This window comes from Pongo abelii, chromosome 7 (genome assembly GCF_028885655.2).
Source record: "Pongo abelii isolate AG06213 chromosome 7, NHGRI_mPonAbe1-v2.0_pri, whole genome shotgun sequence".
Classification (NCBI taxonomy): Eukaryota; Metazoa; Chordata; class Mammalia; order Primates; family Hominidae; genus Pongo; species Pongo abelii.
In genome coordinates this window covers 143,450,832-143,522,920 of record NC_071992.2, presented here as the reverse complement: position 1 = coordinate 143,522,920, position 72,089 = coordinate 143,450,832, and the positions used below count along the sequence as shown (strand labels likewise).

Sequence of the window (72,089 nt, the reverse complement as noted above, 5' to 3'; positions counted from 1 at the left end):
CCAATGCCGGCAAGGATGTGGAGCAAGAGAAACTCTCATTTGTTGTTGATGGGGATGCAAAATGGTACAGCCACTTTAGAGGGCAGTTTGGCCGTGTCTTATTAAACTAAACATACACTTGCCATACAATCCACCAATCATGCTCCTTGGTATTTGCCCAAAGGAGTTGAAAAGGTATGTGCACACAAAAACCTGCACATGGATGTTTACAGCAGTTTTAACCATAATTGCCAAAACTTGAAAGCAACCAAAAAGTCCTTTAGTAGGTGAATGGATAAATAAACTGTGGTATGGTGGACAATGGAATACTATACAGCACTGAAAAGAAGTGAGCTATAAAGCCTCATGAAAAAGCATGGAGGAACCTTAAATGCATATTACTAAGTGAAAGTAGCCAATCTGAACAGGAAAAGTCTACATACCGTATGATTCCAACTATGTTACAATCTTTAAAAAGCAAAACTATAGAGACAGTAAAAAAGATTAGGGATTGCTAGTGGTTGGGGAGAGAGAGGGATAAATAGGTGGAGCATGGAGGATTTTCATGGCGGTGAAACTATTCTGTATGCTACTATAATAAGGATACATATCATTATCCATTTGTCCAGACCCACAGAATGTACAACAAGAGTGAAACCTAATGTAAACCATGGAATTTGGGTGATAATGATGTGTCAATATAGATTCGTTGACTGTAACCAACGCACCACTCTGGTACGGGATATTGAGAATGGGGGAGGCTATGCGTGAATGGAGGCAGGGGGTATTTTGGAATACTGTAACTTCTGATCAGTTTTGCTGTGAATCCAAATATTCCCTAAAAATAAGTTTATTTTTTAAAAACTCCTTGTTACTCAGTGTTAAAAAAAGAGATAATATCTACTAAGTACATGATGCAAGGCCTGGAAAATAATAATAGCTGACATTATGAAATTCTTAATTTGTATCAAGCTGTAAAGTGCTTCAGTACATTAACTTGTTTTATCTTTCAAGCTATACTATTAACCCCATCTAATAGATGAGGAAACTGAGGTACAGAGTGCTTTAGTAGCTCACGCAAGGAGACAAGGCTATTTAGTGTTAGAGCCAGGGTTTGGGCTCAGGCAGTCTCTCTCAGTGAGCAGATTGTACAGCCTCTCTCAAGTAGTAAACACTTAATAAAGGCAGCTATCAGTAGCCTCAGTGGGGCATTTTAAAAAATGGGCATTCTAGGATCTCAGTTAGGGGACATCCTAGTTACTTCATTATTAATTCTATATTTTTCTTGCATTGTCTTTTTAAAAATTGCTGAGAATATTTTTACAATAACTGAATCCACTTTCTTAGAAACCTAGGGGGAGGGCCAGGGGTGGTGGCTTACGCCTGTAATCCCAACATATTGGAAGGCCGAGGCAGGCGGATCACCTGAGGTCAGAAGTTCGAGACTAGGCTGGCCAATATGGCAAACCCTGTCTCTACTAAAAATACAAAAATTAGCCGGGCATGGTGGTGCATGGCTGTAGTCCCAGCTACTCAGGAGACTGAGGCAGGAGAATCACTCAAATCCAGGAGGAGGAGGGTGCAATGAGCTGAGATCGCGCCATTGCACTCCAGTCTGGGTGACAGAGAGACACTCCATCTCAAAAAAGAGAGAGAGAGAGAGAAAGAAAAAAAAAGGAAACCTAAGGAGAAAGAATAGGTGTTCAAATGTTAAATGAATAAATGAATGATTGGATTGCCTGTATTCATTGCAGACCCTTAGGAAATGTTTGCTGAGCAAATGAGTATCAGGATTAGGAATGTTTAATAGGATCAGGGAAGCCACCAATGAAACCTTGTTTAAAAATAGAAAGGACCAGTGTGGTGTTGGTTGTGTTGAGTATGGCAGAAGAGTTAAGTGCTGCTGTGTTATCGTTTCTGTATCAGAGCAGTGCCTCTCCCAAGTTTTCCAGCCTTTTTGCAGGTAATATTTTGTGGCTAAAACAGAATACGCAGATCTTAATATTTCTACATTTAAGTGTCATAGGCTATGAGCCCCTGGCATGATGAGAGGCAGTGTGTGTGGTGGTTTAGCATGTAGGAGCTCAAGCCAAACTGCCTGATGTTTGAATTATGATTCCACTACTTTCCAGCTTTGTGGTCTTGGGCAGTATCTTAACCTTCTGGTGCCTCTATTTCCCCATCTATAAAATGGAGATCAAAATAGGACCTCTGCCATTTGACTGATAGAATAATTGAATGAAATAATACATACAAAGGGTCCAGCAAAGAGGCAATAAATGTTAGTTGTGACAACAGAGTGCCAGTTGTCGGCCATGACAGGTGATCACTTGTGCTAATTTTAAAGTAGAATAACTCAAGAAAAGCACCAGAATTTAGGTCCCTACGTAGCTAAATCATCTGGCCTGGAACTATAATGACAATTTCCTGAATTTGCTAATTACTTTCAAGCCAATTAAACACATCTCTTTATGTCTTAAAGCATTTAATGAAAAAGTCCATCTAATTCTATTGCATTCTGTATTTCATTTCATAATTTTGACACAATAATCTGTTTTATGTCCTGGTCTGTTCTGGTCCATTTCATTTGATTTCATTCTGTTTGCATTCCTATAGTGTATTCCACACCATTTCATATTCCATCACATTCCATTCTACACAATTCCACATCTCCCCGGCCACGTCAGCCTGAGAGTAATAAACAGGTAGCAACTGACACATTTCTTTTGCTCTATCCCCACCTACTTTCTGTGAATACACTCCCCTTAAATTCTTCCTGAATAACTCTGGGTGTCTTGGAAGATCTATGGCCTAAACTAATAATCTGGTCTTTTTGGTGATCTGCAACCTATCTCACTCCTGTGCCAACTTGCTGTGGGGGCTCCTCTGGCTTGAGCCAATTATACCAGTGGCAACTGGTTGGGATAGTGCAAGCACTAAAGTTTAGACATTCTAAATGGAGCAACAAGGCTCCTCCACTAATGCTACCTCTTGCAAATGGAAACAGTTATAGTTTCTTCTTCCTAGTTGCCTCCTTTTCTGGGTAGTGTCTACAGTTGCATTCAGAAATTAGATCATTAAGAAAAATATATACTGGTGCTCCTTGGAGGTCTGTTCAGGTAACTGACACAATGACTATAGATTTTACCACTTGACAACATCAGGACTGAGCAGAGGGTGGGCCTTGTAAGCAGCCAGGGTTTTCAGCACCAAAATGTTGGGGTGTGGGGGGGCATAGTTGTATTGCTCAACAGTGACACCTGTTGACCCAGATAGAAACATTTTTTTTTCAAGTGGGGTTGGGGAAGTCTTTAGAACTAAACAAATACAAACAGCAAGAATGTGAACTGACAACAGAGCAAATAACGTATATGAAAGCCATCTGGTCCCATCTGAGTTGGTTTCCTTGCTGCCAGAGTTGAGTTAACTTTAGCCAGGATACAATAAAATGTTAGCAGAATTGATGAGTGCAAGGCTTTGCAGGATATTTAATGAACATTTGGAGACAAGCAATGTACTCTGGTCAGTTGAGGGAAACTGAGGTCCATACATACATACATACATGCTCTGTATGAGCTATTATATAGTAGTGGAGCCTAGACCAGGAATCAATTTGTTGAATCAAAATCTAAAAGACTTTTTACTTCAGTAAATAGAGTAATGATTCTTACTTAAGTCTCTTTTGCTTATGAAAATGAAATCATATCTGTATGCCTGCTGTCTCTCTCCCTCCCTCCCTTCCTTTGGTTTTTCCTTCCTTCCTTCCTTTCTTCCTTCTACAAACACATACAAGATAGGTTTGTTGACACCATGAGTCAGGCACTGGACTGGACATCGATGATGAGCATGACTTGGCCTAGACATAACAAGGTTCATCAAATTTCAGAAAGCCATTCCTGCCCATTATTTGGTATAATCACTGACACAGCTGAGCCCTATACTATAGGTTGTGACATCCCAGAAATGACAAAGATGGTATCTGGCTGAGGGAATGGTAGGTCAGTGAAACCTTCATGAGGACAGGGTTTTTGAATTAGGTCTTAAAAGGACAGTAGAAGTTTCCCAGCAGAAGTAAAGAAACTCAATGGCATGGAGGGAAGTGATGGTTTGGAGAATGGTTAATAGTCTTGTGTGCAAAAACCTCTTGTTTATCAAGTAATTCTTTTGAAGATCGCATGGGGGCAGTAAAAAGAGCATAGGCTTTTGAAGAAGTCAGACCTAACTAAAATCCCACTCAGTAGCTTTGTAGCTATGGCAAGTTAGTAGACTTCTATGGGCCTGTTTCTCCATCTATCATGTAGAATTAATATCTACTTCCAAGGACTGACGCGAGGAAAGATGATGTAATGTAATAAGGACATTAATACTGAGCCTACAACATGAAAACTAGTGGAGAAATGGTGCTGTCTCCAGATTCCATAGATCTGAGTCCTGTTCTTCAGTCTCCAAAGAGGCACATTGGCTTGTCATCGAGTAAATGTCTGCAAGAAAGACCATGCTATGCAATTAGTAGGCTGCCTCAGGCTTGTGAACTTTCATGTAAATGTATTATGTGCACAAACACACACACACACCATAAGGTGACCTGAAAGCAGAAAATCTTCCTGTGGAATATCACAGAAATAGATCTGCAAACAGGAGACCGTTTCATAAAAGTTTCCAGATAGCCCATTTGGTACATTCTACAACACTGAGAATCAGACCAACATTTCCATCTCTCTTTTGGCCTCTCCTTGCCAATCATGGAAGCAAAGCTTTTGCCACCTCCATTTTAAATTTAGATTTTGACATCATCTCCTGGCCTAAACGTGGGTCATGGTGGAGGGCCAAGTTCACATGGCTGTTTTCTCCAACTTCAGCTTTCCTGTAATCTGTGCTCTCCTGACAGTTTCATTCATTCCTTACAGAGTGCTTACCACCTACCCTGCATTTTTTTTTTTCAATTCATGGAAATGAATCAGATCTGTGATGGCGTCATTCAAAAGAGAAAGCTAATTAAAAAGGTCCCCTTTCCTTCCTCTTACAGGCCTTGCCATCGTATCCCCTTTTGGAGACACAAGCCAGGAAGGAAGCTCTTCAGTGCAGCTGTGAATAGAGAAATGCTGGCCGAGGTTTTGGGGACACTGGGTGATCATTCCCAGTGAAATTTTTAGATCCCTGGGGACATGAGCTGCTTTGTCTTTTCCAAGGTCAGGATAAACAGAATAGCTTCAGGCTCCTCTACCCAGAAAGAACATGTGGCATAAACATCAACTGCAGAATAAATATGATTAAGCTGGCACATGGACGAAGATGTTTTCTAGGAGATGCTTATCCTGGGACGAGAGCTTTCATAAGCATTGATGTTTACATGACTCTTACTGTGTGTCAGGAACTGGTCGAATTGTTTTACCTATGTCAATTCATTTGATAGTCACAACCACTGAAAGGGGTAAGTACTCTTATTACTTCCATTTTACAGATAGGGAAACTGAGGTATAGAGAAGTCAAGTGACTTGCCCAAGGTTATTAAACTACTTAATGTCAACACTAGGATTTGAACCCAGATCATTTGTTTCTGAAGTACATGCTCACAATCGCTGCATTACTGATACACTGTTTTGTCTTTGCATACTTAAGTGGTCATAACTTAATCTGAAACACTTTGTGAGAGTGCGAAGCAAACTGTCCCCTTATTATGTGGACCAGTATAGTGATAATACAAAAATGTATTGTATTTGAATTACTTGCTAATATCTTCTAATTGAGGCAATTTTGAACAGGAATATATATATATCTAGCCTCTATTTTTCTAGCTAGAAGTTCTAAAATCCCTGGGCTTAATATTGTACGGCAACAATTGGCTGGAGTTGAGTTGCTGCCACTCTCTTTTAACTGAGCCATGCTCTCTCTAGTTTGCTACAGGCCCCACCATTCCCTATTGCCTCTCCAATACCAGGTCATCTGGCATCTTATTCAGCTCATTTCATGCACATGTGTTCCACAATTGGTAATATAACCCTAAAAGTATTTGAGTTTGTGGCTCCTGCTGTAGCGACAGAAGATTTTTCTTCAATTCCAAGGACAATATATACCATATTGACTTTGGGCCACATTTTTTAATGTGCTCAAGCTCAGTTTTTCTCCTTAAAAAATGAGGGGTTAGAAATAACACTTCCAATCTATGGATTGGAAGAATTAATGCCTGTCATTTCTAGAGTTGTAGTAAGGGTCAGTTGGGGCAGTGCCTGTGAATATACTCAACAGGCCATCAAGCAATCTCAAGGTTTAAGGCAATGCTGGGGTTTATAAAGAACTTTATGTTTTAAATTCACTTTTATTTCTAAAGTCTCATTGACTGCTCTGAAAATCTCTCAAGTAAAGTGGGCACTAAAGGCTTTATACTCTCTCCAATTATACCTTCCATTGCATAGATTTGGAAGCTGGGGTCCAAATGTGTTAAATGACTTGCCTAACATGGTCCATTAATGTAAGTACAGAAACGGAATGAGACCCCAAATCTGCTTCATGGAGGGACACTCTTCTAAGATACTGTGCTGCTTCTTCCCAAGTAATTCCATCTTCAGACTTCAAGGTCTCAATTCGAATCATAATTCAATATAGGACTTTCATAATCTTAAAAGCAACCTGACAGTCATTACAGTGGGGTGTGAGAAATACTAGTGCAGAGCCACATACTCTGGGCTTCATGCTAGGTTTTGCCACTCACTATCTTTGTGAGCTTGGGCCAGTGACTCAACCTATTAAACCTCAGTTTCTTCACTTATACAATAGGGATAATGTCACCTGTTCAGACTACCTTACAAATTTGCTGTGAGACTCCATTGAGATGGTGTCAGTGAAAGCATGATGTCACTATACATTAATATCAGAATGTGTATGTCTCTTAGCCTCCTGACTAAAGACTGAGCTTCAGGAGGATATGTTGTAGACTGTCCTCTCTATTCCGGGTGCTTCTGTACTTCTCACATAAGGATGTGTGAAACGCCTAAACAACAAGACCTTAGCCATCAGGTGGTTCCAGCCAGGGAAGCAGGAGATGGAGCCATGAAATGATTCTTTTTTGAGGATTGCTGTCAAAAAATGAGGAATGATACTCGAGTTGTGGGCTGTTTGCTTTCTACCTGTGCAGGTATCAGCCTATGAGATTCCAAGACATTCTTGATCACTAGTCAGCAGTTCACACTGTCAAAATTCAAAAATTACTGTTAGGGTAAAGGAACATTGGACTTTAAGTCAGAAGATGTAGCTTTAAATTTTGATTCAGTTCTTTAGAAACTGTGTGTCCCTCTCTGGACCTCAACTGGGCTGTCATAATTAAAGGCATTCTTAGACACAGTAAGCATTTATATTGGTTCTCTTCCTTCTTATGAGCTTTATTACAACACACAAATTTTCACTGGAAGCTTGTACTAGGTTTGTATTGTATTTGCCTTTTTCTTATTTTTTTTTTCTTTCTCTTTCTTCCTGTTTCTAAATCCACTTGTGAGCCAAGTTGGCTCTTATTCATTTTATCCCAACTTACCAAACACCCTACCCAAATTGAGAGCATTTCTTCTCCTCAGGCTGAAAATACTCAGTGAGTAAACTCAAGGTCTTTAATAGCAAGACAATCAGATCCACTTAATGTAATTTGGTTTCTGCCTCGGAATTAATGTCGCAAGAAGTATTTGAATGAGCTTTGCTGTCTTTTTTTCTTACAGAACTGTAGACTGGATCCCAGAAAAATTCTGGTCAAACTAACAAATGATTCACTTAAGAATGGGGGCAGAAAAAAAAAAGCTGGCTGCTTGTTCTCTCTTTCTAATTAATGAATCAAACTGATACAGGAACTTCATCGTGTTCTCAGGGAAATCCTGTTGGCTGGGGCTCACTCTTCAGCACCGCTAAATTTAGGTCACAGCTCAGTAAAGAACAATTACAGATCCTTAATAAAAGATAATTTACCCAGTGACATCCAACAGGACATCTGGGCAGGCGTTCTCATTTTCTTGTTAATGTTGTGGAGGTGGGGAGCGTGGAGTGGGGATGAATGTTGACAGAAAGTCATTTTCTGACCTGCTTTGTGGCATATGTCAGTCCATGCTCTTCTAGCAACTGAAAGCTGAACCAAATGGGACCCCCACAAAATGGTTTTCGAAATTGGGCCAGGACAAAAAAATGCTAAGAAGCTTAGTAGTGGGAAGGCAGATTTCATAAGTCCTGCATTTGAAACCTGGCTGCTCGTGCCTTCTCTGGATTAATCTTTTTCTACCTTACCTTCTGCTCTCTACTAACTGCTCTCTCTACTCTTTAGCCATGCTGAATTATTTTATGGCTCTTCACAAACTGTGGTTTATCTCTCCCACCTTCCCCCCCGCTTTTTTTTTTTTTTTAAGACAGGGTCTTGCTCTGTTGCCCAGGTTGGAGTGCAGTGGTGCAATGTTGGTTCATTACAACCTATTCCTGCCAGGCTCAAGTCATTCTCTTACCTCAGCCTCTGGAGTACCTGGGTTCACAGGTTTGTGCCATCACCCCTGGCTAGTTTTTGTATTTTTTGTAAAGACAAGGTTTTACCGTTTTGGCTAGGCTGGTCTCAAACCCTTGAATTCAAGCAATCTGCCTGCCTTGACCTCCCAAAGTGTTGGGATTACAGGTGTGAGCCACCATGCCTGGATTCTCCACCCTTTTTGTCTTTGACCACCCTATTCCTCTAGGTTGATATGCTTCCCCCTCCCTTTTGAATGACTTATTTTTGCTTTAAAACCTATTTCCACTGTCGTCTCTTCCAGGAAGCTTTCTATGACCCTTGAAGGCAAAGTGTGAAGACTTTCTCTAACTGTTTGCTTGGTTTCTTCATTAGATTGAGCTCTGCCAAGTACAGACTGTGTCATAGTGTTCTCAGTGCCCCAGGAGTAACCTACTCCATTCAAATCAGTTTTCTTAAAGTCCTAATGGCCCCACTGTTGCCAAACACAACAGACATTTGCAGTCCTCATATATTTTCCCTTTTAATGGAATATTACACTGTTTACAAGTTCCTCCTTTTTGATGCCTTCTACTGTGGATTGAATTGTGCCCTCAAAAATATGTGAAGGGCTGGGCGCGGTGGCTCACGCCTGTTATCCCAGCACTTTGGGAGGCCAAGGCAGGTGGATCACAAGATCAGGAGTTTGAGACCAGCCTGATCAACACGGTGAAACTTTGCCTCTACTAAAAATACAAAAATTAGCCGGGTGTGGTGGCATGCACCTGTAATCCCAGCTACTCAGGAGGCTGAGGCAGGAGAATTGGTTGAACCCGGGAGGCGAAAGTTGCAGTGAGCCGAGATTGCACAACGACACTCCAGCCTGGGCGACAGAGTGAGATTCCATCTCAAAAAAAAAAAAAAAAAAGTGAGGATTTGTTGTTGTTTAGACTTTTTATTTTCATTTCAATAGTTTTGGGGGACCAGGTGGTGTTTGGTTACATGGAAAAGTTCTTTAGTGGTGATTCTGAGATTTTGGTGCACCCATCACCTGAGCAGTGTACGCTGTACCCAATGTGTAGTCTTTTATCCCTCACCTCAGTCTTCAAAGTCCATTATATCATTCTTATGCCTTTGCATCCTCACAGCTTAGCTCCCACTTATAAGTGAGAATATACGATGTTTGGTTTTCCATTCTTGAGTTATTTCACTTAGAATAACGGTCTCCAACTCCATTCAGGTTGCTGTGAATGCCATTATTTCATTCCTTTTTATGGCTGTGTAGTATTCCATGGTATATATAGGAATGCCATATATATGGGATTGCTGGATCAAATAGTAGTTCTATTTGGAATCTCCATACTGTTTCCCATAGTGGTTGTACTAGTTCAAATTCCCTTCAGCCATGTAAAAGTGTTCCTTTTTCCTCACATCCATGCCATCATCTGTTATTTTTCAACTTTTTAACTATGGTTATTCTTGCAGGAGTAAGGTGGTATCTCATTGTGGTTTTAATTTGTATTTCCCTGATAATTAGGGATGTTAAGTATTTTTTCATATGCTCATTGGCCATTTGTATATCTTCTTTGGAAAATTGTCTGTTCACGTCCTTTGCCCACTTCTTGATGGGACTATTTGTTTTTTTTTTCTTGCTGATTCCTATGAGTTCCTTGTAGATTCTGGATGTTAGTCCCTCGTCGGATGCATAGTTTGTGAATATTTTCTCCCACTCTGTGGGTTGTCTTTTTACTCTGCGGGCTGTCTTTTTACTCTGCTGTTTATTTATTCTGCTGTGCAGAAGGTTTTCAGTTTAATTAGGTCCCCTCTATTTATTTTTTGTTTTTGTTGCATTTGCTTTTGGGTTCTTGGTCATGTACTTTTTGCCTAAGCCAACGTCTAGAAGAGTTTTTCCAATGTTATTTTCTAGAATTTTTATAGTTTCAGGTCTTAAAGTATTTGATTCATCTTTAGTTGATTTATGTATAAGGTGAGAGATGAGGATCCAGCTTCGTTCTTTTACATGTGGCTTGCCAATTATCCCAGCACCATTTGTTGAATAGGGTGTCCTTTCCTCACTTTATGTTTTCGTTTGCTTTGTCAAAGATCAGTTGGCTGTAAGTATTTGGCTTTATTTCAGGGTTCTCTATTCTGTTCCATTGGTCTACCTGTTTATTTTTATACCAGTACCATGCTGTTCTGGTAACGATAGCCTTGTAGTATAGTTTGAAGTCAGGTAATGTGATGCCATCAGAATTGTTCTTTTTGCTTAGTCAGGCTTTGGCTACATGGGCTCTGTGTTGGTTCCATATGAATTTTAGTATTTTTTGTTCTAGTTCCGTGAAGAATGATGATGGCATTTTGATGGGAATTGTATTGAATTTATAGACTGTTTTTGGCAGTATGGTCATTTTCACAACTTTGATTCTACCCATCCATGAACATGGGATGTGTTTCCATCTGTTTGTGTCATAGATGATTTCTTTCAGCAATGTTTTGTAGTTTTCCTTGCAGAACTCTTTTGCCTCCTTGGTAAAGTATATTCCTAAATATTTTATTTTATTTTTTTGCTGCTGTTATGAAATGGGTTGAGTACTTGATTTTATTCTCAGCTTGGTTGTTGGCATATAGCAGTGCTACTGATATGTGTACACTGATTTTGTATCCCGGAAATTTGCTGAATTCATTTATCAAATCTAGGAGCTTTGTGGATGAGTCTTTAGGGTTTGCTATGTATATGATCATATCATCAGTGAATAGCAGCAGTTTGACTCCCTCTTTACTGATTTGGATGCCCTTTATTTCTTTCTCTTGTCCGATTGCTCTAGCTAGGACTTCTAGTACTATGTTAAAAAGAAGTGGTGAAAGTGGGTATCCTTGTCTTGTTCCAGTTCTCAGGGGAATGCTTTCACTTTTTTCCTGTTCAGTATAATGTTGGCTGTGGGTTTGTCATAGATGGCTTTTATTACCTTAAGGCATGTCCCTTCTATGCTGATTTTGCTGAGGCTTTTAATTATAAAGGGGTGTTAAATTTTGTCAAATGCCTTTTTATGCATCTATTAAGATGAATTTTGTTTTTAATTCTGTTTATGATGTATCACATTTATTGACCTGCAAATGTTCAACCATCCCTGCATTCCTGGTATGAAACCCACTCGATCATGGTGTGTTAGTTTTTGATATGCTGTTGGACTCAGTTAGCCAGCATTTTGTTGAGGATTTTTGCATCTATGTTCATCAGAGATATTGATCTGTAGTTTTCTATTTTTGTTATATCCTTTCCTGGTTTTGGTATTAGGATGATACTGGCTTTATAGAATAATTTAAGGAGTATTCCCTCTTTATCTTTTGGAATACTTTTAGTAAAATATGTGAGCATTCTTTATATTGGTATCCTACATAATTTCACTAAGAGGAGATCTGATTATATCATTTGTTTCCTGAAAATCTTCAATGACGATTCAATCTTTAGTTTAAGATGTAAACTTTCCTTCTTAAGATCTGAATTGTGTCTAAGTTTCCATCCTCCTTCTCACCATTCCACCATCTTACTTGTTCTTCAACTAGCTTTAAATGTTCATGAGTTTTCACTTACACTGTGTCCTTCCATGCTTACAAGTATTTTTTGTGTAATATTCCCAACACCTGAATCCTCTTTCCTATGTTATCCACCTGCCTCACTTTTACATAGCTTTCAATATTTGACTCAGTTATGATATTCTCCAAGAAGCCATTTCTGATCTCCTCTCCTCTCCAAATTAAATAAAGAGCCCTTTCTTTATGCATCTATAGGACTCCATGGCTACTTCTAACACTATACTTACTACACTATGTGGATGTGTGTTCACATTAGACTCTGAGCACCCTGAAAGGAGAAATCGAGTCTTACTTATTACTACAAAACCTGGGTCCCAGGCATATCAGTTAAAGGAAAGAATATATAAATGAATTAACTGAGTGCTATGGGAGTAGAGAGAAGATGATAACTGAAATGAAAATGACCTCACAAATCTGCATATATATGCTCAGAGACTATTTTGGTATATATACTATGCAGAGTTGTGCCCAGGCACATGGTTGGAAGAGGAGAGAGCCACATGTTTTTTGTGAACTAACTTGCATATTATAAAACTTTGATGGAAATTGAGGAGAGGACATAAAGGGAAGGGAAATTCTACCTAATTCCTAAATAATAGTCTTTCAAGAAATTGGAAAATACATCTAGATACCAGAGCTCAATTCTAGATTTGTTGCTTACTAGTTTTATAATCTTGGGCAAGTGCTTTTGTCTTTTGAGACTGTCTCCTCACTTTTCAACCTAAAGTGAATCCAAAATACTTTGCAGGATTATTTTGAAAATCAAATAAAATCAAGTATATGAATGAGAACACAGTGCTGGATCCATAGTGGTAAATGTCAACTTCCTTCTTCCTCTCAGGATAAAACAGACCAGAGAGAGAGAAAAATAAAATAGCAATTTTTAAACAAATTACCAACACAGCTCAGAGGGACAAAGGTGTTAAGAAAAACTTTAAGCAGAAACCCTTTGTAAAGTGGAGGCATTGCTACAATTTGGGGAAATTACTGGGAACAATAAAGAAGCACCTTGGATAACATTTTTTTTTTAGTCTGAGATAGAGAGAAATTGGGGTTAAGTAAAATAGCAGTGATTGATCTTTGAATGCTTAAATAGTACCATTAAGTTTTCTAGTAGGATAGCTCTGATTCTGATTGACATCACTCAGCTCTAATGATGAATATAGATGCCATATTTTAGTTGTAATTCTGCTTTTAAGGACTGTATATTTTGTCATTTAATTTTTCCTGAAGCTTTCCTTTTCATGTTCTCTAAGCAATGTAGGTTTCCTATCAGAAAAAAAAAGAAAAAAATGGCAACAATCTTACCCACCTAGAGACTACTATTGACATTTTTTAATCGATAAATAATAGCTCTACATATTATGGAGTACATGTGATATTTTGATACATGTATATAATGTGTAGTGATCAAATCATGGTAACTGGGATATCAAGCACCTCAAACATTTTATGTTTGTATTTTTAGATCCACTCAATAGAATATTAACATATTTTTCCATAATAAACATAAACTGTATATGTCACATTAAAGTGTGATTTTTTTTTTTTTTTTTCACTTAAAACACCACGAGCATTGTTACATTTTGGGAGAATGTCTGCTGCTAGCAGCATACTTTCTTATTACAAATGACTAGAAAATGGAATTAAATATTTGACAACAATTTTCCAATACAGGACAGCAGATAGAGCATGAATGAGACCCCCAAAGAAGGGAAGCAAATGAGGCAAGCCCCACAATGATTCTGGCTTTTTACCTAGAGACAATCTATGAACTGTGGGGCAAACAACAAAGATCAAAACAGCTTGGCAATCTGAATTGAGGATGAAGACACCATTAGGGGCAGAAGTACAGGTAGCTCAAATTTGTGGAGCAAAGTACCAGAGAAGATAAACTGCTCCAAATTCCATGAGGCTGGGCAAGGAAAAACTTTGTGGAAAGAAGAATTATCAGGGAGCCCTAAGCTGAAAAATTTCCAGGGCTCACACAGACCTGGGGAATTGGTTGAGTTTATGCCACCTATAGGATAGAGAACTTGCTGAATGTTCAAGGATTTTGTTACAGATGCCAGAAAGATGACACTTAAAGGGATGCAAAACTAACATCTCTGGATTAGTCTTAATAGAGTTTAAAAATAAGCTTAGAAAAAGTCAAATGGATCCACAGTTGTTCTTGTGTGACTTTGGGCATGTTAATAAGCTTTCTGAGTCTCAGTTTCTTTATCTACAAAATTGGAGTAATAGCTGTATTTATCATCTGTGTTGCTTGGAGAATAAAGCTCCACAGTAGTAGTACACGACATTCACTGGGCACAGACTCTCGACTAGAAGAGCTCTAACATCAGACACATAATAAATACCCAACAAATGCTGGCATTATTATTAAGAGTTATAAGCCATTCTGTCTTCAGGAAAGAACTGTGACCAGTATCAAACCTAACATGAGGCATATCCATATAGATACCAAAGAAAATTACATGCAATGCATGAAAAATAGCTACATATGTAAAATACCCTATTATTTAAAAATCAGATAATTTAGGACTTGCTGATATTCCTCAATGACATCTAAGGTGAACGAAAACACCTTTATGAGAACCCCCATCCATGGAATGCTACTCACTTACTGACTTTACTCAAATGAATTGAGAGGTCTCAAAGGCAGAGACTATGAGTTACTCATTTTTGTTTCTCCTAGCACAGCACGGGTCTGTTGCGGAGTGGACTCCTCACAATAATGTTTACATAGTTGAATTAAATTCAGAAAACAGTCATTCATTTGCAGAAGAAATTAGCTGGTAATGAAATACTATGTAGTGTTCCATTCTGCAGAGGAACAAGTAACCTGCTAAAACATTTCTGTTTAATATTTGATAAGCAAATTATTCCCTTACCAAAGGAAACTAGTGCTAAACTTTCCTCCACCACACTGAGCATTTAAGCCCTCAAGATACACTCCTGGGACAGATGGGTGGTGGGCAAGCTGGAATATCGCAATGTGCTCAGAATGAAAAGCCCCTACACTCAGAAATTAAAATAAGATCAGGAGCCAAGTGGAGAGAAAGGTTATTAGAACATACATGGTCTAGAGAAAAAGCTGGAGAATGATCCACGATTCCTTCCTGAGGGAAGAGGAAACTTGCCTTCAGTTAAACTCTGTGAGACCTTAACTCTTTCTTCCCCAACATCTTCCATTTAAAGCAAGGAAGTCCATTTCATTGCCAGTCTTTGCCAGGCTCTCAGAGCACAGAGGAGCTCATTCTGACCATTTACTGACCACAGCTTGTGTTTTGAACTCAGATCATCTTGTGTGTGATTTTTGCTCTGCTTCAGACTAACTGGGAGATTTTGAATAAACCCTTCACTTGTTCTGAGCCCTGGTTTCCTTATAGGTAAGACAGAGATTGGTACCGATTTTGAGAATGGCTGAGAGGATTAAACCATAAAGTATTTTGTGTTTTGTGAAAAGTGGTGCCCTTATTTCATGTTACTTGAAAGAAGAGTAAATAAAATACCATTTTGAAAGGCATGTGGAGAAAGTATGTCATTATCTTGGTCTTCCTCTTTATCTTTGCTCTGAATCAATGGTCAAAGTCTTTTCCTCCTTTCATGAATGGATGAGAAGACTTTGTGCGCCATTTCACGCCAACAGAGACAAGCTTTCCTTCTGGCTCTTTGCAGCTAAGTGTGGGCTTGTCTTAGTGACTCATTTAACACAAGGCCACCTTTACAAATTTTCTGAGGTCAAATCAGCCTGTTGTTCAGTGTTTCAGATGCCCCACTCTTTCTTTCTTCAGCTCATTGATGGCCACTTTATCAAGGAGTATCAAGAATCAGAGAGTGACTCTGGAAATATAATTACACCCAATAAGCCAATGTGAAGGTCAAAAGATTCTTTGAGGATAAAGAATTTAGCTTTTGACCTCCAGATTATTGTTGAAGGGTGAGGAATATGTTATAGTTTGTTTTTCATCATTTCATGTTCCTTCGCTTTTTCTCCTCCCTCTTCTGAAATGCAACTTGGGAAAAGTCTTACTTTTTTTTTTTAAGTTTTGATTTCACATGTTATTTTCCCCATGGAAACTTCTCTTTGCTACATTACTATTTATTGAGTTCACATTATAAGTACTGAAGGTCTTTCCCTATAAAGTTAGTCATACAACCAGTGTGTCCCTTTTCATCCTAAGAATTAAAAAATTCAGGGCTTCTGTTTCCTCTTCATTTGACTACAGTAGCTGGAGAACCAGCAGTTCAGATTTCCTCAACTTTGTCTTAATTTCTTTGCTATGGATTCAGAGGTCTCCAGGTGATTTGTAGGTGGGTCCACCTGGCTTAGTCTTACCTCATTGACTGTCTATGGCATAGGAATGCTGGTGGATGAACAGAAGCTGGTCAAAGAAAGTTGTGCCAAACCCCAGTTGCAAGGATGTTCACAGCTCCAATGCTGGCCACAAACATTATGATGGCTTGGGGTTCCAAGGAAGAGCTCCAGCTTAATTAGACAAGATCATTGAACTCAAAGACCTCTCATTTTCCTCTTGCCTTACTGGCACATTGCAGTGGAGATCAAAGCCTTGGCAAAACAATATCTAGGAAAAATGTGGTGCTGTTGTTTGTTTCATATCCGATCAGGAATATACAGTATTAAAGTTGCATCTGCAGAAAATAGAAAGGGTTCAGAGCATTGTGGCAGTGAATTTGGAAAATGTTTGAGAAAAGTGTACATTACAGGAGAGTATAGCTGGGACAAATGCCTTTTGGCCCCCACACTGTTTTCTCATCTTGGAAATACGGGAAGACATTTCCCAACCTCTAATGCAGGTTATGAAATTGTCCCAGTTGTCCCATAGAACTAATGTGTATGGTTTCTTTGGGATAAACATAGAAATTGATGCTCCAGTCTTAAAACTCAAGAAAGTTATATGTGTCTTATCTGAGTTCCTTTCTCAGGAAACCAACCATCAGGACTTCCAGATAGTATCAAGGAGCTGAAACTTAGCAGATCACTGCATCTCGACAATGAAACATGAGACCCCCTCACTCATCATGATTGCATAACCAACCACCTGCTTCCTGTTGACCAACTTCTCTTTCTTGCCCCTCCCTAGTTTCTATTTTCCTATACATGGGTACGTTTCTTTCCTACTATATAAACCCCTAATTTTGGTTGCTCGGGGAGATGGATTTGAAACTGATCTGTCATCTCCTTGGCTGTAGCACCTGATTAAAGCCTTCTCTGGCTATCTTCACTGTCTCAGTGACTGGCTTTCTGTGCTACAAGCAGCAGAACCTAGAATAAACCCCTGGCATTTAGGTAACAGATTTTAGTTCCCTGACCAGTAACGCATTGCTTGTGGGTTTGTTTCCACAGGCTGAAAAAGTTTTGGAAGCCCTCCTAAGCAGCTGCCAGACCCTTTTTTGGCCAGAGGTGAGTCTCAGTTTCTCTCTCTGTCTAGCCCCACCACTGCTGGCCCCAGCCATGTTCCTGATTACCTAGGAAAAACAGCCTTAGAAATTTGACATCTGCATCTGGATAGGTAAAAGTGTCCTTTGTGGGCCTACACAGTATCTGCTCCTCTCAATTTGGGAATTTTTTTTTTTTTTGAGATGGAGTCTGGCTCTGTCACCCATGCTGGAGTGCAGTGGCATGATCTCGGCTCACTGCAAGCTCTGCCTCCTGGGTTTAAGACATTCTCCTGCCTCAGCCTTTCTAGTAGCTGGGACTACAGGCACCCACCACCATGCCCGGATAATTTTTTTTGTATTTTTAGTAGAGACGGGGTTTCACTGTGTTAGACAGGATGGTCTCGATCTCCTGACCTGGTGATCCACCCGCCTCGGCCTCCTAAAGTGTTGGGATTACAGGCATGAGCCACCACACCTGGCTGGGAAATTTTTTAAAGAATTTCCATTTACAGGTTAAACAAGCCCAACTGAGAGAGGGAAGCACCGTGTTTCCGTTTGGATACTCTTAGAGCTTGTTGTTACAGCAGTTAGTTTATATTTTGGTGGCTGTGTGTGTTGACATAGTCATGGGAAATTAGAATTTGATAAACTGATATAACTGATATTCTTCTGTAATGCAGTTTGACTTCAATATTCCATTTTTTTTTTTAAGACAGGATCTTACTCTGTTGCCCAGGCTGGAGTGCAATAATGTCACCATGGCTGACTGTAACCTGGAACTGCTGGGCTCAAGGGATCCTTCCAGCTCAGCCTCCCAAGTAGCTAGGAGTACAGGCACATGCCATCATGCCTAGCTTTTTTTTTTTTTTTTAATTTTTGGAGAGATAAGATCTCATCATGTTGCTCAGGCTGGTCTCAAACTCTTGGACTCAAGTGATCCTCCCGCATCAGCCTCTCAAAGTGCTGGGATTGCAGGTGTTAGCCACTGCACTTGGCCTGACCCCAATATTCTTTGGGATCTGGAGTTTGCTGTTGAATGGGAAGGCGAGATGAAATTCCATGTAGTCAGACTCTTATGCTGCTGTTCTAAGCAGGGTTGGGCCCGATTAGTAGGTTATAGACGATGTTTTTCTGTGGTGCTATCTGGACCTAGTGCTCTTTGGCATCTGGGAAGGTGTGGCCTTTAAAAGGCAAATTGCCATGAGAACTGCTTTACCCCAAATTTTGGTTCACAGCCTTCATTGTATTACGTATTGGGGCAAAAATAGTTTAGCCATGTGAGCCTGTTTCTAAACTGGTGAGTTTGTATTGCTATGTCATAGCTAAAGTTCTGAGGTAAACACTATTGGATCTTTGTGTCTGTGTGTGTATACATATTTAGATGTGTTTATGTGTATGTACATTTATTATATGTTGTGTCTCCAAGTTTGCTTATAAGCAAAAGAATGCTTGTAAATTAAGTAAATAAGTTCAATAATTTTTTAAATTCACATGATTAAGTAAATTGTTAATTTTAAAAACCGGCTTTAAAATTATTGGTAAGGTAAAAATAGAAATGTCTTTGGAATGGCCAGCATACCTTTCTGTCTGGGTTTTATATTTGTCTCTGCTAGATATTTTGGGGTGTCGGGGTTTAGCATAAAAGGTTATAAAACAATATACCCAGCCAAAACTAAATAGTCTTTGTTTGTGTGACTTTTTTTGATAAGACTAATTTAATGTTAGTTTAATGAAAATGGCTGAATTTTCTGAGTTGTTGACAAAATACCCATGTATTTAACTTTAAAAAGGTTCTTAGGTGAACATCTGATCTTCGCAGGCTATAAAAAAGGTTAACAAGGAAATAACTTGAAATGATGACTAGCTTTGTCTAATATTTCAGTTTTCAGAAGTAATCTAGATAAATTGTTTGAAAAAATGAAAGAATCATGTACATGTAAATGGGATAAATGCTTGTAGCTGCATTTTTTAATGTAATTTGAAATCTTGAAGTTATTTTGGATTGAATAATAGATGCTTTTTGGCCATCTGGGTCACTTCCAATTAAGAAAGGATTATGGGGCCGTGTACGGTGGCTCAGGCCTGTAATCCCAGCACTTTGGGAGGCCAAGGCAGGCAGATCACCTGAGATCTGGAGTTCAAGACCAGCCTGGCCAACATGATGAAACCCCATCTCCGCTAAAAATACAAAAATTAGCTGGGCATGATGGCGGGCACCTGTAATCCCAGTTACTTGGAAGGCTGAGGCAGGAGAATCACTTGAACCCAGGAGGCGGAGGTTGCAGTGAGCCAAAACCATGCCATTGCATTCCAGCCTGAGTGACAAGAGCAAAACTCCATCAAAAAAAAAGAAAAAAAGTAAAGAAAGAAAGAAAGAAAGAGAGAGGGAGGGAGGGAGGGAGGGAGGGAGGGAGGAAGGGAGGAAGGGAGGAAGGGAGGAAAGAAGGAAAGAAAAAAAGGGGGTTATGACGTTGGGAAACATGTTTTTTAAAATTGTGGAATCTTCTCATCTCTAAAATGTTAATATCTGATAGCTAATTCAGAATGTCTTGCTTCTTAGGTTTTCACTAAAATTTAAAGTTACTAAGAATAAGAATTGTAATTAATACATTATTCTGTATATAAAATGTGTGAGAGAAGATGTGTTTTTACAGAAAAAAACAAATTATTTTGTCTAATTCATAAGTTATGTAAAGGTTGATAGAAATTATGGACTATGGTAAACTTTTGTCCTAAAATAAAATAATTGGTCATTTAAAACAAACAAACAAACAAACAAAGAAAATTTAGGACAAAAACAGAAAGTCCAAGCATGTTAGATGGTTTGTGTAAATAAGTTGTAAAATACTCTTTAAAATCTGATAGAAAATTGGAGAAATTTAGCTAATTAACATTGCTCATAGCTAAAGCTCTTAGTATTGATGAAGGTAAATTAAGAAATACTGTAAAGAAATATATTGGCAGCTTGGCAATTCTTTTCTTTTTTTTTTTAACATACTTAAGCATGAACCCAGATTTAGCATGGAGCCAAATTTTACATACAGGCTTGCATTGCTTTGTTTCATACTGTATTTTCTATTCTGCATAGATGGTACTAGCACTAAAGTACTTACTGGTCACATGCTTGAAGTAAATTTCTCAATTGCACAGAAGGTATAGTGGTGTTGCTGGACTTAGAGACATTAATTTGTATACTAGGAACAAAATATCCAACATATGTTTGTTTTAGGCTTTGGATTATACTGCAGCCTTCAAAGTAAATTGAGTAGGTGAAAAATTGGGGGTTGATTTCCAGTTTGTTTTTGCTTTTAATTTTTAATTTTTTGCTATTTGTTCTCCTTTAGGTTTTACTTGTATATACATATATAAAAAATTGATATTTTTAGTTTTTAATGGAATGTATTTTGTTCTATGAGTAGTCATTTTGTTTCCTATGCATTTCCAACAATTCATCATTTGCTCTATTTATCTAAAGTTCTTAAGCTATGTGTGCCAGGCCTGCAAAAATGGATAGGGGACACCAGCCATTAAAAACTTGATTGGTTTTGCTGACTCTGGTGATCTAGAGAGCTACAAGAGCTTTAAGCTATGGGTCAAAAAAGAACCCCTAAAAAACAAAAAACCTTGGTTTTTTAAATAAGTTCTGAGCAGAAATAGTAGATTACTTATTTATTTGGAAAAGTAGGTAAGAGAAGAAATGTTTAGACAGTTTTTTTCCCCTAAGGAAATTCAATTCAATCAATAATTTGAATTGGTTTCAGATCTTTTTCTTTAGGTAATGAGGAAAAATTGTGATACGGGTACAAAGTTTTAATGTTCAGGAAAGACTAGCCTTGTCCTTAAAAGAAATTATATTGACTGGGATTTCTCTCAGACTACGTTAGTTGTATTTACCACTATCAAAACTAAGTGACATTCACTTGGACTAAGTAGAAGTAAAAATGTCAGGCTTTCTGGTGATTCTTTTTTATTCCAAACCTGTTATCACTATTAGGCCTTACTGTGTGTACTTGAAAACAAAATATATTCTAGTATTGTTCTGGTTTGAAGATTCTGGAGTTGAAATTTACCTAATAGTTTTCAGTACCATATCTAGAAACCAATCTTGGAAATGTATGATGATGCTCTTTTAAAATAGCAGAAAAAAATATTCTGTGCTTGTTTATACTTTGCCCCTGTTTCATTGTATAGTATTTAAGCAAAAAGAGATTATTTATCTTCACACTGAATTTCCAAAACCAATATTTGCATTTGCCATTTTCTTAAATGATGGAGAATAAAGTTAATTGTCTTACTTTGATAGGTTTGGCATTGGACCTATCACAATTTTGATGCTTTGGGTCACGGTTCTGTCACTACAATGTTAGCAATTAGATATATGCAAGGAATAATCTAACCACTTTAATACAGTGATTTAAAGTGCTGCAGGCATTAACTACCAGACACCAATTCACAGTGTTTTAATTTGTGACATGTTAGGGAGAATGACAGGACTTTCTACAATATAAGTGTCCTATTAACTAATGCTTGTACTGTTAAGACTTTGACTCTTGGGTCTAAAAAAGGCACAGACTCATGCCAAATCTCGAACATTGACAGTAGTCAAAGCCTTGTTTTCAGACCCAGGAGAAGGTGACAATCAAAATGAACAACTTACCTGAGACACAGAATTAAAACTATTCAATCCCTATAGGCTCAGGAACTATTGTGGAAGATGTGGGCGCACGTGAGTCTGTAAGGGCTAATTTTAAGGGACAAATTAGTTCAAGGTTTTCTATAAATTAAATGTTAATATCAAAAGCACACTGATGCAATACCAGTATCTGAGCCACTGTGATGGAATAACACAGTTTTCTTAGAGCAATGATTTTATATTTAATAAAAAAAAAATTGTAAAACATTATAAAAGACTTCTTACCTTATGATCAAACTGATTCAAATTAGATTTGTTTATAAGGTTTTGTTAAAATTAGCTTTAACATTAATGAATGAGATTCCTAAAATTCTGGTGTCTTAGTATATGTTATCAGTAATAATTATGATTATGTTAAATTTTTGTATGTCACAGAAATAACTAAATTTTCTTGTCAATGGTGTCTGTTGAGACTTTTCTCATCCATAATTATTTTGCTTTAACTGTTTTTAAAAACAGGCTTATCATCAGCTACAGTCTGGAATTTGCTTCTTTTGAGGAATTCATGAAAAGAATCCTTGAATGCAGGTTTCTGATAACTTTGGAGATTTTGCCATTGGACTGGAGAGAAAAGTTCCAGGACACTAATTGAAAAGCTGATGTGTTCTTAAAGATTACTAACCCAATATGAAGCAGAGTGGGAGTTGATTGTGTGGACTGAGCTAATGGAGGACAGAAATAATTTTTTATGGGTTTTTTTTTTTTTTTGGCTCTTTGAAACATTGTTGATTCTTTTTGTTTTGTTTTTCAGAGTCTGGAGAACCCTTTTGAGCTATTTACAACCTTTAATAATTGAGTAGAGTATACTCTTGTAAATAGAATTTGAAGCACATTTCTCTTTCTGCCTGATTTCTCTAGAATTTGTAAACTATTTGTGAATATTCTAAATTTATGGCAATATGGTTGCTCACATAAGTTCAATAATAATCTGTTTTCTTTTATAATGAGACACAGTTGGAGGAACTGGTTATTTTCCCAGGGCTTTGACTGAAATGGCCTTGTGAATGGTTCCAGGAAAGCCAATTTTGGAGACCCTATGTGGATGATGATGCTTGCTGTACTTTCTGTGGGTAATCGGGCCAAGTATATGGGACTGAAGCTAATTTTGCAGGTTGGTTGGTCCTGCTATGATTTGTCTTTGGTGGAAGTGGGAGACTAGAGGGAGAAAGATTGTGTCATAGAAGGAGATTGTAGTATTAGATTAACATTTGATTCATCATCCTTAGTATGGAGCTGCTTGTAATGCCCCTCCTCAGCATGAAGCAGCCAGAAAGATCAATGACCAAATTCCCCATGATCAAGGAACTGATAAATAGAAAGGGGAGACTGAAACTGGTCCAAGTTTTCTACAGAACTAATGTTTATTATTTCTTTTGAATAAACATACAAATTGATCCCCCCAGTCTTAAAACTCAAGAAAGTTACATTTGTCTTATCTGACTGTCTTTCTCAGGAAACCAACCATCACACCTCCCAGATAGTATCAAGGAGGTGAAACTTACCAGATCACCGCATCTGGACAAAGAGATGCCAGACCCCTCCCCCATCAGGATTGCCTAACTTTCCACCTACTTCCTGTCAACCAACTTCTCTTCCTTACTCCTCCCTAATTCCTGTTTTCTTATACATGGTTACATTTCTTCCCTGCTATATAAACCCTAATTTTAGCTAATTTGAAAGACAGATTCGAGACTGATCTCCTAACTCCTCAGTGGCAACATCCAATTAAAGCCTTCTTCCATGGCAATACTCATTGTCTCTTTGATTGGCATTCTGTGCTGTGAGCAGCAGGGCCTAGACCAAATCCCTAGCATTTTGGTGACAATAAGTGGGGATCGTATGACTGAATTTGGGGCAATGCAATGTGGGTAGAAATTATGTAAGCCACTCTAGGCATGGCCCTTAAATCCTGACCCTGCAGCTCTCTTTTCCCTTCCAAGGCAACATAGAGAGACTTGAGTTCCAGGGGGAAAGTTTTAGGATGGAGAGAAGCCCTCACCGGACTGTGATGTGGGTGAGAAACCTGTGTTAAGTCCCTGAGATATATGTGTTTATTACTACCCCAGCATAGCTTAGCTGATTTAAGAGGAGTTAAGAAGCTTCCCTTGCCTTTAAAGGTATGCTGTAGGTAAGTCCAGGAATACAAAAGCACTTCCAGAAAGCTCCAGGGAGCTACAGTTTGGGAGATGGAAGGTCCAGCAGACTAGAGCCAAAAGTAATACAGTTCTAGCAATTAAGCCTTTCACTTTGTGCACACAGCTGGTGCATAAACTAGTCCCAGAGCACCTGAGCAAGGATTATTTCTAGCAAGTTTCACATTACCAACTCAGAAACAATTCAATTCTTTGTCTCCCTTGTGATGCTCCTTCTCGTAGGTTTTGACTCTCTTTTCCTCCAACAATATCAAGTCTCCTCCCCTGTATCTGCCTTTGAGGTGAGGTCACCACTGGTGAAACCAATGTGTCTTGAATTATACTCTTCTATGGAAGGCCTCACTTAGTAATTCTGAAAGATTCATTATTCCCACCTATAATCTAAAGTACCTGATGACTTATCTTGCTAGAATCATCACTTTAATCTCTAGGTGAACGTCCAAGATATATATTATTGTTAATATCTTGACTGCCGTAGTTACTGTAAGACTGCCCTAGAAAACTGTGATCTCCTTAAAAACAAGGACCACATTTTGCATCTTCATCATCTCTTTGTGTCCAGCACCAAGCATGATGCTTGGTGCGAAGTGATGTATGCTTCATAAAGGCAGGACCAAGGTCTTCACCTCCACCCTACTACACCCAACAGTTCTTTTCTGCTTTTCACCGTGCTTGTGGTGGTGGTTTGACTGGAGTTGGAGGCTGTGTTTTGCCATATGTATCTGCCAATATTTCTCTTCAGAGAAGTTTTACCTAGGATGACCTCTTCAAGGTGGCACAAGAGAATGCCTGAGGGACATGTCTCTCAACCCCATGTCCATTAATTGTAACAAAATAGTTGCCTCATGGCTGGAACACTCCTTTATCCCTACTGGCAGCACCCAATAGCTCTGCTGGGCCAGTAGGATGAAGTCATAGTTGGAGCACACTTTGCTTATAGAGATTAGTTGCAAATGCCAAGTTCAAGGGAGACTGGCCACTGCACCCAAAATAAACCTGGGAAGCAGCCCTTCTTATAATTTTCTCTCAACTGAGGGAGATAGTCCAAGAAAAAGAATTCTGGGGACTCAGATATAGAGAGAGCATAGAATCATAGATATTCAAAGATGAAGGGGGCTTAAGATCATTTTCCAGTCTCCTTACTTTACAGGTGAGGAAATGGAGGTCCAGAGAGAAAAGTGACTCACCCAAGCTGAAAACAATTGCAGGAAGAAAAGCTGTTAGGAATCTTGGTAGTGCACTTTTGATTTCACTCTTAAAATGCTCAAATGTCTTTTTCTGACAACATGTAGGGAGACCTGAGGTTGGACCTAAAGACACCATATATTGTATTCAGTGCTTCACACAAGTTAATCTAAATTTACCTCAAAAACCCAATACCATATTTTGTCGAGTAGGCAACTGAAGCTCGGAGCAGGATGCCAACTTGCCCAAGGACACTCAGTGGTTCAAAGCTTATCTTTATCGGCTGTTTCTAGGCCCCAGGTTCCTGACAACATTCCAGGTGAAAGGACAAGCTGGAACCATTGAGAAACAAATGAGCATCTTGTAAACCCAAAATACAAGACCTTGCTAAACATCAGAGCTTGCCCGCAGCCAAGTTGTGAGACTTAAAATTTGTCTTTAGGGCATACAGCCACATCCATTCACCCCCCACACACCAAGGCTTCTAGAACATTTCTTTCTGCTTTAGATGTCTATTTCCAAGTGGAAATAGTGACTGAGGATCAGAATCCCAAAATTTTGGGTTTTGCTCTGCTACCAACATCTTGCACGTTCTTTGTAGAGTTACTTTACCTTTCTTTCCTTTAACTTCTTTGTATCTGCAAAAACGATGAAGGAGTACACTAAAGATGAGGAACTGAGTCACTGCAATGCCAAATGTAACAAGCTGTGGGTCAAAATTTGGATGTTTGCATTGGAAATTATTCTGAAGCCACAGACAGGGCTAAAAGGTAAGTATGAATAATTAGTAATGCTTGCCATAGACAGATTAAAGTGTTGACATCACATAGGACAAGAATTTGCCACCAATAGATGAGAGGATTGTTGATGTCCTTGAATTGGAAATGAACGAGCTAATTGGTTAGTTACTTATTCACTCTAACCCAGAAAGCTGCAGCTTGTGAAAAAAGTTTTTGCTGGTAACACACAGGAAATAGAAAATTTAGTATTTTTCCCAGTGGAAAGGCACTCTTGTACCACCAAGCAGAAGAGAACACGATGTCTTTTCTTTTGATGTAATTTAGGATGATTCACAAAGCGTTCATAGCAGGGAAGCTGATGGAAAACTGACATGCCCCTAGACTTGAGAGATGCTCTCTAAGTTTAAAAAGGAAACAGCTTATTGTAAAATTTATTTGAATCCTACAACCTTCCCATATCTGTGTAATTAGCAAAAAGACAAGCTGCAACCAGAGAGGTAAAGTATCAATTTTTGTCATACTTATTTATTGAGAACCTCCTCTGAGCTGTGTACTATGTTAGGCAGAGAAAACAAACAATAAGCAAGACACAGTCCCTGACTCCATGTGATTATCAGGGAGGCTAGGAAAAGTCATCACTGCCTGGACAACTCCTTTCCGGAAATACCTCTCTTCTCTTGAAGGGACATGTACATGTACATATTATAATAAATGAATCTAGGAAATATATAATATTTATATATAATATATAAATATAATAATAATATATAAATATATTATTTATAAATGTATATATATTTATATGTATATATTATATGTATAATGTATATATTATTTATAAATGTATATATAAATATTATATATTATATATATTTTCTATTTTATAAAAATGTTCTACCATTTTATGTGTAATATACAATCTATAAATATATAACATATATTCTAGATGTATATCTCATATATAATATATAAATGTTAATATATTAATATAGAATATGTATATAACCTATTTTTGTATAGTGTATTAATTCTAAAATATTACATACTGTACATATATAAAATATATAATCTATACATTTTGTATATACATATATATAAAACCTATATTAAGCCACTGAAGTTTCAGAGTTTATTTGTTCCTTTGGTTAGAATTTCCTTAACAAATACGCCCTACAGTATGCTGGGCAGATCATAAACCAGAAAATGCAACTCAATGCAATTTTGTGTCATGATGGGACTGAGTTCTACATGTTATCAGAACATAGGTCTGGGAACCAGGGAAGATGTCTTGCTGAAACCGCCAATAGGAACTAGCTCCTTGAAAGTGTGTGGATAGGGTGGATTTGGGAGGAAATCAGAGTAAATGACAGGTGCAAAGTCCCAGAGGAAAGTAGCAACATGGCTCCTTCTCTAAAAAGCAAAGAGATGAGTGCTTACAGCTGAGATTCAAACAAGGCATGGAAAGTAGAGAGGATGGAGTGGTAAATAAGGGTCAGATCATGGCTCAGTAAATGTTTTGACTCTGACATGAAGGCACTGGGGATCACAGGGCAACGGCACTGTCTGATTATTCTGGATTAGGGGAAGCAAGACCAGAAGGAGGAGAGCATGCCTATCCCATACATTAATACTTCCCACTGTCAGGTTAAAAGTAAGAAGTGAATATTTACCTGTTACATGATGGATGAACAAATGAGTGAACCATTTCAGAGCCTGTTACACTATTTACGTTAAAGAAGATTGGGTTTAAACAACGGTAATGAAAGTAGAGGTATCCTGATATGGATCTATTTAAAATATTTAGAAAAGAAATGGCTGGGCATGGTGGCTCACGCCTGTTAATCCGAGCACTTTGGAAGGCTGAAGCAGGCAGATCACTTGAGGTCAGGAGTCCAAGACCAGCCTGGCCAACATGGTGAAGTCCTGTCTCTACTAAAAATACAAAAATTAGCCAGGCGTGGTGGCGCACAACTGTAACCCCAGTTACTCGGGAGGCTGAGGCAGGAGAATCGCTTGAACCTGGGAGATGGAGGTTGCAGTGAGCCAAGATCACACCACTGCACTCCAGTGTGGGCGACAGAGCAAGACTCTGCCCCCCCCCAAAAAAAGTGACTAAATGGACGTAGGAGTTCAGAGATGGCTTTCAGGTTAGTTTTTCTTGGTGAGTTGCTACTTGCATATGTAACAATTGCCATGTTTTTGGAGCTATTCTGAGTGTTTACACATGATAATTCATTTAACCCTCATAAAGACCCTATGAGTTAAGTAATATCAATATCAGGTGAGAAAAAGGAGGCACAGAGGGGTTAAAAATTTATTCCAGATCACACAGCAACTGACTATTAGATCCAGGAGTTAAATTCAGACAATCTGGCTTTGGTGTGTACTATCCTGGGTATGAGGTTTGTGTTTGCTATTAGAAGTCATAGGAGAAGAATTTGCATTAAGAAGAAGAAAATGAGTTGAAATCGAGACTTGCGAAATTTAAGTTTTCTGTGGAGTACCCCAGTGGGAATAGCAATTAGGCAAGTGAATATTTATAATAAAATTAATAAAAACTGCACCTAAAGTGCAAACTCTAAGAAAGTGATTACCAAAAAAAAAAAAAAAAAAAAACAAAAAACTGAGAGTTCATTGCAGTTAGAAAAAAACTACTAATAAAAGAAGCAACTACATGAGTATAAACAATCTGAGATGAAAGTGTTGGGGGTATAGAAGACAGGAGTGGACTTTCAGGATGTGCATGAAGAAAGTAGGAAGATTAAAAAGGAGGCCAGACAGAGACATTTCATGAAGGAGGGCCTGGAATTTAACGGTATTGCTGTGGTACATTATGCCTGTGTGTTGTTCTCTATGTAATTTCTTTAGCAATTAATGCTACAGTAACTATTAAATACCAGAGTAACCATTTATGATTTTTCATTCCACAGGGTGTGTTTAGTTGTTTAAACTTATTTTTTTTTTGTAATACATCTATAAAGGAACCCCACTACACAATGAAGAGGAAAGGTGTTTGAGCCAAATAATTAATAATTTTACACACATTTTGGTCATCACAACCTCTTGAAGAATAGCTGGAACAGAGCTGAGTCCTACTTGAGTGTTGTATGTATTTCATTACAAACAATAGTTAACATTTATTGAGCACTTACCCTGTTCTGAGCACTGTGAAAACATGACATACACATTCTCTTTTTTAATCCTCTTAACAAACTCATGAATTTGGTAAAATGTGTATTTTGCATTTCCATTTTGCATATGGGGACACAGAGGTTTAGAGAAGTGAAAGAAACTGTCCAAGGACCCAGGAGTGTTGAGGTTAGCAGAGGCACCTCCACCCAAGCCTTCTGACCTTTCCTCTCACCCAGTGCTCTCTCTCTCCTGATCTGGCAAACTCAGTCTGGGCCAGACTGTGTGCTTCTTAACTAGAAAGTTTCCCGATGGTCATAGTTTGTTCTTTATGTTTGTAGTTCAAGACAAACCATTGCCCCGTAGCTGCCTTTTTCCCCACTGGCTTATCTTTGGACCAACTGGGAGGTGAAGGACACTGTCCTTGCGTGTGCATTTCCCAATTGGCTACTTCCTGGTGAACCTGATTTCTCATTTTAGGGCCCAGGAGGGTGATCATTGCCTAAGAACATTCCAGAGTTTACTTAAGGCAAACTATGAAAAAGGTAAATTCTGTGCTTTCTTCCTTTCATTCCACTTCAGTAACTGCCTTTTTACTGGTATTACTCAAATTCTCCAGCTTTCTTAGCCTTTAAATAACTTTATTGAGCCTCCACTCTGCAACTGAATTTGTGCTCTGTGTTGGACATATAACAATAAATAAGACAACTTTTATTAGTGGTTTCAGGTATGTAAACAAGTTAGTATGGTACAGCAATGATAAATCTGATTAAAAAAAGATCCTTCAAGGTAGAGAGAAGCACCAGTAGGGAGTAATCAACCAGTCTTAAGAGTGAGGGTTTGATAGTTAAGGGTAAACTTCCCAGGGCTAGAAAAAGTTAAGCTAGCTTTTGAAGGATAAAAGATTCCCTCGACTGGATTTGGGGGTGATGTTAAATAGTAAATAGAAGAATCAGTCTATTTAGCAGTGCAAGGTCTATATTAACACGGCATGTGCAGGAAACTGAGTGGTTTATTATGGCTGGGGCACAGGCTGTGAGATGGAGAGAAATAGGAAGTGAAGCCGAAGAGTCAGGAACTGTCAGATTAAGGAGGGTTGTGTGTAGCATGCTAAAGAGTTCGAACTTTCTCCCATTCTTCTGACTGAGAAAAGCCAAAGAAAGATTTTAATCAGGGCAGCAGCATTATGCGAGTTTGGTTCTGAAAGTTTATTCTGGGGGCTTTTACGATCCAGTAGGACAGATTCTAGAGACACGGTTTGAACATGGGGCCAGTGTAATAGATAGTGAGGGCCTAAATTAATGCGTAGGCAGTGGGAAGAAAGACAAGGGTTTTGAGAAGTATTGATGAGACAGCCACGGTACTGGATGGGAATGTTGTTGGACTTAGAGTTAATAGGTTTATAAAATTAAAAAAAAATCATGAATGGTGATACCATTCACTGAGAAAGGGATGCCTGTTCTACCAGTTTGGGAGGTGCGAAAATAAATAATAAGTGTAACTTCAAACATGTTTTCATTTGAAGTTCCAATAACACATCCAGGTAGAGGTAATGAATTGGGGGTTAAAAATATAGATTTGAAGCTTAGGAGAAAAATCTGGACTGGAGATAGAAATTCAAAAGTTATAAGCACAAACATGGTAAGCAAAACCAATTTTTTTTAAAAGGTATAAACTTTATTCTACAGAGTGAGACAAGAGCTGGAGAGAGGGTGGACATTTATGGCATATCAATGTTTAAGAGTAAATAAAAGAAGAAGAGACAGATAAATAGTTTCCTGGAGATATAAGAGAAACCAAGAGAGAAAAGTTTCATGAAGGCAAGAAAAGAAAGAGTTTTAAGGAGTTAAATGTCAACAGAACAGCAGGGAGTGAGATACAGAGTGAAAAGGGTCAGCAGGCTGTGCCAGTTAGTGGGTCACTAGAGACCCTGGAAGAACAGTTTCTCTGAAGGGATGAGGCCCATAGCCAATTAGCAGTAGGTTAGGAAATAAACAAAAGTTGAGCAAGGGGAAGGAGAAAATGCAGACTACTAATTTAAGAAGCTGAGGTTAGAGAGGGTAAGTGATTTTGTGGAAGGTAATAAGGCTCCTCAGTGGTGTTATCTGGGACTTTATGTCAAGTGGTCTGACTCATTAAAATGCCTTTTGGGACTTTCTATTTATTTATTTAAGTATGTATTAGTCACCTACTCTGTTCTAGACACCTTGGAGTTAGACACCTTAGATATTATAGCATACAAAGTGAGTTACGGATGACTGTCAAGAACTGTGAAGGATCTGAAACTTATTTGCAAGCTAACAAGGTAGCCTGCTGCAGTGTCATAGGTATTGGCACATGGCATGAGATTTCGGAGTCAGAGACAAAAGACATCTGGTTACTTACAACAATAACAGTAACCAGTAACTTCATTTTCTCAAGCCAATCCCTGGGCCTCAATTCCCATAGGGTGACATGAATGGGGCCATGTGATGCCTGCACACGTGATGCATAATGTTACAGGAAAGAAATACTGAGTTTAGCAAATTTGAATCTTTTATAACTGGCAGTGCTCATGCATGCCTAATCTTCGCCCCAGAGAGAGAGACATTACCTTTATTATATTGGACAGTAAAGAAACTTCTCTCTGCTTTGAAGGGACACATGATCTCTAGCTTCCAAGGCTTATACACAACCTTGGAAAATCACTTCGGAACAAAGAGAGGCAGTGCCTCTGTCTATAAGATGTGCAGAAATTCTGGAGACCCATAGAAAATTGTCTCTTAACAATGATATGGTAAAGATAACAAGTTGCCTACCCAATATTGTTTTATTTTCACTTAGCAACAAAACTAAATATATGTCAAGCAGCCTTCTTGTAGCCTTAAACAGTATAGCTACATAGGCCAGGCGCGGTGGCTCATGCCTGTAATCCCAGCACTTTGGGAGGCTGAGGTGGGCAGATCACGAGGTTAGGAGATCGAGACCATCCTGGCTAACATGGTGAAACCCCGTCTCTACTAAAAAGACAAAAAATTGGCCGGGCGTGTTGGCAGGCGCCTGTAGTCCCAGCTACTCGGGAGGCTGAGGCAGGAGAATAGCGTGAACCCGGGAGGCGGAGCTTGCAATGAGCCAAGATCACGCCACTGCACTCCAGCCTGGGCGACAGAGCAAAACTCCGTCTCAAAAAAAAAAAAAAAAAAAAAAAAAAAAAAGATTACAGCTACATAACAAAAAGGGTAAAGCATAATGACAGGAGTCTAGGTCTCTGATGACTTTGTGGCACTGTTATAGCAGCTATGGACTGCTTAGCTGTGGATTTGATGTAGGTGGATAAATATTATGTGTTTAAGCCATCATAGTTGGGTTCTGTTATTCACAACCATATACAAATAGTTACTATTAGTAAATAAATGCAAATACTAATTTGGAAGAAGAAAAGAGTACTAGATAGTAAGATATCTGAGACGGGAAGTATAGTCACAGTAATTACTAACTTACTGTGTTAACTTGTCAATTGACTTCTGTGAATTTTATATTTCTCAGCTTAATATTATGAACTTCATAGCTCTTTTTTAATCCTAAATTAAAAATTTAAATTTTAAGAATTTAATCCTAAATTCTTAAAATAACCTTTTATACAATAAAATATTTATTTATTTTTAATAATAACCTTTTAAAATATTTTTAAAAATTAATTTTTAGTTGACAACTATATATTTATAAGGTACAATGTGATTTATAAGGTACAGTGTGATTATAAGGTACAATGTGATTTTTGCAATGTAAGCACTGCAAGATAGCAAGATAAATCAAGGTAATTAACATATTCATCATCTCAAAGATTCATCATTTCTTTAGGGTGAGAACACTGAAAGTCGTATCTTTTAGCTATTTTGGAATATACAATACATTATTATTAATTATAGTCATCTCGCATTGCAATAGAACTCTAGAACTTATTCCTCCTAACAATTATGATTTGAAGCAAGTGGATAAATGCGTTTTGCCATTACTTTTAGTGGCGAAAACGCAATTACTTTTGCACAAACCTAACATTATAACTTTGTACCTGTTGACCAACATCTCCTGCTGACCATCATCTCCCCATACACTACCCTCCTAGCCCCCACCTGCCTCTGATAACCACAGTTCTACTCTCTACTTCTATGAGTACCATTTTTTTAGCTTCCACATATAAGTATGCCTGGCTTATTTCACTTAATATAATATCCTTCAAGTGTATCTGTTGTAAATGATAGAATTTCCTGTTTTATTTTTTCAGGCAGAATAGTATTCCATTGTGTAGATGTACCACATTTTGAAAATCCATTCATTCATTTTTGGACACAGATTTTTTTCATATCTTGGCTATTGTGAATAATGCTACAATGAACATGGGAGTGCAGGTATCTCTTTTGGTATACTGATTTGTATTTCTTTGGGTACGTATCCAGTTGTGGGATTGCTGGATCATATGTGTAATTCTATTTTTAGTTTTTTGAGGAACCTCCATACTGTTTTCCAAAATGCCTGTACTAATTTGCAATGCCACCAACAGTGTGTATGGGTTCGCTTTTCTCCGCATCCTCGCCAACACTTGTTATCTTTCATCATTTTAATAATAGTCAATATAATAGGTGATATCTTATTATGGTTTTAGTTTGCATTTCTATGATTAAAAATTTTGAGGATTTTTTTCGTATAGCTGTTGGCCATTTGTATTTCTTCTTTTGAGAGATGTCTATTCAGATTCTTTGCCTGTTTTTAAAATTGGGTCTCTGTTTTCTTATAATTGAATAGTTTTGAGTTCCTTGTCTATTTGGGATATTAGCTCTTTAACAGTTATGATTTGCAATATGATTTGCAAATATTTTCTCCTAATCTGTGGGTGATCTCCTCACTCTGTAATTGTTTCTTGTGCTGTGCAGAAGCTTTTTAGTTTGATGCAATTCCATTTCTTTATTTTTGCTTTTGCTGCCTGTGCTTTTGAAGTCATACCTAAGACCAATATAATGAAGTTTTCCCCTACATTTTCTTCTAGTAGTTTTATAGATTCAGGTGTTACATTTAAGTTGTTAATCCATTTTGAGTCGATTTTTGTAAAAGTGGTTAGATAAGAGTCTATTATTATTCTTCTGTACATGGATATACAGTTTTCCTAACATGATTGTCTTTTTTTAAAAAATTCCTTTTTTAATCCTTCAAAGCTCATTTCTTTTTTTTCTTATCCTTCAAAGTTCATTTGATATATATCCCATTTTCTCTTCAACAGGAACCCATCTGAAAAATAATTCCATAAACAATACAGATAATAGCTTAATTTGCTACTTCCCTGCCCCCAACATAAGAATATGTGTACTTTAGAGATGCCTTAACCTAGGGGTATGACTTTTTTTGGGGGTGATATCTCTACTATTATTATTATTATACTATAAGTTCTGGGATACATGTGCAGAACATGCAGGTTTGTTACATAGTTATACATATGCCATGGTGGTTTGCTGCACCCATCAACCTGTCATCTACATCAGATATTTCTCCTAAAGCTATCCCTTCCCTAACCCCCCACCCCCCAACAGGCCCCAGTGTGTGATGTTCTCCTCCCTGTATCCACGTGTTCTCATTCTTCAGCTCCCACTTATGAGTGAGAACATGTGGTATTTTGGTTTCTGTTTCTGTGTTAGTTTGCTGAAGATGATGGTTTCCAGCTTGATCCATGTCCCTGTGAATAACATGAACTCATCCTTTTTTATGGCTGCATAGTATTCCATGGTGTATATTTGCCACCTTTTCTTTATCCCATCTATCATTGATGGGCATTTGGGCTGGTTCAAAGTCTTTGCTATTGTGAACAGTGCTGCAAGAAACATACGTGTGCATGTGTCTTTATAGTAGAATGATTTATAATCCTTTGGGTATATACCCAGTAATGGAATTGCTGGGTCAAATGGTATTTCTGGTTCTAGATCCTTCAGGAATTGCCACACTGTCTTCCACAAGGGTTGAACTAATTTACACTCCTATCAACAGTGTAAAAGCATTCCTATTTCTCCACATCCTTTCCAACATCGGTTTTTTCCTGACGTTTTAATGATCTAATTAAACTAAAGAGCTTCTGCACAGCAAAAGAAACTATCATCAGAGTGTACAGGCAACCTACAGGCAACCTACAGAATGGGAGAAAATTCTTGCAATCTATCTATCTGACAAAGGGCTACTATCCAGAATCTACAAAGAACTTAAACAAATTTACAAGAAAAAATACAAGCAACTCCATCAAAAAGTAGGCAAATGATATGAACAGACACTTCTCAAAAGAAGATATTTATGCGGCCAACAAACATATGAAAAAAAGCTCATCATCTCTGGTCATTAGAGAGATGAAAATCAAAATCACAATGAGATACCATCTCACACCTGTTAGAATGGTAATCATTGAAAAGTCAGGGGTATGACTTTTTAATGTTTCCCAACACGCTTAAGTTCGGTTAGGGAGGAACTTAACTGAAACATCTTATAATAATGCAAATAGCTTGTGTGTCATAGTTTCTATGTCCCTAGTGCTTAGCATGGATGCTGACATACATAGTTCCTCAATAAATACTTGTTGAATGAATGAAAACACAGCAGCATTTTAGAAAATAGAAACTTAAGAGAAAAAAAAAATTAGGGCATGACCCACTTTGACCTGATCTACTACCTCCACTGCCATGCAAAGTGTGACCCAGAAGATTTCACGTAAAATAAATCCTTTATAATCCAAAATAGACGAGATCAGACAGAAAAAAAAGATATTTAAGTTAAATAGTTTCTGATTTTTTTTTATTTTTTAAGGAATGGTAGGTCATTTGTTCGTTGGAAACATAGCTGTCAGTTTAAATTATGCCATCGTTTGAATAAATTGATATTGGATAATGAGGTTTCACTGAATCACTGAATGGCTACTTATACTTTTTTCCTCTGGGCTAAATAATTTCAATTCCTCTAACCTTTTCTCATGAATTCTATTTTCTAGCTCTTAATCACTCTTTTGTTCTCCCATGAAATTAAATTAAAAAATGTTAAGCAGCAACAAATATCACAGGATGATTTTTATATGAACATTGGCTGTATGCTCACCTTTAAATATATCATGCCATTGGTGGTGCTACTATCAGATTTAATATTTTATGATATACTAGAATACTTTTCTGTCTTACTAATGTCTGGAATTGTCTCTTAGTTTATAGTAGTCTGTGGGTCCATGATTCTAGCTATATAGATATTACCAAGTAGGCAAATAATTAGTATCAGGCAAACCAAACAGCAGTTGGCAGATAGAATATTCTAATGTCCAATCTGGATATTTCATTTTTTCATTCATGAATCTGCACATACATTCATTCAGTTGTCATGTATTATTTCCTTATTCTGTGACAGGCTCTGAGCTAAATACTGGTATAGAGAAAAAATGGAGTTCAGAGCAGTTCTCAGCTGTCTATTAAAGAAACAATTATAATAGAACATGATCAAGCACAAAGATATCAAGACAGGATGCTACACAAATATAAGAATGTACCTCAATGCAGTTGACATCAGGTGTCTTGAAGGATAAGCAATTAGCCAGAAAAAAAGAGATGATTGGCCAATTGCTACCTTGAGTGACACCAACATATAATATATTCCAGTGATTACAACAAAAGAGTTGTAAGTTTGAGGGAGACTGTTTTGTCTGTTCTTGCCATGACACAGGACCATGACTGAAGTGCAGATCCTTCCCTGTGTACTATGTTAGATGCTAGAGATAGAGCAGAGAACAAGCTAAATATAGCCAGGGGCTTAATATCTAGAGGAAGAGACACAGCACTGAACTAATGGTGAAAATCAGAGTGACCTATTTTTACTTAGGACATTCTGAGTTTATTCCCTTTTTCTAGCTTAATTAATAATCATCCCCCTTTCACTCTTGAAAGTCCCAGTTTGAATAATAAAGTTATATGGTCATTGTTCTGGGACAGTGTGATTATTGCCACCCTAGAGATAAGATAGAATAGGATGGGAGTCCTGGGGGAAGAACATCAAAAAGAAACTTCTAACCCAGTTGGTGGGCCAGTACACTGATATTACAGATGACATATTTCTAGAAATTTCCAAATAATAACAATGAGGCAAATCCCTTGCCAGACTTTTTAAAAACCCAAACTATCCAAGTGGCTGTTTTAATAGTCTGGTCCAAGCAAGCATTGATAACTCAGTTACACTGGTATGAAAATGAAGATATCAAATGAGAAATCAAGTTGTGTTCATGAGAAGTCAGTTTTTCTTCTGTACAATTAAGAGAGAGGCACAATCAATAGTGTATGCTTTGGAAGGGTAAAAATATCAATGGATTCACAACATTAAGCAGATCTGAATGTCTGGCCATTCTGCTGGAAGAATGTTTGGGCTGCCATTGAAATGAATCCAGAACCAAACAAAAGAAAATCTATTTCAGAATTTCTTGCAGGACCTGGAAATATTCAAGTAAAATGCTTGTGCACATTTGGAAAGACATAGATGCACATATAATGACTCCAGGTATTGTTTTTTCCCCATTAAATGAATATAGATACCTTGGAAAAAGAAACATGAACATTTGGATTTCAAAAGGCAAAACGTACTTTGAGATTGGATTGAATTGACAAACAACGTTGTATAAAAATGAATCTTGTCTTCTCTTTGTGAGGTTGAGGGAGGGGTTCCATGAGCTGAGAGTAATCCAGTCAGGAGACCCCAGCAAGATAAATAGGAAGGGAGCTAAAGAGACATCTGTCCTCATTTATCCAATTATCATTCTCAACTTTCTGTAGCTACAGGTCCACTTGAGAAAAAGACAGGCTCTGAGAAGAGTCAGGGTGACTTTTAGAGAGTCAGGATTGGAAGAAGAAAGAAAGAGAGAAAAACAATATTTTTAGCATCTCTACATGTCAGGTATTGGGCTGAGTACTTGCCATATAATACTTTTTTGATTTCAGGAATGACCCATTGGTAGATATAACCCGGGAAGCCCATGGCTCAGGAAGGCTAACTCCAAATTTAGACCATATACAATTGATTGCAGGCACCTCAGTTAAAGTCCAGTTTAATTAAACTCCAATGATTGTATTATTTCTTCTATTTATTCCTTAAGGCATTTCTGAGGTCAAAAAATAGTTTTTGATATGTGAAATTGGTTAAAAGAAAGGGGATTCCAGATGAAGAGACCATGGTGAATTAAGGTGTTATTTTATCCAGGGCTAAAACATGTTTATAAAAATGTATCTTAGAATCTTCCATTATTGCCACAATTTGCCATAAATATAGCAGATATGTTCTTGCAACAAACAAATAAAAATAGAAAAAAAGATGAAATTAGAGAACACTATCATGTTCTCTGTCAAAGAAGAACCAGAACATTAATCATGGGGCCTTTATCAGTTAGACTTCTTTGCTGCAAGCAATAAATGCCATTTTTGGTTCACTTAAGCAAACAAAGAATTCCTTTGCCAAAGAACTGAGTTGTAGGATGCACAAGAGCTGGGACAGCTCCTGGAATCAAGGAAGCAAAACTGCCAATTTTTTTTTTTTTTTTCTGGGAGCTTATGATCAGCATAAAGATCCAAACTGCAGGAAGAGATAATCAAAAACTCCAGCTTGGATATGGGCCACCCCTTGATGAGTGGAGCAAGGTACCTTGATTGACAGTGACAGAGATAGTTCCCTAGAGCAAAATCCATATTAAAAATCACATGATGTCACCAAAGAAACATCTTAGGACATCTCTTCTCTTACTACTATAGCTTTAAATGTCCTTCCCCTGTATGTTAGTTTCCTAGGGCTGCTATGACAAAGTAACACCAATTGGGTAGTTTAAGAAAACCAATAAGTTTATTGTTTTATAGTTCTAGAGGCTAGCAATCTGAAATTACAGTGTCAGCGAAGCCATGCTCCCTTCTAGGGAAAATGCTTCCTTGCCTCTTTTTAGTTTCTGGTGGCTCCTGTCAATCCTTGTCTTTTCTTGGCTTCAGTCTCTGCTTCCATCATCACATGGATTTTTTCCCTGTGTATGTCTGAGTGCATGCTCTCTCCTTTTTAAGAATATCAGTCATTGGATTTAGAACACATCCTAATCTACTATGACCTTATCTTAACTAATTACATCTGCAAAGACCGTATTTCCAAACAAGTTGCCATTTTGCACTTCAAGGTAGACGTGAATTTTGGGGTGATAGTTTCCAAAACTTTATACTTTGTCTTCCTTTGGAACCATTTGGTTTTCTCTATCACAAACTAACTATCCTGTCCTCTAATTTACAAATTAAATGTGTTTTTATATAGAGTTATGGTTCTTTAAGGGTAAGGACAAGGTCATGTTCATCTTTGCTTATTCAGCATCTAGTAGAGTGTCTGGTATATTGTAAGCACAAAAGCAGTTTATTGAATGAATAAATAAACCAAAAATGAATTATTCAACTAATAGGAGACATAAGAAATTAAAAAAAAAAAAAAACTACAAAGGAATCAGGAATGGCACTTGGCATGTATCCCTATACAAGATTATAGAGTTCCATGGTCCTGTCATGTATCCAAACAACACTATTGCAGAAACAGCAAATAAAAGCGAGTTTCCTGTTCCCCACAAGGGTTTATAATGGCCTGAATATTGAGAAAATTGACCTTGCTTCCACTTTGATTCTTACAAGTTCTCAGATAAAATAGACAATTTACAACTTCCATGTATTTTCTCTATATTTCTCAACTAGTTTGCCTTTTCCTAGTGTGGTTACATCATGCAACCCTGTTTACCTCCTCCGGCCTTGGCCGGCTTCCTTTACTTTCACACCCATTGCAAAGCAGTTTTGCTTTTCCTTCAAGGATTTTATTTTTATACCCTGCTTGTCTGTGCTTAATTTACATCTTCTCCCCCAGCTTCAAAGGTTTGCCGAGGCTATGACTTCACCTCCTTAACAGTGGTCACTTTCTTCTTTGAAGTTGAGTATTCATTTGAAGAGAGATGCTGTGTCTTTTGGCTTCTTCTCCTCATCCATGCTGTCAGGAGATGAGGGAAAACACAGTTGCCCTAATGATTTGATCGGATAAGTCGGATACTTTCTGGATTTAAGGAACCAGTCCACTTCCCTGCTATGAATTGGAATGAGAGAGAAAAATGATTCTAATTTTAGGCTCAATCTTCAGAGGTTCTTTTCCTTAGGCATTGCTGTCATGGGAATGTTTGGGGGCATAAGTGGGGACATGAACAGCCCTGAAAATTGCCTGGTGGGGACAGGCAGCAGGCTGGCTTTTATTGTTGACCCCTGATTCCCACAACGTAACCTTCCTCCTTTGCTGTGCCTGCCTTGATCGTACTTCAAGTTTACAATTACAATTTGTTTTTCATCCTGTTCCATGTCCTTGGAGAGAGATCACTTTGATGACGGTGCCAGAAACTAATTGTGAGGGGAACCAATTGTATGGGAGGATGAAGTCTATGGAGCCAGAGGTCCTCAGCATCCTGAAGAGAAGGGAGGTGTCATAAGAGAACATGTTTCCAGGGAAGACTCCAGGCTTCCTTTCCTGGAGACCTCTCAGAATAGGTTGTTTAGCCCTCCTACTGGAATTACTGAGTCTTATGTTTGGAAGGGACCATATTAAGTTGTGCTGTTTAAGTTCTTTAAGAGTGTGAATTCCCTGGGCTATGAGTTCCAAGCTGTCTAAATCAATGGGCCGATGTGGTGCCGTAGGAGAGTTGGCTTAGAATCAGGTCAACTAGAGTCGGAATCTTGGGTTCTACCTCTGGGTGGGTTATTTTATTAACAATATTATTAAAAATACTAGCAAGCATTTATTGAGTACACATTATGGGCATGTTGTTGGGCTGAGTGCCTGACTCTCAACAGCTTAATTTATCACAAAATAACTGTTCTGTGAGTAGGTACTATTATTGTTGTTGTCATTAGGTTTTACAGGATAGAACACAAATACATAAGGCACAGCTTGTAAGATCACAGAATTGGTAAAGGACAGAATTATTAGGGAAGAGAGAGGTCTTGCAAGTTCATGTGCATGCTAAACGACTACATAATATTGTCAAATACTACACTACACATTTGCCAAGTCTTGTTTCCTTATCTGGAAAATGAAGACAATAATCCTATTTATAGATGTATAGGATTAAGCAAAATTGTTACTGGGCTGTGAAAGTGAGTAGCCAGTTACCCAGAACATGGGCTTTCAGTGATTGTCAGTGCTTTTTTATTTCCTCCCTTCTCTTTTCTGCAAACCACAAACCTTAGGTCTTACCTTGGGAGACATCCTGTTCTACATGGCTGTTCTACATGGCCATGGGAGATTGCTTGGTAATTTGTCCCAGTAGTTCCATGGGTCTTACCGGCCTGTTTCCAGCCAGCCCCATGAAAGCAAAGGCATGAGAAGGACTATGCAAGGCTGCCAGGGATTCCCTGTCTACTCTGCGCACATCCCACTAAGCACGAGGCCCTGATACATGTTGGCCAGAGGAGGCTGCCTGATGCTCCCCATTTCACAATATCTTGATGAAATGTGGTTCAAAAGGGCACCAATGAGGCTTACACAATCTCCCACTCCTTCAGGATTAAGAAACTAAAGCATGTTTCTGGCTCCTCTGCAGCCCAAATGGGGAATCCTATCAACTCCATAGCCCCTTGGAACTCCCAGTGGGGGAAACCTAAACCCAAGGCCCACTTTAGCCTTCTTTCCCTAAGGAGCTCTTATTGGCCTGCTCTATGAAATTCTCACCATGATCCTCCAGTGTCCGTGCCCCCACTTTACACATAGAAAACTGATACTCAGCAAGAATCAGTAACTTGCCCAAAATCACGCATGAAGAATGCAAGCCAGAGCTGACTGATTGCAAAGCTCTTTACATTACTTCGCTTTCCATTATTGCACTGGTCTGGCAATCCAGGTGACAAAAATCTAGCAGAGCCATTTATTCACTCATTTACAAATATTTGTTGAGAATCAATGATGTGCTGGATATAGATGTTGGGGATACAACAGTGAATATACAGCACTTTTCTGTTTTCAATTAGAGCTTACAATCGAATGGAGTAGGAAACAAACAAGAAACAAACAGATATATAAAATGTCAGGTGATAATAAGCACCAAGAAGAAAATACATGTGCCTGAGGAAGACTTCTCTGTGAAAGTGACTTCTGAACAGAAAATTAGATTAAGTGGGAAAGTGGTTCATGCAAATATTGGGGAGGAACAAAGCAGGAAATGGAATATTCACAGCCTCTGATGCAGGAGTGTGCTTGGTATGTTCTAGAAAGAGCGTGGCGATAGCTAGAGACAGCCGGGTGAAGGAAAGTAGGAGATGAGGTCAGAGAGGTGACATCACAAATGGCCCATGCAAGGCCACTGTGGGGACTTGGCAGTTTTCTCTGAGAGAAATGAACTGGGAATAGGGGTGAAGTGGCTGGGACAGTGGTACATCTTCAGCAAGTTACGGTTCCAACACTAATAAATGAAGGGGTTGGATTTCACTGGTGGTTCCCGCACTGGCTGCACAGTGAATCTCCTAATCACTCAGTTAAAGCTGTGACTACCTGGGATCCACCACCAGAGACCATGATTCAGTAAGTCTGGGGCACAGGCTCTGTTGATGGTTCTGATACCCAGATATATTTGGCAACAATTTCCCTAGACTCACTCTAAGACTTTGCTGATCAATGCCTCTGTTAATGACCCCAAATCTGTACATGGACAAGAGCTGTAAATACAATATGAAATATTAGCCAGTGTGAAAAGGCTTCTGTTATCTTATCGATGTAAGGATTTGCAGTATGATCTTATTACTTCTCTCTCTCATCACTCATTTTCTCCCTCTGAACATGCGGAAGAGATTAAATAGCTAAAGAGAGCAAATGACTACATTCTAATGCAGAAGGCTATCAGATCAAACCCTCTATTTTTCTGTGTACTTTTTGATGGCCTGTGAATTGACTTAATGAAACTGGAAACGTATGTGCTATCTAAATAATCTGCTTAATATTCTGTAACATTACTCCAATTACTCATCCTTTCAATAAATTTAATCTATTGATTTGAGCGCCTTATTCTATTTCACACTCTCTCCTTTGCTCAAGAAAAGCCTCAGTAGTCTCATAATAAAGGTGAAATTAGATTTAAAATGCTCAGGGAATTTTTCTCCCCTCACACTTCTTTATTCCAAACCCAGATATGATATGAAGCGTGAAAAATTGCTATATTTTCAAGTGAATGAATTTCAAATTTGAGAATTGACATGGATAGGTTTACCTACTGATTCATGTGCTGTGTTCTAGATTGGGAAGACAGCATTTCGAAATGTGTGGTCACACATGTGTGCCTAAATTTTTAGATGATTTTAGACCATACATTTCTCTGGTGCCAGTCAGCAAACTCTAAAACAAGAAGTAAATATTTTAGGTATTTTGGACCATGTTGCAACATGGTCCACTGCAACATCTCTGTGGCCACTACTCAGATCTGCTGTGGCAGCACAAAAGCTTTCATGGACAATATGCAAATGAATAAGAGTGGCTGAGTTTCAATACAATTGTATAGACAGAAACAGGTGGTATGCCAGATTTGATAAGCAGGCTTTGGTTTGCCGAATCCTGATTTAGTCTAATTGTTCTGTTTTTGTTTTTCTTTTCATTTTGAATTAAGAAAATTAAGTCCCAGAGATGATATTTGACTTGGGTTGATTATAGCACTGCTGAGACAGGAACTGGAGTCTGTTGACCCAGATCAATGGTCTTTTAACTGTACCAAGCTGCTCCTACTCAGGGGCTCACATTGATAGTCAGAGCAGGAGCTCCAGCTTCCAAGGCAGAGCTAGAAATGACTTGAGTGCAAGCTGATTAGATCTTGATGTGGACGTGAGTTCACTGCCAGGAGTCCTTGCCTATTGCCTGTCCTTCCTCTTCCCTTTCTGGTTGTGGTGCTGTGGGAGGCACTTCTCACCCTTATCTCTTTTAAGGGTACATTTATACCTTCTGCAACCACAACAGGTAAGAACCAAGACACTAAAAGAATCCAGAATATTCTTTTGAACCAGCTATGAAGATGGCGTTGATATTAGCCCCAACTGCACTTGCAAACGCAATCCATTATCCCTCTCTTTTGTTAATAACCTGTCCCTTCAGACAGCTCCCTACTCACTTTCCTCTGAGGACAATTTTTACTCAGATAGTACAATTGATTGCAGCTAGAATTTCTCTCTGGGGCCTAAAACCCCATTCATCTTACTTTTTTTGAGAAGTGAGATAAAAGCAAGTGTATTTCTTATCTCTGTGGAACAGGAAGTTCCAAGTTCCAATTTCCTGTGGATCCCACAATCTTGTCCCAAAATGTTAGATACATTTTTGTCTTCTTGTGGTATTTATCTTCCTGTTTTCCTTTCACTTGCAATAACATAGATATTACATTTAGTCTTTTTTTTTAACTCTTTCTTATATAAATCCCCCATGTTGGGTTGACTTTTGATCTAAAGTTCTAGAATTTGCTGTGAAATTGTCACTTTCTGTTTTGAATGAAGGTTGAATAGTCAACCTTAATGAAGGTTGAAGGACAATAGTCCTTTCTACGAATTGTGAATTTCTCTACTTCATGCTGCTGAGTCCTCAACGATTTCAAACTCCTTCTAACAAAGTAGTTCAAAGTACTCCTTTCCCCTGATTGTATTGACAACATCCGTATCTTTTTTTTTTTTTTTTTTGAGACAAACTCTCGCTCTGTCATCTAGGCTGGAGTGCAGTGGCATGATCTCAGCTCACTGAAACCTCCACCTTCCAGGTTCAAGAAACACCCATATCTTAAGCTAAACCTTGAATCTCCAAATGGTTTATTTCCTACTCAACTCAGGAATAAAATTTAAAGAGATGACATTTGTGACCATTTGTGGAAGTGCTTTGCAAATATAAAATAATATGTTTAGTTGTCACTTTTATTGTTTTCATTTTCAACATTTTTTCTAGGCTCCTTTATTTTCATGCCAATTGTCTGGATACTGGAATTTAAAAAAAACCTCAATAGATTTCCAGCATCTGGTTATTGGGCCTCCCCTTTCTTAAGCTCTAGGATTAAAATGTTCTTCACCCGCTATTACTAAAAATTAATTCTCTTAAATTATTTTTAAAATGTTTGAAGGAAAATATAGCCCTGCCCTTTTAAGGATCAAAAGCCATTTGTATCAGCAGAAAAAAAGGTTGTAAAAATCCCATATGACAAAACCTGTAGTAAAAAAGTGATCCTACATAAGTCTTTGCAGAATAAATTCTACCCAACAGAGTAGTTTAGAGGAAGAAATGATGTAGACCTGTGATTTCCTACAAATCTTTTCTAAACTGCAGTGAGAATTAGAACCACTACTGCAAAAATATCAGAAATGAATAGCGCTACTACTCATCTCTGTTCTTCCTGATCATGGCAGCCTGTGAAAGAACAAGCTGTGGCCATGAGTAAAATTATTCAGGTAAAATACATTTAGGTTGTATATTTATGTTAATAGTCTTCAAAAAAGCTTACTTACCCTAACATGAAAACAGTGAGTGGCTAGCCAGGTGCAGTGGCTCACGCCTGTAATCCCAGCACTTTGAGAGGCCAAGGCAGGTAGATCACTTGAGGCCAGGAGTTCAGGAGCAGGCTGGCTAATATGGGAAACCCCCTATCTACCAAAAATATAAAAATTAGCCAGGTGTGGTGGTGCACGACTGTATTCCCAACTACTTGGGAGGCTGAGGCACAAGAATTGCTTGAACCCGGGAAGTGGAGGTTGCAGTGAGCCAAGATTGTGCCATTGCACTCCAGCCTGGGTGACAGAGTGAGACCCTGTCTCCAAAGAAAAAAAAAAAGAAAAGAAAAAGAAAACAGTGCGCAGTTAACAGGGTCTCCTTGCAAACTTCAAGGCATATTTATTTCAATGCTGTATCAATTTCTGCCCTAGTTTTTGGTAGACTGATTCATAAACTAATCAGTTAACTAATTGATCACATATCATCATATGCAGGTAACGTGCTAGGCACTGTAATAGTAGGATTTGCTCTATGGGCAACATGACTGTTACCAGCACCGGCTTTACTGTAGTTACTCACATGAAGTTGCCTTCCCACCATTCCAACGGCTTCATTATGGTCTTAGACTCTTTGGGTTGCTGTACAAAATACCTTAAACCTGGTAGCTTATAAACAACAGAAACTTATTTCTCACAGTTTTGGAGCCTGGGAAATCCAAGATGAAAGTGCTGGTCAGTGTCTAGTGAGGTCCTCTATCCAGGTTCAGAGAACAGCAGCTTCTTCCCATGTCCTCAGATAGTAGAAGGGTTTAGCTAGTTCTCTGCAGTTTCTTTTGAGGGCATAAATCCCATTTGTGAGGGCTCCACCCTCACAACCTTATCACTGCCCAAAGGCCCCACTTCTTAGTACCGGCACCTTGGGGGTCAGGATCTCAACATATGAATTGTAGGGGGCACAAAATTTAGACCATGGCAATCGATTCTCCCATTTTATTATTTCTATGTGCATAGTCCATTCTGCTGACAATAAAGGAATACATTAGTTCCAATACCATACAGTGTTCTACTTAGTGAGCTATCTCTTATTCTTCAAACCTCAATCTACATCTACTGAGTATCTACTATGGGCCTGATGACAGGTAGATACTAAGAATACATGATGAATGAAATAAGACTCCTTCTGGGCTAAGGTGTGAGGATCACTTGAGGCCAGGAGTTCAAGACCAGCCTGGGCAATGTAGCAAGACCTTGTCTCTACTAAAAATTAAACATTAGCCAGGCTTGATAGTGCACACCTGTAGTCGAAGCTACTCAGGAGGCTGTGATGGGAGGACCACTTGAACCGAGGAGGGTGGAAGCTGCAGTGAGCCGTGATTGCCCCATTGCACCCCATCCTGGATAACAGGGACATGATCATATCTCAAAAAAAATTCTCCTTTAAGTGGAGAAGTATACATGGGAGCAAAGAACTGTCACACATTGTGACATATACTTTATGTATATTTCACATGGTGAAGGGCAATCTTCCCTGAAGAAGTGACATTTGATTTAATCTTGTAGGTAAACAGGGGTATTACAAATCTTTTATGAAGGTAGCTCCACCATCTGATAGATTCATTTTCAAAAATATACAAATCAAACCTCACCTGCTGCCTCAGACTTCAAACACATTCAAATGCTTCTTCTACCCCAAAGTCCTTCCTCAGTGACAATTGACTACTATTCCATGACTAGACTAAGTACAAAATTCTTTTCCTGCTGAGAAATATTTGTATCTGTTTCGGACACTATCCTAAATATTGCAGGTGACTTTTGAGCATTATTTATTTGAAAGTCACAGCATTTCTCTTTATTATTTCTCCAGTAATTTTCACTGGGTTTCTTTGTAAATAGGTCTCTGTCACTTGTCTGACTTGACAGACTCCATTCTTATACAGTAAATTCTATACAACTACATTTCTCAACATCTTTCTTTGAGCTCCATGTTTTTCCCTCTTACTGTTCCAGTTGCATGACAGAATTCAGGAGTTTGATGCAGGTGAAGAGTAGGAAAATTATAAAGAGAGAGGCTGGGTGCGGTGACTCACGCCTGTAATCCTAGCACTTTGGGAGGCCAAGGTGGGCAGATCACATGAGATCAGGAGTTTGAGAACAGCCTGGCCAACATGGTGAAACCCTGTCTCTGCTAAAAATATAAAAACTAGCCAGGGGTGGTGGCGGGCACCTGTAGTCCCAGCTACAGGAGGGAGGCTGAAGCAAGAGGATCGCTTGAACCTGGAAGGTAGAGATTGCAGTGAGCTGAGAGCTGAGATCTGAGATCATACCACTGCACTCCAGCCTGGGTGACAGAGCAAGACTTCATCTTAATGAAAATAAATAAATAAATAAATAAATATTATGAAGAAAGAAACACAGAGAAGAGGAGAGGCCAGAGGAGGAATTTCTCCGCTGTAAATAGAAGTAAAAGCAGCAATTTTACATTATGGTTTAGGTATCCAGATCTTCAGTAGGAAAAAGACAGGCATTCCAACCACAAGACACAGAAGAGCAGAACAGAGCCTCAAGAGGCAGAGAAGAGCAGGGCAAAGCCTCTGAAGCAGGAGAGGAAGACGCCAACTTAGGAGGACACCTCTGTAGGAATGTCTGGACCAGACGGGGTGGAAGCAGGAGGTGAAGCTGAGAAAACAAGCAAGGACCTGTTTCTGCTGCCCCAGTTTTGGGGGCACTGTCTGAATGTGTGCATCTATTATGTATCAAAAATATAATAAAAATAAGTAAATAATTTAAAAATAGGGTTGGGGGGAATTTTTTTAAAGGGGTAGTCAGAGAGACCATTCTGATAGGAGATATTTGAAGAGGCATCTGATTATGAAGTGTTTTGTATGCTATGCTGAGGATTTTGAGCTTCATCTTTAACATGGAAAATTTAGGAAAGATTTTAATGGTGCAATTAAGCAAGGAGATAATGCATTTTTTTCCTTAAAGTTACTTTTGGTGACAATAGTTAGAATTGAACAGGCTCAAAAATTCCAGGGCTGGGCAAGCTGGCTCGCACCTGTAATCCTAGCACTTGGGAAGGCTGAGGTGGAAGGATGGCTTGAGGCCAGGAGTTCAAAAGCAACCTGGTCAACAGAGTAAGACTCAATCTCTACAAAGGAGAAATAAAATAATTATCCGGGCATTGTGGTGCACATTTTCATCCTAGCTATTTGGGAAGTCAAGGTGGAGAATCACTTGAACCCAGGAGTTGGAGGCTTTAGTGAGCTGTGGTCACACCACTGCACTCTAGCCCTGGCAACAGAGCAAGACCTTGCCTCAAAAAGCAAACTAATAAACAAAAAAGAACAATAGGTTTGGAAGATATTGAAAAAGTCCTGAGTAGAAACTAAATTGGGGCAGGAAATGAAGAACTATTTTTAAGAGGCATAATCATCCAAAATCATCCAAATTTAGTTTAGAAAGACATTGCTGACTGATTTGATTGATTCATTCATCCATGATTTATTCATCCATTTCTTTTTTTTTCATTCATTCATTTATTCCACAAATATTTTGACTGTCGTGTAGTAGGCATGCATGTGTTGGGCAGTGAACCAAACAGATGCTCAGCTCTCATTTGGTTTATAGCCTAGAAGGGGAAAAGTATAAGAAGTAAATATAGTTGCGGAATTACAAATTAATAGGTACAATATATAGTTAGATAGAAGAAATAAGAACTAGCATTTGATAGATCAATAGGGTGATTATTGTTAACATTCTTCTATTGCATATTTCAAAAAGTTAGAAAGTAATTTGAATGTCCATAGCATAAAGAAAAGGTAAAACACTTAAGGCGATGGATATCCCAATTATTCCGATTTGATCTTTATGTACAATATGAATATATCAAATTATTACATGTACCGCCAAAATATGTGCACCTATTATGTATTGTTAAAAAATAATAAAAATAAATAAATAAAAGTGTTAACATATGGTTGACATGACTGTTTTTTTAATGGGGTCGTTCAAAAGACTGCTCTGATAAGGAAATACCTGAGTAGGCACCTGAAAGAAGTGAAGGAATGGGCCCTGTAATATATTCAGGACACAGGTTTTCTGGACAGAGTCAATGGTATAATCACAACCCCTAAAGCAGTGCATGCTGGGAAGGTGTTTTTGTGAGAGGAGGAGCAGTTTGGAGGGTACTGCATTTTCAGAGATTGTCCTTCGCCTTCAGTGTCGCTTTTCTTTGTCCCCAGTTATAAAACCTCCCTTGCTCTCTCTCAGAGTCTAGAATGTCCTACTAGCTGTTGGAACGTGCTGGAGTTCTAAAGGCATGCAAAGTATTGAATGTGCTTGACCGATGGACACAGCAGGTATTTGAAGAGTTTTGATGCTTCCTTTCTGTTTTCAGCGCTATTTTTTTGCTTTATTTCTTTTAAAAAACTTTCCCCACAGAGGCTATTTATTACACAGCAGCAGCCAGCATGCACCAAGCAGAATTGCTTTTCATAATAAACCTATTCATCTTCTGGTATGTCAGAAATTTCTCAAATTGATACTTATAATAAATATGATTAATAACACATTGTATTTCAGTTGTTGCTGTAAAATAATTGGGAACAAATATCGTATTGTGATGTTGACAGTGTCAGGTTGGTTGGTGCCAAACAGCGGGAGCAGCCAACTGTATTTCATTAACAGCCACATTGCTACAATGCTATTAAGTTTTTCATAATCCCTTTTACTCAAGGTTGATCATTCATTCTGTTAGACAAATTCTTGCAACAATCACACTGGAAGTAAATCTGCCAGTGACAACCTCAGCAAGATGGGTTCTCACAGGGACATTAGGTCCTCTGCCTGTGAAATATGCTAGGCAAGTATTGCAATGTTGCGCTTGTAGATTAAGGACTAATCAAGGAGCATGAGAAAGACACCAGGACTAATATACATATAAATGGTGAGCCTGAATTTGAAATGGCAGGACAGGGAGAAAAGGGCACGGCTTTTAAAGGAAGGTAATATGCTTCATGATCCCTCAGGCTTCTCCAACCTCACCAGCTTCTTCCTTCGTCATATTTACTGCTTCTGCCATACAGTTACTTGTTGTTCTCTAAACACATTAAACTGTCCCACGGCTCCTCATATTGCATTTGCAAAATGCAATTTTCATTTCTATATATTCCTCCCAACCCCCTTAAAAGTATGGGAAACTCTTATTCATCCCTCCGAACCTGTTTTAAGCTACATTTCCTCCTTGAAGCCATACTAGAACACTTGCCTACTCCTTCCACAGGGCTACCATGAAACTATTTGCATTTGTCAATTACTATGTATTTTACACTGAATCACAATTAGTTGGTTTTCATGTGTGTCTCTCCTTATGCAATGAGTTCTTGGAGGCAGGGCTTACACTTAGCACAAATCAGATGCCCGGCTCAGAGAAAGTGCTCACTAGATAATTGTTGAACTGAACTAAACTGAAGGGGACATAGAAACAGTCTGGGCAAAGCAGGGAACCAGAGTTGCTGGTCATTCCAGCGACAGGCACAGAATGTCCCTTCTGCGCAGTGTGCTAAAGGCCTGCCAAGGATCCTAGATGCTTTAAAACATTTTTCGGCTGGGCACGGTGGCTCACGCCTGTAATCCCAGCACTTTGGGACGCCAAGGCAGGTAGATCGCCTGAGGTCAGGAGTTTGAGACCAGCCTGGCCAACATGGTGAAACCCTGTCTCTACTAAAAATATAAAAATTAGCTGAATGTAGTGGCATGCGCCTGTAATCTCAGCTACTCGGGAGGCTGAGGCAAGAGAATCCCTTGAGCCCAGGAGGTGGAGTTTGCAGTGAGCCGAGATTGCACCATTGCACTCCAGCCTTGGCAACAAGAGTTAAACTGTCTCAAAACAAACAAACAAACTAACAAACATTTTTCATGGTTATACCCATGTATGTGTACATGAGAAGCACAGAGGAGTAGCACAGAATCACAGATTCTGTGATAGCTAAGAATCATAGGATCTTAGCTTGGGATGAATTTTTTAGATTATTTTTCCCAAATCTGCATCAAATCACTTTGATAGCATTAAAATTATTGAGATTCCTGAGCTCAATTGTTGACTTATTGTATTATTCATGCATCTATTCGACACCCATATACTGAACACCCTTACTTGTGAGGATGCTGGGGTGGGCATTGGGTACAGAGTACTGAGTAAAGCTAACATAGGCCCTGAATTAATATAACTTATAGTCTTAAAGCAGGGAGGAGGGGTCAGACAGTCATTCATCAATTAATCACACAAATAAATATATAATCATACATTGTGATTAAGAAATATTTCAGGGTGCTAATGAGTATGTCAATGGCAGGATCTAACCTTGTCTGAGCTGAGCTCCAAAAGATAAGTAGAAGTCAAATTGATGGATGTAGCTGGAAGGGTGGAAAACATCAGGCAGATAAAACAGTTTGTGCCAAGGCCCTGCAGCCAGAAGAGAATTTGAAGCTGGGTGATATGTGAAGCATTGAAGGCAAGCCCATGTGGTTGGAGCACAGAGGGAGGAAGCTGGAGAGGTGAGACCAACAAGGAACTTTTAGACTATATTATAGAGTTTTTATTTCAGTCTTTGTTCTAAGAGCTACAAAAGGCCTTCTAGGAGATTTTATCAAGAGAGTAAATGTTGAGTCATAGCTTTGCTTAAAAAGATTGCTCTGGCTGCAGTAGGAAGAAGAACTAGTATAGAGTCAAGTTGGCAAGTCAAGGGTTCCTGGCAGTGGTCTACGTGCTTGTAAAATGATAGTAATAGTGAGGATAAAAAAGTTGGTGGATGAAAGAGATATTTAGGAGGATATATTGACAGGAATTGGTGATGGATTAAATAAGCATGAAGTGGAAGATGAAGATAGACTACGGAGAATAACCACCTTTTCTGGAGCAAATGAATAAGTGTGAGAAATCATTACCAAAATAAAGATTTGGTGAGAATAAGAGTGTCTTAGTCCCTTTAGTGTTGCTCTAACAGAATACCTGTTCTGGGTAATTTACAAAGAAAAAAAAAATGGTTTTTTTGGCTCACAACTCTAGTGGCTAGAAAATCCAAGAGCATGGCACTGGCATCTGCTCAGCTTGCAGAGGGTTATGTGCTGCCTCACAACATAGCAAAGAAAAAGAAAGTCAAGAGAGAGCATGCAAACACAGCAAAACATGAGGAGAAGCTTCACAACAACTCATTCTTGTGGTAATTCATCCAGTCCTGCGAGAGAGAAGTCATTCATTCCCACAAGACAATATTTATCTATTCATGAGGGATCTGCCCACAGGACCCAAACACTTCCCTCTAGGTCCCACCTCCCAACACAGCTACATTGAGGACCAAGCCTCAACATGAGTTCTGGTGGTGACAAACCATATTCAAACCATAGCACAGTCTCTCCAGATTTGAGAAAACTTCTAGGGTCTGTATTTTCAGCAAGTATTCCATGCGATTCTTGTTAGCCAACATGGCATGGGTACAGAGACTGGCTTTCAAGAATCTCTGGTCACATATCCTACAACAACCCCACAAGTTGTCAGGTCTCAGTGAATGTTCAGTGTTCCTATGTTTTACCTGCAAATATGTGTCTGAATCTCAGTTCTTCTTGGCACCTACTTATTTCCAGCCTTGTTTGAGTCTCTAGCTTAGCGTTGTTGTGAGGATTATATAAGGCTAGTTATTCAACTCAGAAATATTTATTAAGTTCCTACTATGTGCTAAGCTTTGTTCTAGGTATGGGTGCTTCAGAATAGAACATACATGATACATGCCCTCAAGAAGCTCAGAGTCCATAGGGAAAGGTAGATGTAGTATTAAATAATTTTTCAACAGAATTAAATGCTCTCCCACATGAAAGCCCAGAGAAGTGAGTGATGACTTCCCAAAACGTGAAGACACTTGAAATAAGTCTTCTGGGATGAGCAGGATTAAGCCAGACAAAGTTATGAGTGAATGTTTGAGTCAACCTTTTGGATACAGAGGCTACCACAGAGTAGGCAGTTAACATCCCTTCCCTCCCTTTCTGTCTCTTCTATTTACCTCCTTTCTTCCATAATCAAGTACCAGTCCTGTCCTGTCTCCATTAGCTGCTATCTTTACCTTCTATCTCCCAGAAATGTACAAATTATGTAATTCAAGTTTCTATCACTGCCTTCCCCTCCATACTAAAACATGTTACTACACCTTGGTTTCTGTCTTCTTATTTTTCTGAATCTGCACTAGTCCTTTCATTGCTGTAGTTGTCCTTCCTCTGTTCTAAGGTTCATGGCACCATTGTAAGCCCAGGACCCTATGCTGACACTCACATAACAACATTTTGCTCCATTGGTTACTAAAAGTGCCGCCTTATATCAGCAGTCTCCCTGTCTTTGGAGAGTATAAAACATGTATTCTCATCCCATTTTTCCATTATGTTCAGAGTGGTTGAATGACTTGTACAAGTTAATGCAAGTAGTTGAGGCAGAAATGATACTTCAATCGAGACCTTCAAACTTCCAAGTTCAGTTCACTTTCTTCCATAACATGTTATCTCAAAAATACCATTTGCCAGATATAAGTAATGCTAAATGGGTAACACTGCCCCACAACAAAGACCCCACACTTTCTAGAGCCAGCAAATGGCTTCAGATGTATTTGTTGCAAATGGTTTCAAATGTATTTGTTAAACTTTGAACTTTGTATCATTTTAAATTTATTTTATTATTTTATTTTATTATTTTCAGAAGTGGAAACAGCTGGCTTTACTAAACCTTAGGGTCATTTCACTTTCCTATGGCTGTCTCTACCAAGTGTAGCTGGTCTCTTTTGAATACGTGTTGCAAGCTTGAGTTATGTGCCTCTGAAATATTTGGCCCAGGAGGGAAAATCTGGTTTCATAGCTCACTTGGTTCACTTACCCCGTGATTGCATGAAATTACTCCTCAAAATGCATTTCTGTCTCCATAGACTCCGACTGGGGAGGGGCCTACTGCATGCAATGTCTTAATGTGAGCAGCTTTCCTGACCTCTGCATGTAGGCTGGGTATCCCTTGCAGTTGGGTGGGATGTGACTGCACACCCATTTCAAATGCCCTGAAACTCAGGATATGCTCCCGAGGTGCTCCCCTATGCCAGGATCTGCCTGTGGTTCCCTCCAGAGCTACTTGGATACACCGCATACCCTTGGATCCAGCACTGCTAGAGACTCTGCAGAAACTCTGCAACTTTAACTGGAAACCTCTCTACTGTTGTTGTTCCCTTGGAAAAATGACTATTTGCCACTTCAGCTGCCAAATATCTCCTCCCAATATGTTCTGTGAGCATTCAGTCTGCTCAAAGTCTTGTGTAATGGTGGGTATATGATGCCATTTGTTTCAAGCCAGGCTCACATATCCATCTATCTCAGGGGCTACATGATTTACTTGCCATTTTTTAAACTTTTACTTGTAATTAACAAATAATAATTGTATATATTTATGGCATACAATGTGATGTTTTCATATATGTATACATTGTGGAATGATTATATCAAGCTAATTAAATTAGGCAACATCTCATATACTTACTTTTCTATACTGAAAATATTTAAGGCCTATTCTTTTAGCAATTTTGAGATATAAAAGACATTATTGTTAATTATGGTCACCACACTGTGCAATAGCATTTGAAAACTTATTTGTCATGTCTAACTAAAACTTTGTACTCTTTGACCAATATTCTCCCATTCCCTGTACCCCACCCCTCTCCACCCCACCCTCTGGTAAACATCATTCTACTCTCTACCTTTATAAGTTCAACTTTTTGAAGATTCTGCATATGAGATTATACAGTACTTGTCTTTCTGTGCCAGGCTTATTTTACTCAGCACAATGTCCTACAGGTTCATCACGTTGTTGCAAATGACAGGATTGCCTTCTTTTTTTAAGGCTGAATACTATTCCATTGTGCATATATGTTTTCTTTAGCCATTCATCTGTTGATGGACACTCAAGCCAATTTCATACTTGGCTATTGTGAATAAGGCTGCAATGAACATAGGAATGCAGATACCTCTTCAACATATTGATTTCCAATCCTTCGGATATATATCCAGTATTAGGATCAGGTGGTAGGTTTATTTTCAGTTTTTTGAAGCTCCTCCATGCAGTTTTCCATAATGACTATACTAATTTACATTCCTTCCAACAATGTGCAAGGATTCCCTTTTCTCTACATCATTGCCAACCTTGTTATCCCTTGTCTTTTTTGCTAGTAACCATTCTAACAAGTGTGAGGTGATAGTTCATTGTCGTTTTAATTTGCATTTCCTTGATGACTAGTAACATTTTAAAAATATCCCATTGGCCATTTGTATGTCTTCTTTTGAGAAGTATCTATTTCAGTTTTTTGTCCATTTTTAAATTGGGTTACTTGTTTTCTTGCTATTCAGTTATGTATGGGAAAAAATCATATGAAATAAAGAGAGTTATTCTCGACTGCCTTGTTATATCTTGTTTACATAAGTATTAATTTTTAATTTATTAAATAAATCTTATATCTTTGTTATATCTTGTTTACATAAGTATTAATTTTTAATTTATTAAATAAATCAATAAATATTTATGAGTGTTATGTATTCCTATATCAAGTTATTTACATTATAATATCACTTTCACTCAGTTGATTTCTTTGTTGATCAGCATCCCCTTTATGACTAATGCTAAAACCTACTTGGACTGATTTAGACAAAAAGACACTGTTTCAGGAAAAATACTGGGGAAATAATTAAAAATACGACCTTGATGACCTTCAAGGGCCGCAATCATCTAGAGGAAAATTAACTATCTTTAACAGTGGGTTTACTAAATTTGGGAAGTAGAATCATTCCCTTTAGAAAAATAACTATAATCATGGAGGATGAAATAGAGATTTTTGAATTGCTTGTGTAAGCCCGAATGTTGAAGTTAACTGTTTTTGTGAGGTTTTCCACTTGCTTGCTTTTGTTTTTGCATATAGAGAGGTAGAAATGTTGCCTGGCTTTCTTCTGAGTCTGGGTACAGCTCGGGGGAGGGGTATAATGGAGGGAACTAATGCGAATTGAGCTAGACTTGGTGCAGTCATATGCAAGATCTCAGTTCATATCACAAATGCCCTTAGAAGGAGATTCAGCTACTCTTGTTTTCCAGATGAGGAAAGTGAGAATCGAAAGGCCTCAGACATGATCACATCCAGTCGAAGCCTGAGACCTGTAGCCCCTGACTCTTTAGCATCCCTTTCATCAGACTATAAAATTTCTTGTCAGGTCCTGCTTCCCTTGTTCCAAAGAGTAGTAGTTATTAGAGAGGGGCTGGAACAACTTTGTTTCCAATTTCTAATTTTTCTTCTCTTTATCTCTTTTCTCCCTTGTTTCACCTTTCAATATAATTCTTCCAATCACATTTCCTTTGCAAATTTCTTCTTGCCCATGAACCATTTCCTCTTTTATGATTGTAACAAATAGCCCTCATCCTAATTGGTGAATTGGAAGAAATGACTCTGAGAATAATTAACTCTTTGTTAATTGTAAATTTGGAAAGGCATGGAAAGAGACCTTTTTTAGCCTATGCAGGAATTTAATCTAGCACTTAACTTATCAGTACAAAATGGCTTTCGTTTAGTGTGTATTTTAAAAGTGATGTCCAAACTGGTGGGTAGATGCCAATTTCTTAATATTCAAAAAATATAATATTAAAAGCCTTCCTCCATTATCAATATAGTGGAAATTCTTTGCAATATAATCCCCAAGATTTCTGACTTTCTACATATTTTATTATATTTCTTTATTTATTTTTGAGACAGAGTCTCACTCTGTCGCCCAGGCTGGAGTACAGCGGTGTGATCTCTGCTCACTGCAAGCTCTGCCTCCTGGGTTCAAGTGATTCTCCTGCCTCAGCCTCCTGAGTAGCTGGGATTACAGGTGCCTGCTACCACGCCCAGCTAATTTTTTGTATTTTTAGTAGAGACAGGGTTTCACCATGTTTGCCAAGATGGTCTCAATCTCCTGACCTCGTGATCCACCCACCTCGGCCTCCCAAAGTGCTGGGATTACAGGTGTGACCCACCGTGCCCAGCCGATTTTATTATATTTAGTAGTCATTAGCTGGCATAATTTAGCTTTGTGTTTGGTAATATATTTTTCAAAGTCCTAATACATAGCTATCTCTTCAAGGAAAATGAAAAATTTACCACATTCCCTTTCCTTTATGTGCTGCTATCTACACTGTCTCATAGATTCATTCACTGATTTAGTCATTTACATGATTAATACATATTTGTTTGGTATCTATTATAGACCATGCTTGTGCTAAATGCCAGCAATGGGGCAGTGACAAAAGAGATGTGTCCCCATGCTCATGGGGCTTACAGAATTTAATATTAAAAGAGAGGCCATAAATAGGTAAAGTAATATTCATCATGATCATCATCAAACTATTAATCATGATCATCATCAAACTATTACAAAATCATTACAAATAAGAGCTATGCAGGCAATAAACATAGAGAGTAATGGGGCTGGGAAGTGCCACTTTAGCTAGGAAAGTCAGGAAGTAGGAGGTGGCATTAAGATTGAGACCTTAAGCATGAAAAGGAGTCAGCCATGCAGAAGAGTAAGTAAAAAACATTTATTCCTCTTTGAAAATGAAGATGAGACCCCTTTAAACAGGTGATACCACGTTGCACAGAGATCACCACTGAATTTGTATAAACCATATAGCAAGCCAGCTGCACAGGGGAGATTAGAGAGCTTAGAAACCCTGCTTCCTCACCCTGAGCGTTTTTACTCTTCTCACTAGCCTGTTTCCTGTTTTTCCCATTTTGCCCTTCTTTGCCCCTCTCTCTCTCCCTGCTGTCATCTCCAGGGTTCAGCTAGGTTTCCCTTTGCTCTACCCTGGACAATATAGTTTGAATAATCAGACTAAACAGGACAGCCTTAGACATGTTTATAGGGTGTGCTGGAGAATGTCAAAAGCAAGGCACAGCAGAAGCCCAGAGACCCTCATCCACCCAGGCTTTACATTGTTTCTGGAAAAGAAGGCGGGTCTCCTGCCTCAGCTGACTTGCGCCTGGTTCTCTAATAATGGAGTGTTATCTAATTGGTGCTTCCTTTACATCAATGGAAATAGTAGCACAAGACACAGGGACAAAGCAACATGCCAGCAGTTAAGTATAAGTGAGGGTTCAGACCCATCCTTCCAAGGGCTTTGCGGTAATATTTAGAACACATCCTAATGACTAAGGCATATACCCTTGGGCGGGACGGCTTCATATAAGAGACATCTGGCATGTATTTTCTGGTCTAAAATTATAGCATTCCCACCTAAAGCAATTTATATTTCTAAGACGATGGGAGAGAAGGATGATGAAGTACCATCTGACAATTTATTTGTCATTTAAATATAAAATAAAAATTAGAAGTCCCAAACTGTTATTAACATTAGTGCTTTAAAAATGCATACAAGCGAAGAAAGCTTGCCAAAATATTAACTGCAGATTTCTTTTCCTTTTTTTTTTTTTTTTTTTGTTTTTGAGATGGAGTCTCACTCTGTCACCCAGGCTGGAGTGCAGTGGCATGATCTTGGCTCACTGCAACTTCTGCCTCCCGGGTTCAAGCAATTCTTTGCCTTAGCCTCCCGAGTAGCTGGGAGTATAGGCGCCTGCCACCATGCCCAGCTAATTTTTGTATTTTTAGTAGAGATGGGGTTTCACCATCTTGGCCAGGCTGGTCTTGAACTCCTGACTTCGTGATCCACCCGCCTTGGCTTTCCCCAGGATTACAGGTGTGAGCCACCGAGCCTGGCCTTATTTCATTTTCTTATCATTCCTCAGAATCTTGTGCATTGAGAAGGCATCACTGAAGCCATGTTTTGTTTTTTTTTTTTTTTAACTAAAGTAATCCTACAGACAGGGATATTATTTGCTACATGAAAAGACTGAAACCTTTTTTCCCCACTTTTAATCACCTGAAAGTAATCATTTTTTACAGCAAACATCACAGAGCCAAAGGCAAAGAAAACGAAACAAAGGCAGGGCTTCCCCAGAGAACTTCCTAAGGCTCTCTCACAGAAGCTTCTAGTCAACCTTTGTTTGTCAAAAGCAACTGTCTGATGGAAATTTCACCTCATAAATGTTGGAACTGGAAGAAAGGCAGGATCTTCCTATGATACCCTATTTGGGAAGGGAAGAGAGTGGAGAAAATGAGAGCAAAGATTCTTTTGACTGCACAACAGTGGACGTCACTTCCCGTGGTGGTTCGGGCTCTTCAGGAGACCCACACTGACCTGCTGGTTGATGAAGGTGATTACTTCTGAGATGACACTGCTCTTTCTGAATACACGGGTATAGTTAGGCTGCTTCTGAAACATCTCCCTAGAAATCCTGTCTTCCTCTTTACTAGCTCCCAAATGTCTTCATTTGAATTGGCTAACAAGGGGAGAAAAGGATCTACGCTTCCCTTCGTAAAGCAATGACTTTCAAATGCTGTTTCCTATCACAATCCTATTTTACACCTTCCCTGATGTCTCCATATGTGACCCAGAGCACAGCAGGGCTGTCTTGTTTAGGTAGAGCGGAGGTTCAGAGTTCTACCTCATTGCTACCCCTTTTCTCCCTGAGATGACCTCTGAGATGACTTTGGACTTCTTAGAATCTAGTTTGAAACCTTAAAGAACTGCTGGCTTTCTGCTTTGACCTTTTATGCCAATTCAAATCAAGGAATATTTATTATGCATCACCTACCTACAACACTGAGAGGTCTTGAGAGCATTCAGACATGAAAAATAGCCCATGCCTGCTCTTCACAACCTCCTCTGCTCTGTGGATAGATTATGCACTTAATATTACTGTGATATGAATCCCCCTCTTCTTTAGACCAGTTCCACCATGTGCACCCATCATATGCCTCTCCTGTCCATGCACACGGCCATGAGCATGGTGTAAGTGCTCTAACCCCCTGAATCCTGCTTCTGGGTATCCCTTCTCCCTCCGTTCCCTAGATCAGCTAGCCCCATCTTCCCTGCTCTCTGATCTTGATCCTGCTCTTCCGATCCCCTTGTCCTATCCAACTGCCTTCTGGAACTTTATAGTATTTGTTTACTTGACCTCTCTCTCAGGCCTTGTATACCAATTTTCCTTTGTGCTTTGCATAAAGATTAGCACTGACTATTCCCATACTCAGTTCTGGCCACAAGGACTCCATCTTGTGCCATACAAATTATGCTATAACATTGCCATAATGTTTACACTTAAAACAGTTACCTTAAAAATTCTTGTAAGGTGGCTCAGATTTCAAGATTCAGTTCCCTCTTTTTTGCGGTTTGTATCTCTCAATTCTGTGCTCCTGAACCGAGCATGAATTCTAACCAATACCTCGGCTTTCTTTAGAGAGTCAGCACTTCAGAAGTATATGCATGGATGTATGTATACTCACATGTACATAAAATTGATTTATATATGTGTATATAAATAAACAAATATGTTTGTATATATACAACTGTAAAAAAAAGTCTCAGTTTTTTTGGTATAAATATATACAGGGAGAATAGATCTCTATTTTGTATACAGATATATGCACCCATTTATTTTTTTCTATGATAATAGAATAAAGACTGTTCAACAAATAGGCCAGTGAGCCAATACCATATGTCTTCGGAAGTGCAGGGTGAGAAGATAGAACCTACAACATCATGGACCACAAATTCTCATATGTTTAAGGTAGAATAATTTGTATTATATCAAATTATAAAACAGATAGATACTCTTACTATTTTGGTATATATCCTTCCTTCTATACATACTGCTATACAGAATGAATATTCAAATTCAAATCTAGCTATATTCTATTTTTTCACTTAACATTTAATCATGACTTTTTGGTACTTAACAGTAACTTTACTGTCCTTACAATTTAGTAGTGTATAATGTGCCATCTTACGGAATTATTATATTTATCAAACTATTTCTCTTGTTTGACAGTTAAGTCTTTGTCATTTTTTTGTATATGTAGCAGTGCAAGAAACAGCTTTGTATATAGCAAAAAAAAAGAGCAGTTAAAGATAAAGGCAGAGCCTGGTATCTCTGTTTTGCTGAGATTTGAATAGGATTGATAGTTTTCTAAATGACTTGTAAATGTAAAGCATGTAGTCCTGAGAAAGCTCTTTGAGCTCAAGGATGTGTTTGTGTGTGTGTGTGTGTGTGTGTGTGTGTGTGTGTCTGGGTGTCTGTGTGTAGTAGTAGTAAATTAGATCTGATCATCCAAAAGATCACCTGAACAATTACCTATGCAAATATGTTGCAAGTGACTAATTTTTAATATAATTAAAACAAACAGGTTAGTTAAAAAGATGATCAAACTTCTGAACTCAATCAAATACAAGTCTTACTAAAAGTAGACCAAAACAGAGAGAGAAAGAGATGTCTTCTACCTCAGTGATAGCACACATATGCAGTTACATGTATACACACTCATCCACACAATGAGAAAAGCTTTCATGAAAAGGTACATTATCCCTCATATTTCAATTTACAAATGTTAATAATTGAAACATAATTATGCATAATTCAGAGAATGGCATCTGGAGTCAGACTGTCTGAATTCAAATCCCAGTTCCACCTTTGCTAATTCTGTACATTTTGGCTGATTCTTTGACTTCTTTACACCCCAGTTTTTGCATCTATAAAATGAGATTTAATGTTGCATATGTCATAGTTGATTCTCTGGCATAGATAGAATGAGATAATATATGTAAAGCTCTTAGCCTGGCTCGTGACAACCCCTCCATTGATGGTATGTATAATTGTTGTTTTGATAGACTTGATTCTTCCATTATTTGTAGAAGATCCAGTTTTTACTTTGGTATGTGATTTGACTTCTGTAAGGCAAAATTCTCCAAGAATTATACCAAGAAAAGCTTTAAGAGAAGTATATTCTGATAGGGAAGGGAAGCTATCTGCCTTTGTCCTCGTGAGGATTACTTTACTCTTGGAGTCATTAATTTATTCATCAAACCACTATGGGATCCCTATCATGTTCCAGGTACCGAGCTGGATACGAGTAATTCAGAGAACAATAAAGACACAGTCTCTTTTGTCTTGGAGGTTTCAGCATTTAAAAATTCCCCAGTACATATCAGCACGTCTGTTTTTGGAGTTCTGCCATTCTCCTTTTAAAAGACTGGCTTAAGCTTGTGTAACATTTCTCTCTGTTCCCAGGATAAATATGAGCTGCAATGAAATTAAGAAAAAATATTTACTAGGAAAGAACACAAAAGAATTGAAAGCAGCAAGTAAAAGCAATGCCCAATTAGATACCTTTTCAAGGAGCAGATTATTGTATAGAAGGAAATCATCCTGAATCCTAGTCCTGGAATCAGCATTTTGCCTGGTTCTTGGCCTCTATGCTGCTCTCATTGGTTGTTGATCCCTGGGTCTTTTAGACCCCTTGGTCTTCATGAAGCTGACAATCAACTCTTTTTGCTCTGTCTCAAGCTAGGTGCAACAGACTTTTCATTCCACAAAATGCAAAACCTTTTCCTAACTCATTTCCTCCAGGATGGGGTTTTTACAGACAGGGGCAGGGTTGCCAGTTATTCTGTGAGTCCTCCTAAGCCTCCCCACCTAAGTTATTATCATATCCCCACCCACCTTCAAGACCAGCTGCTATGATAGATTTCTTCATCCCACCAAGGATGTGTCCATCCTACCCATTGAAAGTCTTAAGGCAGTTCCGTAATAGAAATACAGCATGAGCCACATATGAATCTTAAAGTTTCTAGTCACTACCTTAAAAAGGTAAAGATAGGCCGGGAATGGTGGCTCACGCCTGTAATCCCAGCACTTTGGGAGGCCGAGGTGGACGGATCACCTGAGGTTCGGAGTTTGAGACCAGCCTGACCAACATGGAGAAACCGCGTCTCTACTAAAAATAAAAAATTAGCCAGGCTTGGTGGTGCATGCCTGCAATCCCAGCTACTAGGGAGGCTGAAGCAGGAGAATTGCTTGAACCCAAGAGACAGAGGTTGTGGTGAGCCGAGATCGCACCATTGCACTCCAGCCTGGACAACAAGAGTGAAACTGCGTCTCGAAAAAAAAAAAAAAGGTAAAGATAGAATTTTAAATTTTAGTTTAAGTAAAATTTAATTTTAATGACATTTTATTTAACTCAATATATAATACCAAAGTTGTTTTCAATTTGTAACCAAATACACATCATTAATGAAATATTTCAAATTCTTTTTTTCATACTAAATCTTTGGAGTCCAGTTTGTATCTTACACTTACAGCATATCCCAGTTCAGACTACCCACATTGTCAGTGCTCAGTGCCCATGTGTGATGGGTGGCTAAGCATGCTGTCCAGCACAGACCCCAGGAAATCCCAAGAACTTCACCACATAGCAATGCTAACGTACATACTGCAATAATTCTCCCACTCACCATCACGGGAGGGTCATTCTCTCACAACCTCTCACTTCCTCTCTCCCATACACCCTTCCAGTACTAATAAATCAACTCTTCATCCAAGAACCATACCCAAAAGATGTTTCCCACAATGCTTTCAGGAAACTTCCATCTATGCTACTCTGCCTCAATCCAGCTCTCCCTACTGTATGTCATTGTTTCGTATTTCTACAGAAAATGCCTTGATACATCATTTTCAGAAAACACTAGCAGTAATCTTATGGTACATAGTCCTGGGCTGAATTGGGATTAAAATTACTGAACCTGGCATATTCTGCATCTACTTTGGACCTGACCATGCGCGTAAACGCAACCTATGTTTATTTACGGCTTTGCCATTGTCTTAGCTGATAGCTTCATTCTGTTAAATAACTTTTTAAAATTAGAACACAGATTTGAAAGATAAACAAATACACAGCATTGATTTTTTTTTACCTGGTTGAGTTAATTTTTAATTCCAAATAATGAAGCCAGTACTGTGAGCAGATAAAAATTAATACAACCAAAAGGATCTCTTGGAACATGAGATATGTTACACATTTTTATAGAGATAGTTCTCAATTTTCCTTTCTTTCATCTTATGTTTCTATGGGAAAAAAACACACTGCACAAAACATCATTCACCAATGTGTGAAAAATAGCTTACTAGCAGTCTCATTCAAGCTTTACCTCCTTTAAGAAGAGTTCCTTTAACTGCCCAGAGCATTCCACGAACCCCTAATCTATGTGCCTAGAGTTTTCTGTGTATATCTTCTAAATTTCTTTCCATTGTAGTGTAATGGCTAAAAGTATGGACTTCAAAACTGGACCTCTGGGTCTAAGTCCCAACTCTCCCACTGATTAGCTGTGTAGTCTTGGACCAGCTATTTAACCTCACTGTGCCTCATTTTCTCTGTTAATACTACCTGCTTTTTAGAGTTGCTATAAGCAAATATATTAAAATACTTACAATAGTTGTCTGGTAAGTATTAAATGTTGGCTCTTATTCCAAAATTGCTTTGCGGGTTTTGTTTTCTCAATGATCACTGTCATCTTCAAATATAATTAGTCTAAACATTAAGAAGTTTCAAGCAAAACAAGTTCCTCTACTTTCTTTCCTATTTCTATCAAGGTTTTCATCATTCTTCTTTTCAAACTCACTCAGAACTTTGAAGGTGTCCTTAGTCCTTCTCAATGGTCTCCCTTACCCAGTTTGTTATGTTTATTGATGTTTTGCCTTCATTATTTTGAAGAACAAAATATTGATATTATTTGAAGAACAAAATATTTGATATTTTGCCTCCAAGAGAAATCAACAAGAAGATCACAGAATTTAGAACCCAAAGAGCTATCTTAGCTCTGAAGTGCACAAGCTGATTAATTTAGAGTAATTCTTCGGTCTCCAATCCTCAATCTCCTCTAAAATGCACAATATTTTAATTCCTATTTCATATATAATTTTTGTTTGTTTCTGAGATGGAGTCTTGCTCTGTCACCAGGCTGGAGTGCAGTGGCGCGATTTCAACTCACTGCAACCTCCGCCTCCCAGGTTCAAGTGATTCTCCCACCTCAGCCTCCCGAGTAGCTGGGACTACAGGTGTGTGCCACCATGCCCAGCTATTTTTTTGTATTTTTAGTAGAGATGAGGTTTTACCATATTGGCCAGGATGGTCTCAATCTCTTGATCTCGTGATCCGCCCACTCAGCCTCCCAAAGTGCTGGGATTATAGGCACGAGCCACCGTGCCTGGCCTCAAATTATAATTTTATTACCTCCCCACATGTATGTGAAAGAGATTTGCCTAGCACATGTTCTATACCCACATTGGTAATGACTCTTTTTATCTCTCAAACTGCTTAAATTTGGGGCTTGGAACAAATCACTTTGCTTATTGCTTTGCAGAACACTTTCTTTCCCTCAGAATCCTAAAATAGCAGTACTTAAAGTGGCTCTAGAAGTTATCAACTACAATTTACTGTTGCAGTGTTATTCTTCCTAAAAATTGTCTGCAAATTGATTTGTCCAGTCCCTGACTAGAAACTCTTTCTACTTCAGCATCATCATTGTAAAAAATTATGTTGCTTGCTGGTGGAAACCCCTTCACTGTTATTCATCAATAAATTGGTCCACACTTCCACAGATGTCTTTGAATAGGATATCCTAAAATGACCACTTTACAGGCCACCTGCTGTCACCTCAATGTACCTTAAAACCAGCCCTGCATGTGAAGGAAACGTCATCGGCACTGAGTAGCCAGTCAGGAGGCGTGTGGATGATAACCAGTAAGAGCCAGTTGAATGAATGCTGAGCTGAGTGAAGGAGGATGAAGCGGCTAATCTATTAGACTTCAACCTTTTTAGTGCCTAATAATGGTATTTGCTCCTCAAAATTTATGAAGATATTTTAAAAAATGCAGCCATGCTGAATGAGTCTTAGAAACATTGATGAATTATTTCTAGTGCCTGGAAAACAATGAAATATAGAATTTTCTTTCACTCAAATCTCATTAAACTGTCAGACATTTTTCTGCTTTTTCTAGTAACTTATCAAGGTATTTATGTGTATGCACGTGTGTGTCTATATATCTTGATAATCAGCTATGATGGGAGAGGAAATGCTGGAAAATGTTTGACAATCTAATGAGAGTTTGTGACATCTGTTTTCCAAGGCTCCACTATGTGCTGAGGTAGCTTGTTAAATTAGGGTGGTGCTGCAAATTCAAAGCTTCTACGTGTCCTTGGTAGAGCCCCGAGGTGCCCTTAGTGTTCCAAGTATTTCAGTCCTTTGACTTGACTCTCAAATTCCCAATTCCTCCTTGCATTACCCTGTCCTTCAACCAACTCCTCTACTTTTTGGTGTCAATGTCATTGTTTAATAGGAATCTCAATTTTCAAGCGAAAATACGGACCTGAAATGGTAGAATTTAAAGCATGGGTTTGTTTTACTTTCTTGTTTCTATCATAACCCCATTAAATCATCTCCATTGGCTATCTATAAAACTTCTTCTTGTCCCATTCAAACCCCTTATTTGAGGGAAAGTTTCCAGAGATCCTAACAGTACTTGCTTTGGGTTGAAGTTTCAACATTATAACTTTAGGTGAAGCGTCCCTCTACTGTTCAGTATTGGGCATGGGGTGGGGGAGTGACGGTAAATGTTGATGGAAGGTATGATCTTGGAGAACCACCAAGAACAGAAGTCAACAGGAAGACGGCTAACTTTATTGGGATCCCTGACAGATGTCACAACAGGTGCTTAATTACATGTTTTATCTTTCAATCCTTTGTATTCCTGGCATGTGAGCCCCGTCACCCCATTTTATAAATGAAAGGACTGAGCTCAGAGAAGTTCAATGGCTTGCTGAGGTGATAGAGTTGCCGTTAGAAAGCAGGTCTGAGGAACTCCATGGCCTGGCTTTTCCTTCTATCCTATTGGACCCTGGGCTGTCACTCACCTCCTTTTCCTTTGCAAATTCTCATGGGATACCTGGTGGGCTGTCCCAGAACCTTCATATTCAGCCTCCCCCTCTAACCCACACATACTTGCAATTCAGAAGCAAAGAAGAAGTACTGCACTTTCCTTTCTTACCAAACCCCCATTGGCAAGGGGACAACTCACCATCTCACGTGCCTTTGATCACAGTAGGATGGGGCAGCAGGAGTAATGCAGCAGCCCCAGGATTAAATGCATGTTTTTTTAAACACAATATCAGATTCCTTACCTAGAAAAAGGCTTATTTTGTTATCAATTATCAAGCAGATTTGCTTGAGATTCAAACAGATAAACAATAGCAGCATGGCGTACCAGGTACAGACTGTTTTCTCATTTGCAAAATAAAGATATTAATGCCTACATCAGGGACATAGTGAGACCTAAATGAAATACTGTGTGTAGCATATAGCAAGAGCACAGTAAATGGTACGTATGATTATTAACAGAAATATAATAAAAACGGGGTACTTACTATGTTTCAGGCATTATTCTCAGTACCATATGGATATTAAAAACCTCTCAACTATCTAATGAAGAAGGTACTATTATTATCATGATTTTATAGTTGAGGAAACAACATAGACACTGATTATTTGGATTGAAGAGTTATAAATAATAATTTGCTGGCCAGGCATGATGGCTCATGCCTGTAATCCCAGCACTTTGGGAACTGAGTCGGATGGATCGCCTGACGTCAGGAGTTCAAGACTAGCCTAGCCAACATGGTGACATCCCATTTCTATTAAAAATACAAAAATTAGCTGGGCATGGTGGCAGGCGCTTGTAATCCCAGCTACTAGGGAGGCTGAGGCAGGATGGTGGCTTGAACCTGGGAGGCACAGGTTGCAGTGAGCCGAGATCACGCCACTGCACTCCAGCCTGGGTGACAGAGCAAGACCCTGTCTAAACACACACACACACACACACACACACACACACACACACACAATAATTTGCTATTTGTTAATTATGCAAGTATTAACATTATCAACATAGATGATAAAGTACTGAGGGAACTAACACCACCCCATAATAAATTATCTTATTTAATTCTCTAAAATTTATGAGACAGAAAGTAGGTCCATTCTACCTAACCCTCATGTAGGGACTACCCTGCAATTTCTTGATAGTTGGACATTTATTCCTCAGGGATCTAGAACTAGAAATACCATTTGATCCAGCCGTCCCATTACTGGGTATATACCCAAGGATTTTAAGTCATGCTGCTATTAAGACACATGCACATGTATGTTTATTGCAGCACTATTCACAATAGCAAAGACTTGGAACCAACCCAGATGTCCATCAATGATAGACTGGATTAAGGAAATGTGGCACATATACACCATGGAATACTATGCAGCCATAAAAAATGATGAGTTCATGTCCTTTGTAGGAACATGGATGAAGCTGGAAACCATCATTCTCAGCAAACTATTGCAAGGACAAAAAGCCAAACACCGCATGTTCTCACTCACAGGTGGGAATTGAACAATGAGAACACTTGGACGCAGGAAGGGGAACATCACACACCAGGGCCTGTTGTGGGGTTGGGGGACCGGGGAGGGATAGCATTAGGAGATATACCTAATGTTAAATGATGAGTTAATGGGTGCAGCACACCAACATGGCACATGTATACATATGTAACAAACATGCACGTTGTGCACATGTACCCTAGAACTTAAAGTATAATAAAAAAAAATTTTTTTAAAACTCACAAAATAGTCATTCCCACTGTAGTACCAAATACTAGAAAGTTCTTCCTACTATCTGACTGAAACCAGCCTCCATTTCACTTCCACTCAACACTCTTGGATTTGCTCTCTAGAGCCACATTACCTTGTTTAATCTCTTTTCCCCTTGATGTCTTTTAAATATTTGAAGATTGTGGTCCCATCTCCCTGAGTCTCCTCTTTAGGCCGCATGTTCTCAGTCTCTCCAGCTCTTCCTCATGCAGCAGCATGGTTACGGAGCTTCCCCACACTTTGGCCTCACTGTTCTGGATACATTCCAGTTAGTTATACCCTCTTTATTTGAGATACACAAGACTGAGAGTGATAGTCTGCATGGGTAGTGTGTACTGAGAGAAGGGAGGGGACCATGCCATGTACCAGCAGTGCAGCACTGAGAAAAGACTTGGGCCTCTCTAATCCAAAGTGTTCTAGGCTTTGCATTGGAACTATCAGTAGATTTGTTGTGACTATGAAGTGAGATAATGAACTATGTAAAGCCCTTGAGATATAATATTCATGCATGTATCCATGTATTTTTTCTATGATTTAGTCTATAATAAAGACTATCCAACAATTAATCTAATGAGTCAATACCATATGCCTTTGAAAATGCAGAGTGAGAAGATAGAATCTACAACATCATGGACCACAAATTTCCATATGTTTAAGGTAGAATAATTTGTATTATACCAAATGTCCTTGATATGCAATTAGCATTCTATTGGTATAATCATTTGGTGCTATATATTCTATTAGTTTGCAATTCTCCTTTTGGAACTGGATGTCAAATTTTGTTTTTACCCGCTTCACAGAACCTGAGCTCTGTGAACAAATCACCTGGATTGCATCTCAGACAACTAGCTATATGATTTGGGACAAGTTTCTTCACCTACATCTATACATTGGGGTTAATAATAGTATATTGTAATATGATGGTGAATATTAAATAAGAAAATATGTACAAAGTGCTTTGATCAGTGCCTGGCACATAGTGAGTACACAACAGTTTAAGTGTTAGCCCTTATTTTATTATTATCATTGTTATTATTATTTTTATATTAGCCAGTTTGTTTCTGAGCCCATTGGTCCATTATTTGTTTTTTAAACCAATGGCCAAACATTTATAGAGCATCTTTTGGCAATCTTCTTTTCATTCTAGTAGGACAATTGCTGTGTTCTGACATCAAGAAACTCCCAATCTAATGAGGGAGATGCACCTATAAATAACACCCTCTGATATGGTGCTATAAACACAATGGCAGCATATATGCAGGACACTAAAGAGAAGAAACCAAAGAAAGGGGTAAGTAACTTTTAGGGTGATCAGAAGAGTCTAACTGTAGGATCTGTTGCCCGATCTGTGTTTTAAGGAATAAAATAAAGTTAGGCAAGTTGGGCATTTTTGACCAAATAAATAAACAGATCACATCATTTAAATATTTCCAAATAAATATTTTTGAAATGCTGTCTTTACAGTATGATTTTCTCTTGAGAGCAGTTCTCTCATTCACTTTGAAAATGCCACTCTTACCTTGCAGGGACAGATCAAGTGGGTTATTTTTATAAACACATCTGCTGGCTACTGACAGTCACTTCTTATTTACAGAGAAGGTCAGCAAATTTGGAACATCGGCTTTTTCATAAAAGCAAAATGTGTTATCTCTCTTTATTGTTCTGCAGCCTCTTTAAAAACTTTGCCATGAGATCATTTCCACAATAAAATCTGCATTGTAACAGATTTCTATTGTCATTTCCCATCTCATGAAAACTATTGCAAAACGTTTACTAAATCTCTCTTGTTTTAGGGACATCAACCTCATTAACTGCATTATATGTAGTATTCTTTATGCTTTGAACTTCAACTTTGGTGCAATAAATTGCCTATGACTTAAGCAGTAAATAAGCATGGTGAGATCTATAACTTTATTTTTTTTTTCTTTTTAAACAGAGTATCTGCTCCAACGATGGCTATACTTACACATTTCTTCCATAAAGCCATGTGTTTATTTAGTCAACTATTGTTTGTGAGGACAGCTTTGCTTTATAGGATCACACCTGAAAAGGTGTTTTTGATGTGCTTGAATATTAAATGAGAATTCAGAAAATCCTATCAACAGAAACATGTTAGAAACATTTGTAGTTGCATGCCACCATGCACCATATAGCAAATTTTCTATTGTGTAATTGTGTATTTCTTTAAATTTTTAGCAAGTCTGTCTATACATAGCATGATACTATTTGTGGACGAAGTAATACATTTTGGCTTGTTACCATATTGTTCTCCATCTATTATGTCAGCCTTTATTATTGTAGCAGGATACAGCCCCAGTGATGAATGGTTTTTTTTTTATTTTATGTTTTGCTGTTGATTACAAAACTACAATACAAGCTTCTATATTATCATTAGGTTTTACTGAAATTTCGTGAAGTATTAGATTGAGTAATGCATGATTTTAAGCCTTCCAGAAAAAAAAAAAAAAACAAACCTGTTAAGATCTGTCCTCATAGTCGTCACACTTGCTTATTGAATGTCTTGCTCATTATGATGGCTTAGTACTATGACCAGGAAACAT

General features: G+C 38.5%; 1 long non-coding RNA gene across 1 annotated transcript; it reads left to right on the top strand.

The window, feature by feature from the left end:
- The first annotated feature begins 42,624 nt into the window (after window positions 1-42,624).
- On the top strand, window positions 42,625-63,941 carry LOC129047542 (uncharacterized). The gene is made up of 4 exons (XR_008509289.2): window positions 42,625-42,924; window positions 59,841-60,151; window positions 61,454-61,567; window positions 63,065-63,941. It is a non-coding gene; the product is annotated as an uncharacterized LOC129047542 (long non-coding RNA).
- The last annotated feature ends 8,148 nt before the right edge of the window (window positions 63,942-72,089 follow it).